This window comes from Sapajus apella, unplaced genomic scaffold, assembly GCF_009761245.1.
Source record: "Sapajus apella isolate SASKATOON/1434 unplaced genomic scaffold, GSC_monkey_1.0 scaffold9, whole genome shotgun sequence".
NCBI lineage: Eukaryota > Metazoa > Chordata > Mammalia > Primates > Cebidae > Sapajus > Sapajus apella.
The window spans coordinates 18,945,834-19,017,922 of record NW_022436949.1 but is presented as its reverse complement, the minus strand read 5'-3'; positions in this window follow the sequence as shown (position 1 = coordinate 19,017,922).

Sequence of the window (72,089 nt, the reverse complement as noted above, 5' to 3'; positions counted from 1 at the left end):
AATTTGTTAGAGCAACAATAAGAAACTAGTTAATGCTATTTTTAAAATAAGATTTATGTGTGTCTGAATAATAAGGAAACAAATTTTTCTCAAATTTTAATTGATTAGAAACAAAGTTAAAATTTTCCATAAAATGACAATGTTTACTCTTAGCCTTCAACAAAACTCTGCATTTTGAGCAATAAATTAAGTAAGGTATAGTATTCTAAAACTTTTAATTTTTACGAATTTAGTCTTAGATATTTAAAATTATGTTACAAGATTTTTTTTTTTTAACAGAAAACAGTTTGGATGAGTTTCATCAAATATCAACTCTAGGCTTTTTCTCCAGCAAAAATTTTAGTAATTGACAATTAAAAATTATTGAAAATTATCAAAGGTTTTTTGTTTTGGAATGCATTTTCAACATATGCACTGAGTATATTGTTGAAACAAAATAGAAAAGTAATATACAAAATGTATTTTGGTAGACACCTAATATATTATACATGGATAGTTTCTATTGCTAAATAGGTATCAATAACATCTAGAGAGCTATAGAAAAATTCTCTCCCCCAATACTATTCCAAAATTGCCACCCAGGAGTATTGGAGGAAAATCAGAAAAATATGACACACTAGAATTGTAGCCTTCAAAAAATCACCATAAAATGTTTTAGATTGTCGACCCTCAAATATGCTTTGAAACTGTGATTGATGAAACTAGAGAATCTTCCAAATTTAAAATAATATTTTTTACATATTCATTTGTTGCATTTTTATGAGATCAGAAGTTATTACTAATTTTTTAAACTTTTAGTATGGAAACTTTTAAACATATACAAAATAAACAAGATCATGTGATGAGCCCTTATGTACTTATCACTCACCTTTAATAATTATTAACTCATGACCAATTTTGTTTTATCTACACCTCACTTATTTTCCTCCTCATCCCTAATATGTTTAAACAAATTTCACATTCATATAAGTTCATTCATATATATATTGCAGTATATAGCACTAAATTAAAAGGATTCTTTGTTTTAATATAAACATCTTATTATATCTTTGAAAATATCTTAATACTGTCAAATATCCAGAAAGTATTCAAATTTGTATTTCTCTCATAATTTCATATTTTTGGTAATGTTTTTATTTTAACTAGAATTCAAATAAAGTGTACACATTTTGAATGATAGACATGTGTCTTAAGTATCTTTTAATCTATACCTCTCCCCATCTCCTTCTTTGTCTTATAATTATTTGTTGAAGAAATCAGGCTGTATATCCTGTAGCATCTTCCTCTCTCTGGATTTTGCAGATTGCATCTCCATGGTGTAGTTTGAGGTGTTCCTCTGTCCTCTGCACTTTTGTATATTCACAATTAGATACAGAGGCCTGATATTTCAGCGTCAAGAGATCGTCTGATGCCACGCTGTCAGAATGCATTTTATTTTTCACTGTTGCTTTTAAATGATCAGCCTGGCTCATTTAAAATTTAATCAGAGCATAACACGTGGTCTAAGAAATTTTTTAATACTGTCATATCCCCATTCCAAAGTCTCTTCTGATGTCATTTATGACTAGAATAGAAAATATTTCCTCCAGAATAATGGAAATACTACTTTAAGAGACAAAAGTTCACTTTTTAAAGAGCTCATAGCTTTGCTTAAATGGGAGGTGACAAGGGATAATTTAAATATTTCTTAATTTAAATAATAAAGGAAAATTTAAATATAGGGTGTTTCTTAGTTAAGACTTCGTCTCTGCCCAAGCTGACTTAGAAGAAATAGAGAGGCCATATACAAGGAAAGATTATATGGAGCAAAATAGGTGGTATGAAAAATAACTAATATTTATTTAGTTTTTACCAGGTACTTTTCTAGGTTCTGTATCAATATTTTCTTATTAAAATTTCAGAACAAACCTCATTATAAAAATGAAGAAGTTGAGAAAGGTTAAATTATTTGCCTGTGGTTCTCTAGTGAGTGAATGCCAGAGCTAGAATGCAGTCAGAAAGGATGATTCCGAAATGTCCTCTTAAATGCTTAGCAAAATTGTCTTTAACAACCTGCGCTGGAAAGGAAGACTTACCTGTATAGGTAATTAAGAGCTGCACTGTTTTTGTTTTGCTTCTATAGATGTTGCCTATGAATTTCGTGTCTGAGTTTTGTTGCCTTTGGTTAACTGTAGGGTAAATTCCAGCCATTCAGGTGGAGAGGTTTGCTTTTTATTTCCCAGAGTCCAGAAAAGGGGGCTGCATGAATGCATCTTGGACTGTGAAAAAAGAAACATATGTATTATCACAGATATTAATCTAGAACTCTATTTTTTGATGTTTGGTTTCTTCCACTTTTATACTGTATAATTTATACATTTTAGTTAAGAAGTGGCAAAAATGCATTTTTCTTGTTTACTCTCAATCTGTTAATCCTTTATGGTGTAATTAGACCAAGATTAACATATATAACCTCACATATTAGATGTACAGTTGTAGAATTAGATCTCTCTTACAGTTTCTGCTTTCAAGATGTAATACATAGCAGTCCATGCACTGAGAGAATTCTTTAAAGCAAAAGGTAAAATAAGGATAAATGAATATAAACTTTGGATGTAGATTCACAGTATATTCTTCTTGTAACATTCATATTAGTGGAACACACACACACACACACACACACACACACACACACACACACTCTCAACTGCATAGATCTCTTTGGACCTTGAGTGGCACCATTGCATGGTAGCAAAATCATTAAGCTTTGGAACCAAGTTGTTTTGGGATTGGAACTCTTCTCAGCCTCTTGCTGTACCTGTGGTGTGTGGAACCTCTTTGGGACTCAGGTTTTTCTTTTTTACCATAAAATCGATACTATTAATGGATATTTATAACATGCAGATAAGGTATGTGATTCATAGTGGCACTTGGTAAATTTTAATTTTTATATTATAATTACTATTTCTGCCTTAAATTTTTACTTTATGTACTCTACTTGAAGATTTCCTTCTCTCTCTTTCAAATATTAAACATCAAAGATAATGTTGAGGCATAACATTTAGAAAAACCAAGCATACCCTCTACCCCGCAAATGTGCAGACCTTGACACAATCAAATTTTGAGTAGTCCTTCTAGGGAATAGAGCTACCAGAGGAGAATAGTGTAGTTTAGCTGAGTTTTCAATCTAAATTCAAACAATTGCTATCTTTGGAACCTTAGGTAATTTCCATAAAGTCACTGAACCTTGGCTTTTACATCTGTAAAATGGAGACAGTGCTGCTTGCATTATTAGGATAAAGCTAAGTTACTGGATTTAAAAAGCTACCAAAATATAATGGCTTAAAGATATAGTTTATTACACAGTGCTGTAGTGAGTGATCAAGGGTATTAAGGCAACAGCACTCCATGTAGTCATTCAGGTATCCAGGCTTCTTCCCTCAGGTTACTCTGCCACTTCCTAGGGTGATATTGTTATATGCATGGTAAAAGTTGGGTAGCTTCAATGTCTGAGTTCCTGTAAGAATAAAAGAAAAATATATCGTGAAGGTTGCAAATTCTATAGCCTCAGAGCCAAGTCTGAGGTTGTATGCATTACTTCTACTCAAAGTCCCTGTGCCAGAATTTCATCACATGGCAGTGTCTAACTGCAAGAGAGTCTAGAAAATACAGTCTAGCTGAGAGGACATTTGATTGGAAAAAAGAGGATATAAATTTTTGTGTTTCCTATCAGCCTCTTTCATTTTCTCTTTCACAGGATAATTGTGAAGATTAAATGGGATTATCTATAGCTTTGCACCTTGTGACCACTGAAAAGTGTTAGTTGGGCTACATTTCTGTTCTGCAATTCCAATGTCCTATGATGTAAGACTTAAGGAATCAAAGGATAGAGTTGGTGGTTTCCAATGAGAATACATTTAAACAGCCTGGGCAACATGGTGAAACTTCATCTCTACAAAAAAAACCCCACAAAAATTAGCCAGGTGCAGTGGCATGTGCCTGTATTCCCAGCTACTCGGGAGGCTGAGGTGGGAGGATCACCTGAGCCCGGGGAAGTCAAAGCTGCAGTGAGCCATGATTGTGCCATTGCAATCCAGCCTGAGTGACAGAATGAGACCCTGTCTCAAAAACAGTAACAACGAAAGAATATATTTAATGAGTAAACTGATGAAAATATCTGAGAACCAGAGGCACTTTGACATTTTGAATTCAATAAAAGGGTTAGCTCTTACACACTAGCTGAACAACTTACTAAATGATTCATGTTACTTTTTTAAACCTCCTAACAGTTTAAATAAGTTAAACAAGAGTACTCTTGTTTTTGAGATAAGGAAAACAAGTGGAGGGGAAATTGGCCAAATACCATGCAGCTGGGCAATGTTGGAACAAGAAGGAAGGAGGACTTCGAATACGGGTATTTTGACTCCTGAATTCTCCACCAGTAACTGTTCTGTTCATTTCAAGAATGGGGAAAACAACAAGACAGCTTAAGAATGAAAATTGGCTGACAATATACTTCATCATATTTGGGTACCTTGGATAGTGAGTGAATTCAGGAGAAAAGAATACTTTAAAAGTGAAACAAAGGGACTATTTTTTATGTATTATGTCACTGCCACTAATGGGAAAAAGTAATTGTTGGAAACTTAACTACAAAGGTTATCTTGGCATTGTGTTTTGTTTTATTTAGACATTGTCTTAATTAAGTAGTTAAAAAGGCCCTTTTGGTCTCTTGTTACAGGATGATCTCCTTTTCCATAAATTATAGCATTGTCTATAAAATTTTCTGAATAGTGGGGAACCTAGGAAAGAGATCTGTAAATGGAAGAATGCAAGAATGCACCCCTCAAATCAGTTAATCAGAAAGTTGTTAGTGAATATCAGAGATTGTCAGAAATTTCAAAATTATGCAGAAGAAAATAGCAAAGCAGAAAAGGAGCTTAGGATGACAGAAAATGCAATTCAATGCGAAAGTAAACAATTGAAAATTCTTTATTTTTGTAGAATCAGTCAAATATATTTTTCCAAATATATTTATACGTGGGTAGACACCACCCCAACCTCTACATACAATTTCGGTGCTTGGTATCTACTCTTAACAGACCAATATGTCTTAAGATGAGCTCTGAATCTTGGTGAAGATTTGTTTAGAAATAAAGAAATAGGAAGGACATTTCAGGTAGAGGAAAGAGCATAAAGAAAAACGAGAAGGTCGTCACATAATAAAGCTAGTCTGATACTGAGAAACATTTACACTGGAGCATTCAGGAAAAAAAATCGGAATTAGGACACATAGTCATTAAGGGCATAGATTTTTAGAGTTAGGAAAGTTTGATTTTTGTGTCTACACTTAATAACTGTGCAATCTTAGACAACTTTCATATCTTCTCCAAGTGTTTGTTTTCTTATCTGTAAAAATGGGGATAAAAGGCCAGGTGTGGTGGCTCACGCCTGTAATCCCAGCACTTTGGGAGGCCAAGGCAGGCAGATTACCTGAGGTCAGGAGTCTGAGACCAGCCTGACCAACATGGAGAAACCCTGTCTCTACTAAAAATACAAAATTAGCCAGACATATTGGCGCATGCCTGTAATCACATCTCTTCGGGAGGCTGGGGCAGGAGAATTGCTTGAACCTGGGAGGTGAAGGTTGCAGTGAGCCAGGATTACACCGTTGCACTCCAGCCAGGACAAGAAGAGCGAAACATTGTCTCAAAAAAAAAAATAATAGGGATAATAAAAAATAAATAGTATAATATACATAAAACATTTATCCAAATGCCTGGCCTATAGTAAGCATCAAATAGCAATAGTAGTTATAATAATAACAGAATATATTTGTTCTTAAGAATTGAGGCACTAGTAATTTCTAGTTTTCTGAGTTGTCAAATCAGACACACACACACACATAAGACATTTCACATTTAAGAAAGATTTGTGTGGCACATGGTTGTCATATAGGTTGGTGTGAGATTGTCTGCCAGGAAGTTACTAAACTAACCCTAGTGTTAGTTTCCCTGTGCTTTTTTTTTTCTGTCAATTTCCTGCCTTTATCACTTAAAATTTTGCCGTGCATTATTGTTATCAAGTGAAAGTTTTGAATGTTTGTTGCTAAATCCTCTGGTTTTATACAAAGGCTTCTTCTCATTTCTTCCAGTGGGTTCTGCTGATGTGGTCCATTGTTTGTTGAGGTGGTATTCACTTACTATCCCCACCCCACATTTGCAGATCTATTCAGAAAAGACAATTAACTGATCATCCTTTTTGTCCTGCCAGAAGCTTAAGCCCCGAATCCATGCCCCTGCATGAACTAGGATCCCTCTGAGCAGCCCCACCAGCCCTTCCTCTTCCTCCAACCTCTGTGTGGTTTGGAGTAGAGAAAGAAAAATCACGGTGCTCTCTTTCCATGCCTTCTCAAAGTACTGAATTGGGAAGCACTGGATCAGGTCCAGAGGTGGACCTGATATTTTTCCCACACATGACACATCACAGTCACTTTTCACTTCATAGCCTGACACCATCTTTAAATTCAGATAGTAAGCAGACACTAGTGTCTGCAATTATTACGTCCTCCAAACTTGAAGGGATATCATCACAGTCTCCTAAGGTCCATAGTAATTATAGCACCAGAAGGAGGCAGCAGATTTTCCAGTCAGCGCACATCAGCCTAAGAGCTCCCATTGTTGTTGGAAGCCTTGCCTCTATGAGTGATTTTCTTGAAGTCCTCTCCAATGTGACTTGGTGGGTTTTACCCTCTCTTTCTCCCCCAGAGGAATGGGGTTGAAAAAAGCTCTTCATCTCAAACACTACACTTTTTTACAATGCAGAAGATGACTCAAGTCTCCAGTTTCGTCTTACATAGCCAATGAAGTTGGGTTGGATGGCTGATGGTAGTGGTAAAATCTGTACTGCTTTTTTCTCAGCCTTGCTGGATTTGTTAAAGAAATCAGGACTTTTAGTGCTTTATCTATGTGAGCTTTGAGGAGGAATGGCCGATCCCAAGACATATGAAAAATTCCTCTCAATTTTCCATTAAAATATTATCAAATTTATTATTTAGCTCTATCCCATGAGGTAGGTATGAGTAGTATTCGAGTTTCAGAGACAAGGAAATTGGGATCTCTTAAAGACAGAGAAACCTGATTGATGTTACGCAGTTGATTGTTAGTCTTGCTAAGATTGGGAATTACGCCTGTCATTCTCTGAAACCACTTTTACATTTATACTATGGCATTTTAGTTCAACGAGTAAATCTGTTTAGTTCCTATAGATTTAATTTTTTTAGCACAGATGTATAGAATTGAAGAATTATACTCAGTAGGCTTATGATTTAATCAGATCCAGTTAAAACACAAGACATAAATCTTGAATTATTAGTATTATACAAGTAAACAAGCACCACCTGATAGATTTCCACTTAGATATTATTTATAGACTCAATTTTAAAGAGAGTGGCACTGCCTATAAAATAGAGAAAGCAAATAACCGTGGGTAGAGAGTGAATCTGCCTGTCTATATTTGATAAGTTAGGGGTGAGTTGTAACTATCCATCACTGAGCTCTTTGGCTTTAAAAAATAAAACTGATCATCTTATTATAAATTCTTGGAAATAAGCATCTACTTAAAAATAATTTCTTCTGTTGGCCTCATACTTGGCATTTCTCTGCTAGAAAAAAAATAAAGTTGAAAATCAGCAAAACCAGAGGAAGAAAGATAGTGTCATTATATTAGCAATTCTCTGTAAACTCAAATGAGTTAAGTATGACTCTTCTAATAGAAGACACCTAGTAATATTTCACAGTATGTTTATTCTGGCTTTTTATTGCATTTTTCTACCACGCAAATGGCATAGTTATTTCAAGCTTCTTGGTGTTTGAATCTGTAGTTATTAAGGCAATCCCAGCTCCACAAGGAATTAATGAATGTGGAGCATTGCACTACCCACATTAGGCTGCCCGTCAGCATCAGGGCAGTTTGCCTTTGACACAGGTGCACTGTGATTGAAGGCAGACTCCTTGAGTGCACGTGATGAGCCTATGGATTGAATGTTGTATCCTTGGCTAAAACAACGTTGCTTTGCAAATGTAAGAAAGTTTGTAACTGATGGATACGTAGATAGGTAGAAATGAGTTAGATGGATGGATAGGAGGTAAATAAATATGTTGATAGAAAATTACTTTCTAAGGATCTTTGTACTAAGCTTAAATGTATTTGTAACATCTTATGAAGGACCATGATGCCAATAATTGTTGGGTTTAATGAATATGAGAAATATAAGACCTTCAATGGGCATATGTAGATGAGAGATAATATTTAAAAATGCAAAAGTTAAATGATGAAGTACTTATCATTTTCAGACAAAAATTGGGCTTTGGCCATAAGAGTGGGTACAAATATGTTTATTGAGACCAATTCAGAAGAATGATAACTATTGTATCTATCTATCTATCTATCTATCTATCTATCTATCTATCTAATCTATCTTTCTGTTTATCCTGTCTCTCTAATCTTTCTATCTTTTCATTTCATTGTAGAGACCATGTGCCAACAATACTAGGGAGGTTTAGTTTTCTCTTCTTTGAGTTGAATAATTCTCTCTTGAAAAGGAGCCCTTGCTTTCAGTAAGATTTATCAGGTTAAAAAAAGGTTTTGATTTAATATTTGAAGACGGAGTTAACCTCCTGCTGTGCTTGAAGCATTTGAAAACCTGCTGTAAAGTGGCATTTCAAAGACAGCTTAATATTAAATTCAGCTTGCAATATTCATGTCTAATTGTTATAGGATGTGTTGTTCTGTTAATAAGTAGCAGACTAACAATGTTATTATGTTTGGCTTTCATAGGCATTTTTAGACCTTTGTCAAAGGACAGTATTCCTGTAAATGTGTTGAGAAACATTTATACAAGCCTGAACTCCTACAGTTAAAAAAAAATGGATTGTCATTTTTTATCTAGCTAAGATATTCTTGTATTGGTACTGTACTTTTTTATTTAAAAAAGAGTCTAGTTCTAAGTTCAAATCCACTGTACTATAATATAAAATGCCAATGACGACAATATAATATCTTCAAAAATGATACTGTCTTTTCTAAAACATGATTTACTGAGATCTATATATTATAAAAAGTTGTTTTTAATAGTTGACATTTTTTCTTTCTATTATAGCTTTTCTGTATGTTCAAAGTACTATATATATATATATACACACATATATATATATATATACACACACACACATATATATATATATATACACACACACATATATATATATATATAATTTCACTTTAGGTTCTGGGGAACATGTGCAGAAGATGCAGGATTGTTGCATAGGTACATACATGGCAATGTGGTTTGCTGCCTCCATCCCCCCGTCACCTATATCTGGCATTTCTCCGCATGTTATCCCTCCCCAACTCCCTACCCCTGCTGTCCCTCCCCTACCTTTTTACCTCTATAAAACTGAAAATACAGTAATGTTAGAATGCTACTTTGGGTAAGAAAAAAAACGATTGTGTATACAGCTATTATTAATCACTAATAGTATGACAGAAAAGTTGACTGTAGTGGGTAAAATCAAGTCAGTTTTATTATTCATTAAGACAATCCTGAGGTAGCTACCTTTCATAGAAAGAAATAAACAGTAGAATTATATTTCAGTTAGGATGTGAACTATGACCATATGCTAAACTGCTTGGCCTTTCTATAATCAGATTTTTCTAATGATTTGTGCAAATTTAAGCAATATCATTACCATCTATTATGATCACCATTATACAGAATTTGTTGTTTGATTTTTTTGGAAAAATATTAATAATTTTATATTTTCAAAAGAAAAGTCTTATCCCCAAATGAAATTTTAAAATATGTTAACTATTATCATAATCATTAAAAGTTATCTTAAATGACCTTATCAGTGTCCCACATTTGATGTAAGCAAAATTCCAATTTACACTCGAGTCGTTGACCATGACCTTGGCTTCTATAATGATTATTTTTGTAAGCTATTGGCATAGGCATATAATCCGTTTTTCATTGAATTATATTCATAGGTTTTGCTCATTTTGGCTTAGGTTTACTGGAGAGGCATTTGAAGAAGTTGTTTGATATTGGCCTGACATCAAAATAATGTATTTTCTTCAGTTTATAAATAAAGGTAGTGAGATTTTCATAACTGCTTGATCACAGAGGTCATATATTTTAATTTGTGGGATTTTTTTTTGTAGATAATCTTATCTCCTAATTAGGAGATAAATGAGAAAGTAAGAAGTCATCCAGTGTTTTTCCTTATGTTGTCATTTTCCCAATTTCTACTCTCTGTGTATCATCTAACACTTTTCTTTCCTCCCTCACCTAACAATAAGATAAATATTCAACCTAACTATCCATTCTCCTAGACTAAGACCTTCTTCTGTGCCTTCTCTCCCTTTCCTTTAGACTCTTCTAAGAGCCTCTTCTGAGACATAATTAGCACATTTTCCTCTTGGTTCCTCGGTTCCCTTAATCTATTTTCTTTCCTTCCTGGTCATATTTGTTGAAAATGCAGTCTACACTCATTATCTTTATTTCATTTACTTTCATTTCTTAACTCACTTCAATCTTATTACTTTTTCTATTTCTCTTTAATACAGAATGAATTGTTCCCAGCTTCCATCAAACGTTTCTAAGAGGGAGAATAGCTGTATGTATCAAAAAATATTCACTCTAGTTATTGAGACAACAAAACTTGCAGGCTCCACTAGGATACTTTTCCAGAGATCTAGGAGCCTGGAAAAATGGGGTAATGGGAATGGCAGGAGTTGTAGAATTCAAAGTGATATTTGGAAGATAGAATTGCAATCGTGACTTACCCTGGCACCCTTAAAACTCTGCTGGAATCTATAAAACACTCAGCTTTAACACAGGATATAAATACCTATATATTATAGGTATTTAGAATCTGTGTGTCCCCAGATTAGGATTAACCAAAGAATATGTTTAAAAATTTTTGAAATTAAATTGCACTACATAGTGTAAAGTGGTAAGTCTCAGATTGGGAAAATACGGGAATCTCAAATTCATTCCTTCTCTTTATATATTTAACAAAAAATAGAACCAACAACAACAAGAAACTATCTTGCTCCTATGGAGTAGAAGTGAATTTTAAAGCCAGAGCACAGAACCATTGTTTTATAGCTTATATAATTAATGTAGGCTATAAATCCCAACTTTATATTAGAAGTACTACATAAGTAAACCCAGCCCATATTTCTTTTTAACATACATTCATTTCAGATAGCCAGAAAAAATAATTTCTTTTATAAGCCCTGAGAATTTAATTTGAATTTGAGAATTAGTTTAGCTCTATATAGCACATGGGTTACTCGTAAAGTTAACACTTGTCTTTAAATACTATTTTTCCCCTAACAAAAGAATTAACAGATTCTCATTAGCAAGTCATGTTATATAAATTTTACTGTATGTACTCTTTGCTAATTTCACAATTGTTCCAATAGATTTCTCACTGGCTTTATTTTTCCCCTTCACTAATTATTTAAAGCATTTGCTTAAGAAAAATGTGCTGAGTGTTGATTCTGTTCCAAATTTTTTTGCAAGTGCTACAGATGCAAATAGGAATGAGGGGCATTCTCAGTTTTTGCCTTCAAAGTGTGCCTGGCACAGGAGTGGCCCCTTTCTGCTACAGAGTTTTTGCAAAGGTGATTCCATCTAGAAAGCTTCTCAACTACCCCATCTTCTTTAGGTGGCCTTAACATAGTCTTAGAGCAGCCTTTACTTTTTCTTTTATATTTCTCACAGTCGTAATTACACAATTATTCATGCAATAATTTATTCGACAGCCATATTTTCTGCTCACTTATAAATACCATAACAGCAAATATTCTTTCCCCAGCCAAGCACAGTGCCTGGCATATAGTAGCTGTCCAAAAATATTTGTGGAATATATGAATGAATGAATGAATGATTTAATTGCCAAGAAAGAGTAGATGGAGAGAGAAAAGGAGATAAATAGAGGCTTACCAATATTTTGTAAGTAAAACATGGAAATGAAAAACAGAGTTGGAGACTATCTTCATTTTACGGAAATTCCTGAGAAGTAATCTCCATTAAAAAAATAAAAGAGTTAAGTGTCATGTCATAAACTTCAAAGTTACAGTTAAGATAGGAGTTGCGTGTTAAAAGTGGTAAGTCATAGCCTCAAAGAAACATTTCCCAGCCCCCTTGTTTCCTGCTTTCTTAATCTACTTAATTATCTTCATAGTGCTAATAGATTCTTTCATATAGCTGAATCAATCCATTCATATATGCATGTATTTGGGTGTATTATTTTTACAAAGTGTATTATTATTATAATAAGGTTGTTAAAGTTTGCTTGTGATCTCTCTCCGTGCCATAAGAATGTTAGTTTTAGGAGTCCAAGGACTTGGGGTATTTTTATTTTTGGCATCTACACTGTCTAGGAGAATACTTAGTACATAAAGGAAAGTGAAGGCATTTTAGTTGAATGGTGTTGTATAGATTATTAGATTTAGAAGTTAGAAGGGCATTGATGACCTTAGAGAATTTTGAAGGTATTGTAGCCAAGACGATACTTTTATGTAAGTGCTATTGAGCTAGCCTGTAGCATTTAATTTCTTACCTAACTTTCCATGCTTAAACTCACTCTTGTCATATTGTTGAGATTGAAGTTTGGCCTCTCTGGCTGACATACTTCTAATGAGAACGATATGACAAATTATCTGTCCCTCCCCCACCCTCCACCACACACATTTACACAATATGCAGTGACCACAGAGGGCAGGAGAACTGCCGTTAGCACTTCTATTTGGAAAGAAAAGAGTGAGAGACAAACAGCTGTCTCTAGTCTTCAGCAAATTACAAATCTATCCGGGCAAGATTTTGAGAGGACCCCCCTAGTTGGGGGATGGTTTCTTGATTAAGAAATAATTCTGCTCTGTTGAGATGACAGGCTTTCTCCAGTTTTCTCCCTGGCCCTGCCTCCACCCCGCAGAGGCTTCTTTCTTTCCCCTTATCCTCTAAGATCACGCTAGAAATGGTATTGGCGATACGCTCTACCTGACAGCTTCAGAGATTTCTCAGGCAACTGCCTGCTCAGGAGAGGTTGGAGACAAACAGGCACCTAAATCTCTTAACAGTCACAGATTTTGTAATCCAGGTTCTGAGTTTCTTGGGAAGGCCAACTCTCTCAAAAAACCGATTTCACTTAGTTCCATAAGGCAGTAAGCATACCTACAAACATTTCTTTTGCAAATAAGTTCCTAGATCTGTTACATTCCTCTGCTTTCACATCTCCTCAATTTAAAGAAGCCCCCTTTGAGGTTATCGAGCTTCTGAGGGAAAGGTATGCCTCCACCTGCCCTTTTTCTGAGTCACTTTAAACTCTTTAGGGGTCTTAACAGTAGGTATAAAGGTCATCTCCTTGGTCTGATCTTTGTCACAATACCGGGTTGTTTTCTTTCTTTTTTCTTTTTTGAGACAATGTCTCGCGCTGTCGCCCAGGCTGGAGTGGAGTGATACGATCTCGGTTCACTGCAACCTCCACATCCTTGGTTCAAGTGATTCTCCTGCCTCAGCCTCCTGGGTAGCTGGGACTACGGGCGCCCGCCACCACACCCAGCTATTTTGTTTGTACTTTTTTTTTTTTTTTTTTTTAGTAGAGATGGGATTTCACCATGTTGGCCAGGCTGGTCTCCAATGCCTGCCCTTGTGATCTGCCCATCTTGGCCTCCCAAAGTGCTGGGATTACAGGCATGAGCCACCACACCCAGCCAAAACCAGGTTTTAATCTGGTTTGGTGGTACAAATGCCATCAATTCTAAAACTGTAAGTCTCTAAATTTTTAGAATTGCTTAATTATTTTTCATATCAGTTTTCAATCTAGATAGGCTTTTTTTCCCTGAATGCACAACTTCTTTTAATATCATGCCAAATACAGCCATTTGCACAAAAAGAACACAGTTAACGCTCTGTTCTCTGACGTCTCGCCCTAATGTGGCAGGTTCACCAAACACACATGATGCTTCACAAATCATAGTGGGCAACGATCTTAGCAAATATTTGCTTCTGTGAAAAATGGATTGCCATCTTTCTACGTTCCAATATCTATTCCTTTACTGCCCCAACCCAATTGCTAAGACAATGCCATGTATTTTGATTTTTTGTCATTATAACACTCCATCCCCTGTGTAAATTCTGTATTAGGATTAAACTAGGCTATGCTACAATAGCAAGCAACCTCTAAATATTAGAAACTTAATTCCATAAAGTGGATTTCTGTTTCATAAAGAGTTCAAACGAGGAGCAAGTCACCTGCCTAGTCACTACCTGCAGCCAACCTTGTGGTTACACCATCTCAGCAAATCATCTCATGCGCAATTTCAAAGCCAGGAAAGCACTCCTTTTCTTACTGCTCTGGCTTCCCTGTTGATGTGGAGGTGAAGGATGTTGCTCATCTTGTTCAGGGTTGCAAGCCAAACTTCAGAGAACCTTCAAGAGAGTCAATGAGCCTCAGACAGCTGTTTGGTTTGCAGGAGCAAGCAGATTAACCTTGCTCCGCTCCTTCTCCTAGACACAACTGGCCTGACGTGTCGTTCTGTTCGTCCTTGGAGAAAGTTCCTGCAAACTCGAGCAATCCTTCAGTTTCAGCTGGCCCGAAATGCGTCTTCATATTGCATTTCTCTCCTTCTCTGCCTCACTTTCGCTGTTCAGTACTCCAGCCAGCTGGTTTTGTGCACCCCATAAAATCACAGATAAAGAACAAATGAAGGCAGTAACCCAAAAAGTACACTACATTGCCTAAGAAAGCAGCCAAACTCCTTATCTGTCACTCAGGGTCTCACCAGCTGTGGAATGCTGTTCCTTCTTAGAAATCTGATTCTTTCATTTAGAAACATAGATCATGTAATTTTAGTTGTATCTGTTAGAACACCTGTTATTTTCTTACTTGGATTATATCCTTGGGGTGCCTTTATACATTAATATACTCATCAAATAGTTGCTTAGAACCAGGCTTCATACTTTACTTAAAGCAAGAATTCTACCAAGAGGACATAGATGCTGCCACACTGGAGTGGTGGAAATGATAAACTTGGTCACAGTCGTTCAGGATTTAATTAGGACTCCAGGATACAACTCAGATTGACCTGAATTTCAAAGCCTGTATTCTTCTTTGAAAGTTCTACTCACTATCTGAATAAATATTTCTGAATTATTATACTCTAACTATGTGAATATAGTGAGTTATTTATTTTCTACATTTGTGTATGTGGGAGTGTTAAAGTATTCAGACATCACATTTTCAGGGCATGTGGTGGTGAAGGAGATAGAAAGATGATACTCTGAGGACATCTCACATAGAAATCACATGAAAGTATAAATTTGAGGGAAGAAAATTAAAACACCATATGTAGCCATGTAAGAAAAAAGGCAGATATTTTGGCAAGAAATAAGAACATCTTCCTTCTGTCCCCTCCTTTCCTTCTTTTCGACAGCTCTGTTTTTTGTAAGACATAACCTTGATCTTTAGATGTGAAATAAGCATTCTAAGTCTCAGCCTCAAGAAACTCACTAATAACAAGAATGATGTATTTACTTAATTAAAGGGCAGAAGAATGACACTATGATTCCATTTGAATTATACAGAAAAAAGTATAAAAGTATTTTATGGTGTTGCAAAATTCTCCTACAACGTCTCAATTAATTTACCTCTATTTCTATGGTGCAGATATTAAAGTGAAATTTTAAAAATCAGACAAAAATTGATGAATACAATATTATCCATTTGGGATGCAAAGCATACCTTCGTGTATATATATATATATATATATATATATACATGAATGAATATACATATACATGTGTCTTTATAATAGAACAATTTATAATTTGTTGGGTATATACCCAGTAATGGGATTGCTGGGTCAAATGGAATTTCTGTGTCTAGGTCCTTGAGGAATCAACACACTGTCTTCCACAATGGTTGAACTAATTTATACTCCCACCAACAGTGTAAAAGTGTTCCTATTTCTCCACATCCTCTCCAGCATCTGTTGTCTCCAGATTTTTTAATGATCGCCATTCTAACTGGCATGAGATGGTATCTCTATGTGATTTTGATTTGCATTTCTCTAATGACCAGTGATGATTAGCATTTTTTCATATGTTCATTGGCCTCATGTATGTCTTCTTTTGAAAAGTGTTCATGTCCTTTGTATACTTTTGAATGTTTTTTTTTCTTTCTTGTAAATCTGTTTTAGTTCTTTGTAGATTCTGGATATTAGCCCTTTGTCAGATGAGTAGATTGCAAAAGATTTTTCCCATTCTGTTGGTTGCCAGTTCACTCTAATGATTGTTTCTTTTGCTGTACAGAAGCTCTGGAGTTTAAATAGATCCTATTTGCCTTTTTTGTCTTTTGTTGCCAATGCTTTTGGTATTTTAGTTGTGAAGTCCTTGCCTATGCCTATGCCTATGTTCTGAATGGTTTTGCCTAGGTTTTCTTCTAGAGTTTTTATGGTGTTAGGTCATATGTTTAAATCTTTAATCCATCTGGAATTAATTTTAGTGTAAGGTGTTAGAAAGGTGTCCAGTTGCTGCTTTCTGCACATGGCTAGCCAGTTTTCCCAACACCATTTATTAAACAGGGAATCCTTTCCCCATTGCTTGTTTTCATCAGGTTTGTCAAAGATCAGATGGTTGTAGATGTGTGGCATTGCCTCCAAGGCCTCTGTTCTGTTTATTGGTCAATATCTCTGTTTTGGTACCAGTACCATGCTGTTTTGATTACTGTAGCCTTGTAGTAATTTTCCTAGTTTGAAGTCAGGTAGTATGATGCTTCCAGATTTTTTCTTTTTGCTTAGGATTGTGTTGGCTATGTGGGCTCCCTTTTGGTTCCATATGAAGTTTATGGTGGTTTTTTCCAGTTCTGTGAAGAGGGTCATAGGTAGCTTGATGGGGATAGCATTGAATCTGTAAATTACTTTGGGCAGTATGGCCATTTTCATGATATTGATTCTTCCTAACCATGAGCATGGAATATTTTTCCATCTGTTTTTGTCCCCTCTTATTTCCTTGAGCAGTGGTTGGTAGTTCTCCTTGAAGAGGTTCCTTACATCCTTTTTTAGTTATATTCCTGAGTATTTTATTCTTTGTAGAATTGTGAATGGGACTTTGCTCTTGATTTGGCTCTCTTTAAGTTTATTATTGGTGTATAGGAATGCTTGTGACTTCTACACATTGATTTTTGTATCCTGAGAGTTTGCTGAAGTTGCTTATCAGTTTAAGGAGCTTTTTGGCTGAGACGATGGGGTCTTCTAGATATACAATCATGTTGTCTGCAAATAGATACAATTTGACTTCCTCCTTTCCTAATTGAATACCCTTTATTTCGTTTCCTTTCCTGATTGCTCTGGCTAGAACTTCCAATACTATATTGAAGGAGAGGTGAGAGAGGGCATCCTTGTCTAGTGCCAGATTTCAAAGGGAATGCTTCCAGTTTTTGCCCATTCAGTATGATATTGGCTGTGGGTTTGTCACAAATAGCTTTTATTATTTTGAGATGTTTTCCATCAATACCTAGTTTATTGAAAGTTTTTAGCATAAAGCACTGTTGAATTTTGTCAAAGGCCTTCTCTGCAGCTATTCAGATAATCATGTGGTTTTTGTCTTTGGTTCTATCTATGTATGGATTACATTTATAGACTTGCATATGTTGAACCTACCTCACATCCCTGGGATGAAGCCTCCTTGATCGTGATGGATAAGCTTTTTGATGTGCTGTTGCAATTGATTTGCCAGTATTTTATTGAAGATTTTTGCATCTATGTTTATCATGGATATTGGCCTGAAGTGTTTTTTTTTTTTGCTGAGTCTCCGCCGGGTTTTGGTATCAGGATGATATTGGTCTCTTAAAATGATTTGGGAAGGATTCCCTCTTTTTGGATTGTTTGGTATAGTTTTGCAAGGAGTGGTACCATATCTTCTTTGTACGTCCAGTAGCATTCAGCTGTGAACTCATCTGGACCTGAGCTTTTTTTGATTGGTAGGCTATTAATTGCTGCCTCAACTTCAGCCCTTGTTATTGGTCTATTCAGGGATTCAACTTCTTCCTGGTTTAGGCTTAGGAGGGTGCAAGTGTCCAGGAATTTATCCATTTCTTCCAGGTTTGCTGGTTTATGTGCATAGAGTTGTTTGTAGTAATCTCTGATGGTGGTTTGTATTTCTGCGGAATCTGTGGTGATACCCCTTTATCGTTTTTTATTGCGTCCATTTGATTCTTCTCTCTTTTCATTTTTATTAATCTGGCTAGCAGCCTATTTTCTTGACCTTTAAAAAAAAAAACAGCTCCTGGATTTATTGATTTTTTTGAAGGGTTTTTTGCGTGTCTGTCTCCTTCAGTTCTTCTCTGATCTTAGTTATTTCTTGTCTTCTGCTAGCTTTTGAGTTTATTTGATCTTGCTCCTCTAGCTCTTTCAATTTTGATGATAGGGTGTCGATTTTAGATCTTTCCTTGCTTCTCATGTGGACATTTATTGCTGTACTTTTCCCTCTAGACATTGTCCCAGAGATTCTGGTACATTGTATCTTCATTCTCGTTGTTTTTGAAAAACATCTTTATTTCTGCTTTCATTTTATTGTTTATCCAGTCAATATTCAAGAGCCAGTTATTCAGTTTCCATGAAGTTGTGTGGTTCTGAGTTAGTATCTTAATCCTGAGTTCTAATTTGATTACACTGTGGTCTGAGAGACTGTTATAATTTCAGTTGTTTTGCATTTGCTTAGGAGTTATTTACTTCCAATTATGTGGTCAATTCTAGAGTAGGTGCAATATGGTGCTGAGAAGAATGTATACTCTGTGGATTTGGGGTGGAGAATTCTATAGATGTCTATTAGGTTTGCTTGTTCCAGGTCTGAGTTCAAGTCCTGGATATCCTTGTTAATTTTCTATCTCGTAGATCTGTCTAATATTGACAGTGGAGTGTTAAAGTCTCCCATTATTATTGTGTGGAAGTCTTAGTCTCTTTGTAGGTCGTTAAGAACTTGCTTTGTTTCTGGGTGCTCCTGTATTGGGTGTGTATATATTTAGGATCGTTAGCTCTTCTTGTTGCATTGATCCTTTTACCATTATGTAACGCCTTTTTTTTTTGTCTCTTTTGTTCTTTCTTTGTTTAAAGTCTATTTTATGAGAGACTGGGATTGCAATTCCTGCTTTTTTTTTGCTCTCCATTTGCTTTGTAAGTCTTCCTCTATCACTTTATTTTGAGCCTATATATTTCCTTGCACGTGAAATGGGTTTCCTGGATACAGCACACCTATAGGCTTTGATGTTTTATCCAATTTGCCAGTCTGTGTCTTTTGATTGGGGCATTTAACCCATTTACATATAAGATTAATATTGTTATCTGTGAATTTGATCCTGCTATTTTGATGCTAGCTGGTTTTTTTGCCATTTAGTTGATGCAGTTTCTTCATTGAGTTGATGGTCTTTACCATTTGGTACATTTTTGGAGTGGCTGGTACTGGTTGTTCCTTTCTATGTTCAGTGCTTCTTTCAGGAGCTCTTGTAAGGCAGGCCTACTGGTGACATAATCTCTCAGCAATTGCTTGTTCATAAAGGATTTATTTATCATTTGCTTATGAAGCTGAATTTGTCTGGATATGAAATTATAGGTTGAAAGTTCTTTTCTTTAAGGATGTCGAATATTGGTCCCCACTCTCTTCTGGCTTGTAGGGTTTCTGTGGAAAGATCTGCCATGAGTCTGATGGGCTTCCCTTTGTGGGTAACCCAACCTTTCTCTCTGGCTGCCCTTAGCATTTTTTCCTACATTTCAACCCTGGTAAATCTGATGATTATGTGCCTTGGGGTTGCTCTTCTTGAGGAATATCTTTGTGGCATTCTCTGTATCTCCTGTACTTGAATGTTGGCCTGCCTTGCTAGGTTGGGGAAGTTGTGGATAATATCCTGAATAGTGTTTTCCAGCTTGGATTTATTCTCTCCATCACATTCAGGCACACCTATCTAACATAGATTAGGTCTTTTCACATAATCCCATATTTCTTGGAGGCTTTGTTCATTTCTTTTCACTCTTTTTTCTCTATTCTTGCCTTCTTGTTCTATTTCATTGAGTTGATCTTCAATTCTCTGATATCCTTTCTTCTGCTTGGTCAATTTGGCTATTGAAACTTGTGTATGCTTTGCAAATTCTCTTGTGTTTGCCAGCTCCATCACGTCATTTATCTTTTTCTCTGAGCTGTTTACTCTCATTAGCATTTCGTCTAATCTTTTTTTCAACATTCTTCATTTCTTTGCATTGGGTTAGAACACGTTCTTTTAACTCAGGAAAGTTTGCTATTACTCACCTTTTGAAGCCTGTTTCTGTCAATTCATCAGACTCATTCTCCATCCAGCTTTGTTCCTTTGCTGGTGAGGAGCTTTGATCCCTTGGAGGAGGAAAGGAGTTCTGGTTTTGGGTGTTTTCATCCGTTTTGCACTGGCTTCTTTCCATCTTTGTGGATTTATCTACCTGTGGTCTTTGTAGTTGGTGACTTTCAGATGGGGTCTCTGAGGAGACATCCATTTTGTTGATGTTGAAGTTATGTATTTCTGTTTTTTAGTTTTCCTTCTAACCATCAGGCCCCATTGCTGTAGGACTGCTGGAGGTCCACTCCAGACCCTGCTTTTCTGGGCATCACCTGCAGGAGCTGCAGAACAGTAAAGGTTGCTGCTGGTTTCTTCTTCTGCTATCTTCATCCCATAAGGGTACCCACCAGATGTCAGCCTGAGCTCTCCTTTACCAGGTGTCTCTTTGGATATACAGGGGTCAAGGAGCTGCTTAAGGAGACAGTCTGTCCCTTATGGGAGCTCAAGTGCTGAGCTGGGAGCTCTGTTGTTCTGTTTAGAGCTTCTGGGCAGGTATGTTTAAGTCTGCTGCAGCGGAACTCCTAAACTCCTTTTTTCCCAGGTGCTCTGTCCTGGGAAGTTGGGGCTTTATTTATAAGTTCCTGATGTGCCACTGCCTATTTTCAGAGATGCCCTGCCCAGCAAGGTGGTAGCCTAGTCATAGTCTGCCAGCAGAGGCGTTTCTGAGCTGCTATAGGCTCTTCCCACCTGCTGTGTGAATTTCCTTGCAGTTTTGTTTACAGAGGCACAGTTAGAACTGCCTCTGTGATGGTGGTCTGCCTCAGTAATTGTGGACTGCGTCAGTAGTGGCAGACTGCCTCAGTAAAGGTGGATTGTCTTGGTAATGGCAAACTGCCTTGGTAATGGTGGACTGCCTCAGTAATGGTGGACTGCCTTGGTAGTGGTAGACTGCCTCAGTAATGGCAGACACCCTTTCCCCCACTGAGCTGGACCATCCCTGGTCCAGCTGTGCTTGCTGTGAAACTCTCAATCCAGAGCATTTCGGATTGCTGGTCTTTGTTGGGGGTGGTACCTGCTGAGCCAGATCACTTGGCTCCCTGTTTCAGCCCCCTTTTATTCAGCTGAATGGGTGGCTCTGTATCCCAGGCATTCGAGGCACCTGCTGAAACGGCTGCCTGGATTTGTGTGCGTTTTTCTGTGGAGGCCTGCAGCGCCGGCTGAAACAGCTGTGCTAGAAACTCGTGGTGCTTTTCAGACCTAGGAATCTCCTGGTCTGTGGGCAGTAAAAACTCATTTGAAAATGCAGCGATCACTCACCCTCTGCATCCTTCTTGCTGAGAACTGCACTCCAAAGCTGTTTCTATTTGGCCATCTTCTGAAACATTTCTTAATGTAAAATCTTTGAAAATTGAACCTTCCAAGACAAAGCTAGTGCAGAAAGAATTCGTGTCACTAACAAATAAGTTATACTTCTTACCTATGGAAGATCATATTAAATATTTTTCCATTATTTTGTTACTAATTTTTTTTTGTTATTTCTCTATAATATCTACTAAGCATCCTTGATAAGAACGGATAATATTTCCAAAAAGGGAGCAAGGTTTACTAGTATAGTCATCATAATTATAGATTTTTTTGGTGAAAGTTTTCATAGACTCACTAAAATGTAACTCGATTTTAAAAGTAGAAACATGGCCCAATTAATTTCTTATTAAATTCATTTGTTCTACAAAGCTTTGATTTTTTTTTCTAAAGATTTTATATAGGACAGTTAGAAAATCTCTGTTCTCAAGATGGATAATTATTTTGTTCACTAATTCTTCTAAATATAAAGCTATACTAATAATAGGAAAATTAAAAAATGTTATTAACATAGTTATGTATTAAACCAATCTACCCTTTGGATGGAGGACTATAAAGTTATGTAATATAATTTCAGTGTCTTCTAACAATAAATCTTGTTCTTGACTGAAAGTCTTATAATCATATTTTAATTATTATAGAATATGAAAATGCTTGCTATCAATAAACTAAAAGTCATCTAAAATAAATGAATTATCACCTCTACTTCTAAAGTTAATATGAACAAAATTAATGCACAGAGAGGAGAAAGTATGAAAATTAAGGTAAAATATTGAGAGCACTGGACTTCATGTCATACCAGGAAGACAAGGACACTGTCCAACCAGAGGATATGTGCATCCATGTAGGATTTTAATTTCCTGCAAGATATTAACCTTAAAGAACATTGAAGATTGTAGATTTGAAGGTTTTATAGGGGATGAGATTTAGTTTGGTTTTGTGCATTGAAATGAATAACTTCCATTTAAGAAATTTCAATGCTTTCTCCATACTATAAAGCTATTTATGTATACTTGTAGGATGAAATGATTTGGAGACTGCAAACATATTTTTGTGTGCGTGCGAGTTTCAGATAGGACGTTGGTTTATAATGCAAATTTTATTTCCTGTGTGCTGCGTACCACTACATTTCCTTGGTAAATTTGCTAGATTATATAAATCTAATACATTTGCATATAACATGGAATTTACATTTGATTTATTCACTTTCATGTTGCAGATATAAATCTAACAATTAATAAACTTATGGTCTTCATTTTTAATCAGCAAAGAATAAATCACCTGGACAAGAATTTTATAATAATATAAAAAGGTTTTAGGAAGAAACTACTGAATATTTATTTAATGTTTTATTCAAAAAGAATAACATAAAACAGATTCTGTAAATGATTTCTATATAACTATAAGTATCTATGATGGAAAGAATTTTAACTCATTATTATTTTCAAAGATTAAAAATAAAAAATCAACCAGTCACATTACATAAATGGGCCACTAAGAAGAAATAATGACGCAGTTAATTTTCTTTAGTGAATAATGAAAACAAGTTTTGAAAAGTAAACATTTCATTTCATGTTTATTTAAAAATATAATTAGATTTTCTTTCAGTATTTTAATGAAAATAAATGAAGAATGTCTTAGCCTATCAAATGTTGATCTGAAATTCTTAAAAACAAATTTTTAATTGATAGATAAAATTGTATGTAATTATCATAATTCTTTAATTCTTATAAAGTTTTTGGGACTTGTACACCACGATTTACTTAGTGTAACTTCATATTGGCTGGATATTTAATTATATATTTAATTTGACCATTCAGTCATTATCATATTTGGATCTTTAGAGTAAATGAGTCTCAAACATGTATTGAGTGCCTATCTACTACAATGTGTTAGGCGCTGTAGGGGATTTTACTGAGAAAATCCATGCTTCCTAATTTTCTTCCCAAAGCAAAAGACATGTAACATATACTTGTTTAACAAATGCCACGAAATGCATAAATGTTCTCAATCCATTCATATTCAGTCATTTCCAAACTGCTTCTCATTCTGCATTCCAAAGGCCATGGATGACTTCTAACTTGTTTGTCTAAGTTAATCTGCTCCACCGATAGTAGCAGAGTGTGTATTGCTGACTGTTTTCTAGTTCTATTATTTACTTCAACATCTTCTCCTCAAGGCCTGAGGAGAAGTGTTATGTTACAATAACATAACACAAGTGTCAGAGAAAAAAAAATCTCCACTACTCCATCCATGCAACAGAGACAGAGCAATGCAAAGAAAAGATGTTTTTTCCCACTTCGGAGAGACACAGTTAAAGCAGAAATTTTAAAAAGTGGAAGAAGACAACGCACACTGGAAGGAGGAAAGAGAGGATTCAGTGACCTAAGTTATGTTGAAATTAACATGTATTTGAAATGAAAAAAATTGGTAACAGCATATGGCAGCAACAGTAAAAGCAGCCAAAGCAGGAGACCAATCATGTGCCATCAAAACCAGGAGAACTAAACTAGCACACATGCTGGAGGCACGAGTGGACTCCATGGTACTCAAGGACTATCGTTTCAGTTGCAGATGAGGCAAAGTCAGGCACTTCCTGGTATATTGAAGAGAGTTAAAGGATGATCAGAACAGTTATTTACTGTATTTCCATTATTATGACCCTATGTTTACTGCAAGGTTATGTGACCTCTCCTTGTACTCAGAGGCTCCTTTTCATTCGCAGCCAAATTTTTAGAAAAAGTAGTCTATAATAACTGTCTCTCTCTAGTTTTAATCACCAACACTCATCAATGCTAATGACACTAAAATATGGCTATGAATACCTCCAATTCCTCTTTTCTTTGGAAAAGATCTTCAATGAACACCTAATTATCTAATAGTAGGCACACTTCTCTTCTTGAACTTTGTAGCGTTGATGAGTTGAACACTTGCTCTTTTTCTTTTTTTCCTTTTCTTTTTCCTTTCTTTTCTTTTTTTCTTTTTATTATACTTTAAGTTTTGGGATACATGTGCAGAATGTGTAGGTTTATTACATGGGTATACATGTGCCATGGTGGTTTGCTGCACCCATCAAACCACAGTACTGTCATCTACATTAGATATTTCTCCTAATGCTATCCCTCCCCTAGCTCCCTAGCTCCCCACACCCGACAGGCCCCAGCGTGTGACGTTCCCTGCCTTGCATTGATGAGTCGAACACTTTCTCCTTTTCAAATATCTGTTTTCACTTTGCTCCAAGTGCTTTTTCACTTCAGTACTTTTCCAACAAGGTGCTGCTTTTTCTGATCCGTGCCCTGTTTTATTGATTACTCCTCTTAGTTTCTTTACTGTCTTTGTTCACTGTTATAAAAATGTGTCTCACCTGGGTTGTTTCATTCGTTCTTTTTGCTTTCCAATTCATTCTTCTCAATTCATACTCTGGGTGATCTCACCCATGCGCATTGATTTTAAATACTAGCTAGAAAAGAGAAAGGGATCTAGGAATGTTTCCCCTTTCTTTCATTCACATAGTTCCACTTCCTCCAGAAAGTTTTCATTGATGACTGATGCGGTTTACTTATATAACTACTAGTTAAGCCCAAGTGTACTTACCCTCATAGACATTGTTTCTCCTCAATGTTGCCCACTGGTTCATTTGATATTCAAGAGTTTTATACGCTTTGTCTCCTTACTTTTTCTTAATTATATTGAAAATCAGGAAACATGTTTAACTTATGTGCTGCCTAGGATAATTCATAAACAGTGAAACCTCTTTTGGGTGCTAAAAACTGTCTAAGGTTTTACAAAGATATTTTTGTCAATAATCACATTTTCAGAGTCCCAGTTGTTTTCATATTGAAAGCACATACACACTCACACTCACACACACGTAGAGACATTAAAAGCAGAGCATGTCACATTTGAAAATAAAAGCCATGATCTAGTTCCAGAATTCAGGTATTTTTGTTATATATTTTCTCCATTAACCACACTTCTAAAGTAAGGCTGCTTAAAAGCAGGAACATCACATTTTTATAATGAATTGAAATCAGCTTAAGTCTTTTAAAATTGTTGTTTAAACTCAGATATGAGTCTAAGACTATACAACATTATGAAGAAGTGTAAATAAAATAATGTTATAAGAATTAAAATGTGCATGTGAAATATAGGCATTTAAATGAGATAAAGAGTAGGCAAAAATAACAATTTATCTTTTATTATATCATTTTACTAATTAACAGATAATTCTTTCAAACAAACTCAAAATAAGATATTATCAATAAAATACATGATATTCCTTTGCAAGATGGTTTAAGAATAATAAATAAATTTTATTCGAGGGAGTTAACGGCCAGGACTAATGATGTTTCTCCAGACAAAAGTATCTTTTTTTTTTTTAATCTTAGAAGTGCCTTTTTTTCCTAATTAAAGCATTGGTGTTAAGATGGGAGCTACAGCTTTTGTTTATGTCTTAAATCTATACTAAAAAGGTAAAATAAGAAATAAATATATTAATAAGCTGCCATGAATGAAAAAGAGAAATCTTTGACCTAAAAATATGATGATTTAGTGTCTCCACTGATTGATTATGACTTGGCTCTTCTCTTCCTTCATTTAATTGAGGCAGGTTGAGAAAAAGAGCTTATTAACATTGGAAAGAAAAGCCTCAAAATGTGTATTTAAAGTAATAATTTGAAGAAATGTAAAAGTGTCTAAAATGTATGATTTTTTCATAAATACATATAACATGAAAAAACTTTAAATGCCTTTGCATTTAACAAATTAAAAAATTTAATTATTTGACTTTTTAAAATGCTTTCTAATATCAGAAAGTGTCAACCTTACATATTTCCAATATGTATGTATTTGCCATCCCAGCTTATAATTTCTGCCATGATTTATTTACTTTGGGTTTGTTTTTAGTATTTCTTTTCTAAATTCAGTTACCCTAATTTCAACCTTTTATTGTCATATCACGGCTTTTTAATCCTTATTTTTATTTTGAGGTTTTATTTTAAAGAGGATAACAGTAATAGTATGCGCTTACATTTACATCGGATGTAATATCTGCTGGCTACTGCCCCAAGCACTTTACTTTTATCAAATCATTTACTTCTTGTTAAGAACCTATTATTATCTTCCTCATTTCGCCAATGAGAAAATTGAAACGTAGAAATGAAAGCAATCTTCCAGGTTATTCAGCCAATAAACTGCAAAACTAAAATGGAATCTATGCAGTCGGGATGAGTGTCAAACCGCTACATATTGCTGCTTATTTAACTTTTGGGAAATAATGTAGGGTCTGTTTGAATTGTCCTTTTGCTTTTTGGCTTATTTGATTATCTGGCATGTAATCTTTCTTTCTCTGTCTCTGCCACTCTCTCTCCCTCTACGTGCATGTGTGTATGTTTCAGTGAATTGGTTTTGCTTAGTTCCATGCTGGATGCTGGTTTTTTCTTTCCCTCCTTCCCTCCCTCCCTCCCTTTCTCCCTTCCTTCCTTCCTTCTTCCCTCCCCCTTCCTTCCTTCCTTCTTTCCTTCTTTCTTTCTTTTTGTTTCTTTCTTTCTTTTCCTCCTTTCCTCCCTCCCTCCCTCCCTCCCTCCCTCTCTCTCTGTCTGTCTGTCTGTCTTTCCTGTTGGGCTCTCACTCTGTTGCCCTGACTGGAATGCAGTGGTACAAATCAAGGCTTACTGCAGCCTTGATCTCCTGAGCTCAAGTGACCCTCCCACATCACCCTCCAGAGTAGCTGGGACTATAGGCATGCACCACCACACCCAGCTAATTTTTATATTTGTTATAGAGATGTGGTCTCCCTATGTTGCCAAAGCTGGTCTTGAACTCTTGGACTTGAGCAATCCTCTTGCCTCAGCCTCCCAAAGTGCTAGGATTACAGGCATGAGTCACTTTGATGTTTCTCTTATAATGATTACTCATGTTTGAGTGAAGGAAACTTTTTAAAGCTAGGTATTTTACAGAATTTTGAATGATAGGGTACAGGAATGAGCTTGAGGAATTGAAGAAATGAGCAGGCACCTTCAGCTTACGTACCGTGTCTCTGAACTCTTTTTTCCCCACATCTACTTTGCTCTTTAACCTTGGTATGCACAGCCCTGTGTGGCCTTGGATATTTGAAGGTCAATCATCACTTTCAGTTGATCGTGATCAGCAGCTGCAAACCCCTTTGCCCCTGCCCCCACTTCACCACTTTGCCATAATCATACCCTATATTCTTATATACCTATAAATTTCCTTCAGGCTGGGTGTCTCTGCTGCTCTGAGGTGTAGAATCAGATTCAGAGAACCCCTTGAAGCTTGCCCATGACTTGGAGCTTCCTTTTCAGGTAAGGAGAGGGGATGCACATGGGAGAAATCTGGTGCTTCATGGGATCTATACAAATAAGGGTCTCCTCCATTGATTTCACCCACATTTTTCTGCCATTTGGAGCTCTTTCACAGAATTCGTGGGCAGGAGTTGTGGCTATTTCTTATATGTACTAAAGACAGGGGTTTTTTTGTGTGTTTGATTCATTTTTGGTTTTACCTGGTGCAAGAGAGATTGGGGAAATTGTTCTCTGTTCATTTTCTTGGCTTATGGCCCAATGTCTCATGCTACTAACGCATTCACGCTTTAGGAAAGCTTATCAATGATCTCCAAAGCCCCAACATCATAGACACTTTTCTGAACTCATCCTTGGTATTTGATGACGTCTCTCTGTCCTTATTTGAAATCCTGTTGTTGATTAGCAGCAGTAAGAATAATTGCCCCTGCCTCTCCTCTTGTCACTGATTGTAACTTTTTTGACTTGCTTTTTGTCTGGCTTCCTTTCTTTTTCCTTCCATGCTGGTATTCTCCTGGCCTCTACCCTTGACTCTCTTGACTTGTTCCGCAATATGCTCTCCCTCAGGGATTTCATCCCCTTGCATCGAACAGGTGCTTCACCTGCGCTGATAGCTCCTCCATTGGCAGCTTCAGCCCAGCCTTCCTACTATTTATTTCTACATTTATCCCACATTCCAAAACACTTTCCACTTCATGTCTGACAAGTGCCCCTTATATTATAAAGGGATGCAATTTTCGTTTCTGATAAACTTGTTCCTTCTTTATTTCATATGTTGGTTAACAGTATTGCTTTCCTCTCAGTTAAGCAAACCAGAGACTTCGTCTCTCCCTTGAGTTTTCATTTTCTGCATCCTGTTCTTCTTACATGACCCTATCCTGTGCTTCTGTTTCTGTGATGTCAGCCACATCTTTTTTTGTGCTACATTACATAAGCCTTTAGTTTAAATCATCACCAAACATCATCTGCTTTAAGGCAATTATCTCCCAATTTGCCTCCTGGTAGTCCTACACCCCTCCGATCCACTCCCTCCCTTGCTGTTGGAGGGATCTTTCTAATATTCAAAATGGATCATGTCACTTCTAAGACTTACTACTCCTGTGATTTAACCTCTCAGTTTTTCAGTTGCCTCCACTGCAAAATGCAGACAACAGTTTACTCCCTCATACTGTTGTTTTCAAAATTAAGTGGGATACATCAGGAGAAGTGCCCAGTGCACAGTAAGTGCCTCCAAAATGTGCCCACTTCCTGTGGATGCCCTATGTTCCCTCAAACTGAAATCCCTTCCATTTCCTGTGCTCCCTCTCATCTCCACACGTTTGCAGATGCTTTTTCCTGTAAAGCCTCCCCTCTTTCTTCAAATGAAGAATTTCTAGTCATCCTTTGGGTCTCAACTTATCATCCCATCCTGAGAAGCAATACCTCTGATACCTGAATAGTGGCTTTGGTGTCAATATTCCGTGCTCCCAAAACATCCTTCATGTCTCCAATCTGCTGATATCTTTAACTAGATATTAGACATTGTGGAAATCTAGCAAAGTACTTACCTAGATACCAGATACATGTAGAAATGCTTTGAATACTTCTGATTGAAGAAATAAAGATGTATTTTTAAAGGGCACAAAGTGTAGGCTTTTATTACTTTTTAAATTTTTTAATTTGACGATCTGTAGTTTCACCCCTGAGATATATCACTGCGGCTCATTCATTTGCTGTACCCATGAAGAGAACTCAGCTCAGTGTGTTTCTAGTTCTGCTCTGATTTTCTGTAAAGTACACATGGACCCAATCAATGGAAATGAATTTCTGCCTGCCTTGGGTATTACTAATAAATTTCTCCTAATATGGCACTCTTTCACAGCATTGGAATTATTTGCCAGTATTTAGTTGTATATCTAACTACCTGGTCAATCTGTGAGTCTCTTTTATTACTCGTGTTCTATCTTGAGCACCATAGTGGCTATTCTCAGTTGCTAACTCCTTCTCTCAGTTCTCTGCCTTTCTATGCCCTGCCCTGTGCCCTTGAAGGCTGACTGTGAATTACATCATCTGGGCTCCCTTCTCTCTGGCTTGCCATTGAATTCAGCCAATGGGAAGCATTGACAGGAGGTGGTGAGTGGGAGAGGAGAGTTCAGGTATGGAGAGGAAGGTTCAGGTATGGAGAGGAGGGTTCAGGTATGGAGAGGAAGGCTCAGGTATGGAGAGAAAGGTTCAGGTATGGAGAGGAAGGTTCAGGTATGGAGAGGAAGTTTCAGGCATGGAGAGGAAGGCTCAGGTATGGAGAGGAAGGCTCAGGTATGGAGAGGAGGGTTCAGGTATGGAGAGGAGGGTTCAGGTATGGAGAGGAAGGCTCAGGTATGGAGAGAAAGGCTCAGGTATGGAGAGGAAGGTTCAGGTATTTTGTCTCTTTCTGCTTCCTGACTTCCTGCTGTTGTAGCTCAAGCCTGTTTAGAAGCATCCCTTCCCCAGTTCACCGTAGCTACACATCTAAGCAGACTCTGGTTATACTTCTTTTTCTTTTGACCCTCCAAGCCTAATAGTGAGACTAATGACTTTCTGAATTCTTACCGTTTTTGATCTTGGAGGCTTGAAAAGTCATTGTTTTTTCTTAACTTTGCTCATACCTCCATAAATAGTCTCTAAACATTTAGACTAAATAATCTCTTCAAAATCCCAGCTGAGAATTTCCAGTCTTCTGTTACCCAAAGAGATCAGGTGTGAAAATAAGCACCTTATAGTGCCAGGCACAGAAAAAATGCTGAAATATAGTTTATGAAACAAACAAACAAAATAAGTAAGTAAATGAATGGATGCTTAATTCATTCAGCCCATCCTTTTCTGGTGAAAATTTTGTCATTATCTTGGTTAAATAATCTGCCCAAGTAAGATTAGTAGTAATCAATTATTGTGAATCTCTGAGAACTTAATCCCCACTAACAAAATACAATAACTGACAAAAATATCTCATTGGAACAAAACATTTAATCTAACTTTTCATGTTCTGTGGTACATTTCCTTCTTTTATAAAACAATGCACATTTTATGAAATCCATGCGGTTTTTTTAGAGAGTAAACGGGAATATCTCATTATTTGAGATGCATGTGTAGGTGGAGACAAAGCTGGGTGAAGGGAAAATGGTGTTACAGGCAGTGCTGAGGTATTCAGTATTAGAAGGCAAGAGATGCTAATATTTAATAGAAAGTGCATCTACTGAAGATTGTATTTCAAGCTGCATATCTCTTAAATTGATTACATTAAAAAATGCACATTGATAGATATTTCACAAGAACTATAAATTATCTCACAGTAGGATAGTAGATCAGCTTATATATGTAAGCAAATAGATGCTTACAGAGAAAACCAGAGAAAGGTAATTGTGAAAAGATCAAGAAAATATGATAGATAAGAAGGAAGAGACAGTTCCTAGAATCACTGAAACCTACAACACAAATCTCAGAAACAATGTTAGGAAAAATTGGAATCTAGGAAAAATGGAAAGATTACTTTAAATAATGGGTAATTTATTTAAGTAATAAATATTATTTTATTACTATTTAGTATTTAAAGTAACAAGGTTTACTATAAATGTTGAGATTTTTTAATGCCTTTACCCTGAAAGACTTCCTTAGTGTTCTAGATACAAAACATAAACTGATTATCCAAATTGAGAAATTATATTTCTGATGATTTGGCTAATATAGTAATTTAATAGATACTTTGATGTAGTTTTCTTATTTTTGATAATTGAGGATAGTTGTTGAAAGCCAAGGAGATTCTATTACTGCAAAAAATATGTAAGTAGATCTATTTCTTTTTAGTTTACGGGCTGGATTTCTACACTCTGGTGTTTATATTAGAGAGAGGAGAACAATGCATTTCTCCTATAAAATATTTAAGATGTCCATCATGGAAAATGCTCTTCCACAAGACCCTGTAGAGATATACAAGCTATTTTATGTCACAGCTACCACTTTAGAAAAAAATTCCCAGAGTGAGAAGGCAATTGCTAACTATTTTTCTTCTCTCTCTCTCTCTCTCTTTAATTTTTACTCTGAGGGCATCTCCTTGTGAAAGATTTTAGGTGAAAATTATATTTATCATTATTTTGTATCGTTCTTGTTACCAAGGAGTAGATATGTTAACTACAGTAACTTTAAATGTGCACATTTTGTTTGAAAAGAATTATGGAAAACAATCAAGTTAGTTTTCCATTAAGTTATATTTTTATAGAAAAGGTTACACAAGTTAGATTTATCTAATCAAGGAATAGGTATACAGATTTAGATATTTCAATTTAAAATTCTAAACATATTTAATGAAAGAATAGGATTCTACTGAGTTAATATTTGCTAGGGGAAACTAATTAATAGATTTCAGGAATCTTGTCTAGCTCTTCCTAAGATGATGTGAGGTGAATAAACCAACCAGTAATAAAGGTGATCATTTAATAGTTTATAGATTGACACGACTCTTATAAAGGTTAAATTTTCCTCCACTAGTTTTTTTCTCATTAAATTCCTGTATGCCATTTTCTACAGTGTGTTCTCTGGCAAGCGTTGAGTCATTGGTGCACGCAGGCAAACAGCCCATAAATTCACCCCATAAACACAGATATGCGCTCACATTCACATGCGTGTAGAGACTCACAGAGGTTTCAGCTCTGAGGTGAGGCGATTTCAAGTTCATCTGTTTAGAAGGACACTTTCATTCTCAGCTGTCAGAATGCAGTGCAGTAAAGAGCCTCAGTGTGGAGCTCAACCACAGCCTACAGCAGAGGATCTTAGGGCCCTACCACCTTGGTGCAAGGTCATTCAAATTCCCTCTCTCTGTTTTTCTCTTTCTCCTTTATCCAACTGGGAATTCAACAATACGATCTTGAGTGGAGTCTTCAGACTATACCATTAGCTTATTGAGCAACTGCACCTGCTTTTAAATTTTAATGATGCATTTTTAATATGATAAATGTAGTATACTTGAATGGTTTTATATGCAGGTCGGATAAACTATGTTTTTTGTTACTCTTCAAATATTACCTTCCAAAGAATAGGCTCATAATTGTAAGGCTTATATAGTTACAGATGTGCCCGGGGCTTAAAAATGTCTGCTGTTCTGTCTCAATGAACAGAAAGTAGATGTTGAAAGCAAGTGTTTTAAAAATTTCATAAATTGAGACATTTTAACTTAGAATTCAAGAGAGTAAGAAATATATTTTACTAATATTCTTGCTAATTGTGTTTAAGAAAACTTTAGTTTACTGAAACAATATAAAAATGACATGTAGAAGTTACCATGGAAACTATTCGGGGCTCCATTTTTTTCATGGCTTGGGGAAACAGAAATTGTGAAGGTTTGATATGGTAATTACCTGATTAAAACAGGAAATCATCTGGAAATCAGATTTATTTAAAAGTTGGGATCTCCTTACACATCCTAGATACCTTTAATCTTACAACTCCACAGGGAGCTTACAATGACCCAAAAGTAGAGATAAGGGGAAATATTTCTATTTTTATGAAAGGCTATTTAATCTGCAAAATGAAATAGAAGATTGTGATGAAAGATTGAGGCAATTTCTCAGGTAATTAAAAACGTTCTTTTAAATTATCCCAATTATCTGGATATTTCACAAGAAGAAAAGATGTTTGATTGGAATTAATAGGGTATTACACTAATTTCTGTAGTTTAGTTTATTTTTTAAAACATGCTTTGGAACATGTCATTGTTTTTTGAAGTCTTATTTCTTTGTAAATTTAAAAATCTCTAGCATTGGTTAAGAAATATTTTATATTTTTGAATAAGTAACATTCTTCCTTTGCTTTAAAATGGTTTTCTGTTCTTTCTGATGTAATTGCTACTTATACATATGCTTTATTTTTGTGTGGCTCTTTTGAACATTGCATATAGTTTAAAACTGCGTAAGTGGCTAAAATCAGAAACAATCATATTAAAATCATCTTCATTTAAAAAAAAGCATAGGAGGGATCAGAAAGCTTGTTTTCTGAAAAGAAACATTAGCAAAATCACTTTAATAAATCTAATGTGATATTACAGTAGTTATTTGAAAATGGTTCAATTTAGCCTTGGCTGTCTCATAAAACATAACAGAAAGTCCTATTGAGTTTGTAAAGTTAGATTCTGAAAACACTCTGATACTCTTACATCAGAACTACTCATATACACATGAAGTTTTGGATAATACAAGCAATTATAAAGGAAAAAAGCCAAATGTGTTCTACATATGCAGAAGGACTAAGGTTATACAATTCATATGATAAGAATCTTGCATATTTGGGTGAGAAAATTCACCAGATGAGCATGCCAGTTTTAAGAGCAATAATACATTTAATCCAACAGCAATCTTATATACAGCCACTCCTATATCTATCCCTTTGTCATAGAATTTGGCAATGGCTCAGTATGAACTAAGCCCTGAAGTTAATTTAGTAAATTGCTTAACCCACAATAATGGAAGGAACCAGGAAATTAGACAGGACTAACAGTGTGATAGATGTCAGGTGTAACAATATCTACCATCAGTGTGTGATATATTAACCCCAAATAATTTATGTTACTATTTGAAAATACTTTAAATCTTGTTTTATTTATTTAAACTAATTCATTGATTCATTGTGCAAACCACCCATTCTTAGAAAACAAAATCAACCTTTTAGCAAATGGCGGAACTAGAAAATAGAAGTGAAGTGATCATCCTTCTGACATTAAGGGACCTGGGTTCCGGTAGTCCTTTAGGAGCAAACACGATATGGGAACCTCCTTTCTTTTACTTGGGTTAGAGTCAATAATATTAAAGATTTTTTTTTCAGCTCTAAAATTCCTTGAAAGTGAAACAATTACTATTTCTAGTACTGCACATATCGGTCAACATCATTGTCAATCATTTGTGGGTTTGTCATCTCCAGTAGTCTGTGACCTTTTCCCACGCAGGAATTGTAACATTTCATTTCAGCAGACTCAGAGCTGAGCACCATGCCTGGCACGTAGTCGTGACCTAATAAGATGTGATGAATGTGTATACACAGCTATGATTCTTCTAATAAATGTAAATAGTTCTATGAGTATCACATTGCATATCCTTATGGTAGCCAATCAGCTAAACACATTGTGACTCATTTTTACAATATAGAAGGGATAGCAATAAAACCACATTCCTAATTCATATATGAGAGTCCTATAAAAGATGGACTTCAGCAAGCATCACAGCGAGGTTGGCTAACATTGTCTAGAGACCATGGATGAGATTACCCTCTGGACACAAGGGAAAGATGAAATTCTAGGATCCATGTGTACCATGGCCTCTTTGCTGAGATTACAAATGTGTGCACATTTGCTCCTGTTGCTTTTGAGCATTAATTTACTAGAAACTGAACTGAGTCCAAAATCTATTTCTATTCTGGCAAGGTAGCATGCCAGAGGTTTTTTTTTTTTTTTCTTTATGTGCTTTTGGCATATGTTCAATTATAATTAATTCTTAAAAATAATATTTCAGTTCCATTCTGGCTCAAAGACATTAAGTCTCAATAATATTTATTTGCACAAATAAGGACCTAGTTCATGCCTAAAAAGCAGTAAAAGTGACAGCTTATTTTGGGGTAGTGGTAAGAGGAAGGGAGAATTGTCAAGTACAACATTATGACTCCAAGAGGCTCTTATTTGTACTTGCAACATAGTGTCATTTAATGTAAATAGGACATTATTGATATGCAGCCCACAAACCACTACCTGAAATTGTATTTTTTTTATTTGTTTCCTTTTGTGTTTTCCATATTCACCATTAGACTTTGAGCTCTGTTTTTTTTTTTTTTTTTCTGCTTTATCCCAAGTGTCTGGTTACCCAATGAGTATTTACTCAGTGAATTAATACAGTCATTCTCCAAGAATCTGTGGAATATTTACTGTGTGCAATATTGTTTTAGTGACTTGGTGGACTCAAAAGAAATCATAAAGATACTCACTTAAATATAAAGTGGCCACTGGTTACTTATAATAATTAGCAAAGCATAAAAACAGTTTGTAATGAAATACAGGATAATTGTAGGAAATGATTTTTTCTTTTTCAGTAGGGGTATTGAGTAACCAAGAGATGCACATGGTTTAGAGACAGATGTCTTCATGTAGGCACTGGGACTTGAACATAACCTTGATGACGTGTTATATATTATATATACATATATAACAATATGGGGTAACTGTGAACTAAGAAGTGATACTAGATGTTCTACCTTTTGGGACAGTAAGGAGTTTTCTTTGACTAGAGTAAACGGTGTAAATGGAAAGTAATTTGGAGATTAGTATGGATATCATTACAAAGGTCCTTTAAAGAGGTAGGGACATTTTTTTATGATTTAGTAGACAGAAGAGTGACATAATGAAGATGGTATTTTAGGAAAATGAATGTAGCAGTGATATTTAGGATCATTTGGAATGTTGGTGGACTCTGAAATCTGGGTGATTATTTAAAGACAGATAATAGCAGTAATTCATATATTAGATCATAGGGGCATAATACCATAGTCAGAATGGAGAAAGAGGCTCCAAAAGATGTTATAAAGAATCGGACACTTTTAAGTAACTGGAGTAGATGAAGGGAAGAGATATGTCAAAGCTGATTAGGTTTTGATTCAGAGTGATTGGGAGAATGTGGTATCTATTGTTAGAGAAGTGTAGAAGGAAAACTAGTTTTGAGGAAGAGGACAGAATTTGATTTTTGTGTAGACACAACTGGGGTCACTTGGGCAAATCTGCTTGCCATCCTTGCATAACATTAATTAACTCAACGTTGTTTATTGAGCACTACCATGTGCTAGATAACATGCTAAGCAGTATAAACCCAACAGTGAAAAGCAAATAGATATTCCCTGCCTTTAGGGAAGGAGGTGATATCCAACTAAGATCTTTGGGGTAAGGGAGAGTGAATTGGCCAAAGAGAGAGAGAGGAACAGCATTCAAGACAAGATGGGTAGTATATATAAAAGCTCGAGGGCAGGGAAAGTCCAGCATATTTTAAGGGATTAGTGTAGTATGGCAGGAGGATGTATAGCGTGCCTTCTCCTAAATACATCATGATTCTAGTTTTGTTCACCCATCTTGGTATTTGTTGTTTATACGAGTGCACAAAAAACAGATTAGTTTCTGAGGGGGAAATAACCTCAGATAGTTTTGGGTAAGAAAGACTTACTACATCTATCTTTTTCATAGAAGTGACACTATGTGGCCTCCTGTTTATGTAAAGATCTCATTTAATCCCTTAGGAGAAAAGTGTAGCAGAATCTTCTGTACCCTAAGGGAAGCCATACAAAATGCCACTTTATATGCTAAATACGGGGAAGGGAAACGTTGCAACGGGCGTATAGGAACCTTTTGGCGAATAAGAGATTGAGACCTCAAATGACTGATCTCTGGGGTTAAAAGTTAGGGAAATCCATTAAGGTGGACTTGGGTGGCTACGATTCAAGCTGTAGATAGTAGAAAACATCAAGAGCTTCAAAAGAGACCTTTAATCTAGTGACCTGGGCATAAGCGAGGAGGGGGACCCTGATACCTGTGTGGCTGGGGCTAGGGTTCTTTAGGACTAAGAACGCCTAGCATTATATTGTGCTTACAGGAAAATGACTACATATATGAATGGAAATTTGGCCATGTCTTAATCACTTGAGGTCCAGAGCGGTAATGGAATAGTATCTGGTAGATTGTCCAAGATTAGTTTTCAACAATGTTGCATGTGGGTATAGCAACAGTAGTGAGGGGTTTAGCAAGTGGGTTGGCTGCTTTAGGCCCAGTGTGGCTCAGGATGATTGGATAGTCAAAGACCAAGGAGGCCACCCAGAAGAGACTGAACTTCCTGCTTAAAAGAGTGATGTTTGGGTTTTCAGAATATTAACAGGAAGAAACAAAAAGATGTGGCTGTAACTACTTCATAGGATTGCCGTGAGGATTAAACTAATTCAGACCCAACATTTAGATCTGTGCATGGTGTAGATTAAGTACTTAATAGTGAGAACTTGATTTGGTGAAGTAGCTCAGACTGGAAATAAATAAATTAGATAGATGATAGATAGCTAGCTAGCTAGATAGATAGATATTACCAAAATGCACTTCTCTCAATAGAGAAACTATCTGGGAAGCAATATCAATTTTTTTTCTGATGGATATGAAATAAAAACCAATGACAAATTGGTCTTAAGTTTTTTTTTTAGCTGAGACACTTGTATGGATGATAATCCCAAAGGAACCATGGCGATTACGACCAAGTGGTGAAATTTTTCTGAGCTCTGGGCAGCTCCTAGGTGGGTGTACTAATGCTCATCTTTGTCACTCGTTTTCCTCAAGATCTGAAGCTGCCAACTTACTCCCACTTTGTTCAACCAGGAATTGTCCAGGCTCATACACCTGGAAGCAATTCTGTTTCTGTGTCTGAAAATTAACCTTAGAGTTATGAGGTATGCCAACATGACTTATTAGGACCATCCTCCACAGACATGGAAGAGAAAGAGGAAGAAGTTGAATTGAGCAGAGAGGAGAGCTCCAGGAGGGCAGAGATCACATGTCTTTCCTGCAGTAGGTTTTAAGTCATAAACTTATTAGAGGGGCTTGAGAGAAAGCCTTGCCATATAACATGGCAGAGCTTCTCGGGGTAGCACTTTGAGGGTGAAATGTTTCTGCATTATTGCATCATCTGATCTGGTTTCAGGTAAGCACCATTATTTTCTGAGGTCTAAAGAACTTTTAGACGTATTCTCAATGTTACTGTCAACAATCTTTCAGAGAATAAAAAGATTATAGACAAAAAATTGTTGTAATTTTAGAAAAAAAGACATCTTTTTAAATTTGTAGATCCATAGTTCCTAGTATTCTAGAACAGTTAGTGAACAAAGGAAGTGACTGTAGCAGTTAGTGTGAATTTAAAAATTGTGCTAATCCCATTTCCTTCATGATAGTTTTACTAGACTGGGAGATAAAGTAAGTGTCATAGAGTGTACTTGACAATTTACCATGAAAGTGTTGTGGGTAGAATGGGAAAATGGTGACTGGATTTATAGGATGTGTCCTCATAACTGCCTGCCCATCAAGCCCAAACACATAGAAACCCAAGAGAGTCTTATGCCTTTTGCTACAACAGTGACCATGTCTTAATCACTTTTTCTGCAAGCACAGTGAGGCCTTCTTAAATCTGTAGATACAATTGACTGGAGAATCCTAAGAAGCTATCAATTAGATGATAAGTAGGAAAATCAAACACATCTCAATAGGATGTGTGTGTAGGTCCAAACCAAAAAAATTGAGGCAAGTTATCCTTACTTGTGATATTCTTTCAGTCAACATATACTGAGATGCATTAAGAAAATGTACTTAAACCCTACCTGCCTAAACAGAAACCTAATATATCGTAAGTTTCAGTGATAATTCCCCTGCATAAAAATATCTTGCGGAGGAAGAGCTTCAAAATAGCCAGAAGAAGATGAATGTTTCCAATAAAGGGCATAATCAATATATATATTTAATGTATATATGTAGTTTTAGAGCAAGTAAAAGAAAAAGATATGATGTGTTTCTAGTTTCTGGTCTCAACATTGCATTTTTCTATTAGACCTGTGAAATGAAAATTCAGTGTTGTAGTTCTTAACTTGCCCTGTTCACTAACATCCCAGGTTTTGTAAACCCCTTCTATCTGAAAATCCCAATGGAGGTAGGAACACTTGCTTAACTGACATTGGGAAAAGGCTCCCATTCATGTGGATGAGATGCATTACAAATATTCTATAGTCTTGGGTTTGGTACTTCTTTATGTATAGTATAAGCTCAGAGAGTTCAAGATGTCTTTTATACTCTTCTGCAAATTCTAGTATGTTACCAATAATGTAATAAGTTTTCAATTCTCATTGTTTGTTGCTAGGGTGACAATAAATGTGCATCATCCTCCATCCTTTTTCCTTCCATTCTGTTCTCTAGTTAATATAGATTCCTTTTATTTAGGAAAAAAAAGATATAAATTCTAAGTATTTCAACCTCCCAGTGAAGCCAGCCTATTATCCTCTAGTTAAGTAAGCAGACAATGGATCAATACTGTCTTCTAAAATATCCATGGACATTATCTATCAGCATTAACCTTATTGGCTGGAAGTTACCATTTTTCTATAAATACTGTTACTGAGGTAGCCCCTTCTTGGCAGGTTCCCCCCCACCCCAACAAAACACATTAGAAACTGTGCTTTAGAGTAATATCAGAGATTTATTCCTTACCTTTATTTTATAAAAGATAGCACAGTTACAATGATTTCTCCCTCCAGATTTTTGCCTGGAATCATGAAGGCTAAAATATTCATTTCGGTATCATTTACCAGAGTTAATTATAACACACTCACTAATATAAAATACCTTAGTTTCCAACTTCATTAAACTCTATTATAATTACTCTTTATTATTCCAATCTTTCTAGTCCTTTGCTTTTGAGGGTGGGAGTGTGTAGGAAGTAGAGTGTAAAAATATTTTGGATATTGGAAGATGAAATGACCTTTTCTATTACTCACTTTTGAACTATGTTTCACTTTTGGCAGCAAAAAGTGCAAGTTGCCATGGAAATGTATGATGGTTTTATGTATCAAATGTGGGTGTGTGTTCATTGGTCTCTACTGTTCTGGTAAGGAAAGAGAAATATTGGAGTTACATTGTAGAGAATACAGAATGCTTTTAAACATTATTCTAAAAAGATGCCCAATTTTAGTGGCATGATGTAGAATTTTACATACCTTGCAGGACAGTCAGATTTTGTGGTACAGGATTGAGGGATAATAAAATCTGTTCCATTTATAGACACTGGGGGAGTATGTGTGGAAAATAAAGAAACAGTTTGGAAGCACACATTCACACTTATGCTAGGTAGTTTTGTTTTGGACTGTATCCTAAGTGCACTTCCTTTTTCAACTTGCAATATAAATCTCATTACATGGTACAGATTAAGTACTTAAAAATCTTGAATTTGTGATTTAACTTGATGGGCAATGAGTCAGAGTTTTCAACCTTTATAAATTGAATGTATTAATATGCACATAGAGCTAAATCCTACGGAGAAGTCTGGCAAGCAGACAGGTATTCCAGAAATTTAGAGATGGGGACTCTTAAGAAATGCAGTATCTAGAGCTGAATAGTTTGACTCAGAAAACATGAGTTTTGCACCTTGGAATTGGTCTTGGCATATTATACTTGACCAGATATTTTGACTCTCAATCTCCCTCTATTTTCTTTTATAAAGAGAGTGCTAATTTTGTGTTCTAGAAAGAAATGGAAATGTGAGACTGAGTTAATTAGTTCATAAACGACTTGAAGATTCAAAAACAATCCCTGAGAAAGTGCCCAGAATTCATACAGGGTGCAGCCTTCAATCATTTTCCTCACTTCTCCAAATACGAGACCTAAAATGATGGAGAGCTTTGTTTCCCCAACTGTTCTCATCATAGACAAAATTTTGAAAAAAAAAAAAAAATCAAACCAGGGCTCAATTTATGTTTTTTCACACCTAATGAGGTGAGAAATTCTAGGCAGGCCCAAGAAACATTTTCAGTATACTGGAATTTGATCTCTGTGAAATTTAGCAGCCTCATTGTGACAGCTTTAGCTTAATTTTACATAGTTGTTCCCCTTGCATTGTTTTAAACTTATGCTAGCTTTTCTTTGTTAATAACACAGATGGCACTGAAACAAACCAAGTGAAATTCTGCTTTCTTTAAAGTGCAGGAAAAAAAATTAAATGAAAATTTACATAAAAACTTTCAAATTAGAGAAGAATCCCTTTTAAACATAATGTTAGAATAAGAATTTCACAGAAATTATTAGGACTTTGATTTTTATATTAAAGAAAAAATATAATATCCATTGCCATTAAAATGCCATATTTACTGGGTATCAATCAATAATAAATTGTTCTTGTAAAATTTAAAAAATGTGGGCATTCTAAAAATATTGGAAAAAGTATTTACCCAGAACGTTTGTGTATTAATAAATTTTGATTTTATTGCATACAGGTCAGTTAATTCTTCAAAGATGTGTTAATTCCTTCAGGCCACTAGGCATGCATGGCTGTTATATTATTCCTTTTACAGAATTCAATAATAATTTCCATAGGCTTGTAATTTACTCTGAAAAAGCAACTTAATTCACTAAGAAAGTAAGACTAAATAGTCTACATAATCCAGGTGTGATAGAGGGAATAAATATCATTTTCAATTGAGAAAAAAAGATTGGAATGTATTCTAGCATTTTTTCTTCACAATTTCTCCTTCCCATTTCTGTCTTAGATGACTGCAATAGCTTCCTAAGCCGGCCTTTTGATTGCAAAGCTTATGTTCCAAGTCTAATATACATGTTGATATCAGATGTCTTTCTGAAGACTTTAGTCATTTCTCAGCTCAAAAACGATCAGTGATTCCTCCTTGTCTGAGATCCCCCACAATATGTGTTTTTTAGTTTTATCCCTCTAGTTTCTCAAAATCTGATTGGTCTGCTGAATGCTGCAAATAGCCTGGATGTGAACCAGACTGAATTTGAATACCAAACACTACGCTCACTCACCAAATTACTTATACACTCTGTGCTCCAGTTGTTCATCTATTGAATGGAGATGAAAATAATAGTCTCAGCTCTTAGGACTTTTGTGAAAATAAAATGAATGAACACAGGTAAATGCCTAGAGGGGTGCCTAGTGCACAGTAAGCATAGCTTAGACGTCAGATATTACTATTACTTCTGCTTTCTCTGTGGTTTGTTCCTGCTGTCATCACTACCTGACAAGTCTTGCAGTCTCTGCATATCCAATTACCACTCTTTAAAGCCAGGGTCAGAAGTTTTATATATTGTGAAAATGCATTATTATTAAAATGAAAGGCTGTGCACTCAATTACTAAATCATGGTTTATTCCAATCATAATGCACTCTTCTTAGCCTGCCTTGTATCCTAGCTGCATTTAAAAGTGTCTTATCTTGCCCATGGGTGAATTAACCTTTAGGAGCAGAAATGACATTCTATATACTCTTGTGCTCCTGGATGTGTCAAAATAGCAATCCTTGAGGATAAATGTTGAGAAATATCTCCTTAATGTCTAAATATTTTAATACTATATATTTCAATATTTGGCTCTTATGTTAGTCTGTGGCTAAACTCTTTTTTACAGCTTGAAATTTGGTTAACAGTTCTCTAATAGGTCATCTTTGTCAGCACAGGTTTTTCCTAGACTTCATGAAACAAAACTAGAATTTCTTTTAAGAAAAATCCTATCTTGGTAAAATTATATTTTTCTACATGGTACAGTGCAGTGTGTTACTGTGGAGTGGTCTTGGATATCTACATTTAATAAGTAGAGTTTTTAAAGGCAAGGCTAAATATATGTTTAAAAATATATAAAGAGAAAAATGTAAATTTAAAATTTATACTATGGCATTTGCCCACTGAAGTCTTAAGATATTTATGAAGGATTCACTCCCCATCTCTTCTTTTTTTCATTAATTTTTCCAGGTACCATATAATACTTAAATTTTAAGTTTAAGTTTCAAGGGGATGTGGAGAAGTATATTTACAAAATCCAGATATTCTTCATCTGAATTTCAGCCAAGAAGCAACTTATCATGCCACTGAAGCAAGATATGTCACTATGGAATTTGATTTATTACATGCTTCAGTTCTTAATGGAACAGAATAAGGCAATCTACCATGATTGTTGCTTCGAGCATAAGGTTAGAGAAGAAGTAATGCAAACAACCTCACAATGAGGATGATGGAAACTATCTGCTTCTGTCTAGGCTTCGTGCTGACATCCACCTTGGATCCTCGGGTCACTCTCAGCCAGATCATCTCAATCATCAGCCTCCTTATATGACATCTGAACAAGCTGAAAAATTATTTTTTTTTAAATTGGAAAAATAAGTGGTTATACTGCATCCTCTGTGGAAAATTCGGAAGTATACTTTGTAAATATGAGAAATTCATGAGGCTCAAGTGATTTATATCTTCCTTCAAAAAAATAGGGATTGGGGTAACAGAGAACCTTCTTATAACTTATACAACTCATTGCAAGGTCAGTAGCCAATAAAGACATCACCATCCATGATTAATTGTGGATGGGTTCCACCCCCAACTTTCGTTTTATCCCAGAGACCTAGATAAATGTCATGATGGGCCTTTAGTGTTCCTGCTTTGTCCTTTTCGGGCATCTAGCAAGACATAACAAGGGAGAATTAAATAAAAGATAATGTGAAGCTGATAAAATTTCATCTCAGAAATAAAATGCTACTGATACTAAAGAGATGCTTTTGCAGGGTGAGGAATAAAGAAGCAGATTATTTGATTGGCATGAGAATTACCCTAATATGCATGCCATTATAATTTACAGATTTCTTAATTTCTATACCGGATTCAACTAATCTCTCCCTCTCTCTCTCTCTGTCTTTCTGCTTTTTCTTTCTCTCCCTGTGTGTATGTATATGCAGAACTTCTCACAAAACGCTTAAGTACTCTATATACCAGTCTTATTTACAGTGAGGAAATTATTGGTAATCCTGCCAAATGTTTGTAGAAAACTACTTAGTTTTCAAAATAATTTCATATGTGTATACATATTTCTTTTGAAATATATAAAGGAACCCTCTAAGAGATATATTGCCATTTAATTTCATTTCTCAGATGAGGGAAAAAGGCAATAAAACTTCAATAATTATGCACAACTATTATTTACACATAATAATTAACAATAAACAAATTAGAAAGAGTAAGGATAAAATCTGGCAATTTGTATGTTTCTGTTTGCTTTTTATAATGCAATAAACCATATTTTTCTTCTAAGTTAAAAAATGCTATCAATCATAAAATGCTATATTATATATTTTAAACTTTGAATGATTAGTCTATTATAAGTAGTAAAGCCAAAGTGTATTTGAAGTAAAAATAGCTATAATTCATGTTTCTTTCTGTCTGAATTTGGCCTCCAAATTTGTTGAATTTTTAACAAGACTTTATGCTTGAAACCCTATAATGTATGGAGCTGAAAGAAGTATACTGAAAATGCATGTCTTTGTTATTGCCCTTGAAAGAAGTTATATGTACAGTAGAGAAAAACTGCTACTGTGAAACACAATTCAACTCCTAAGTAAGTGGTATAACATGTTTCAAGGGCAAATGGTCTTGATCAGAAAGTGAGGTTTCTAGGAAATAGCATTGAGGGAGTGATATGGTTTGGCTCTGTGTCCCCACACAAATCTCATCCCGAATTGTAATCCCCATATTCTCCACATGTCAAGAGTGGGACCTGGTGGGAGGTGATTGGATCATGGGGATAATTTCCCCCATGCTGTTCTCCTGATAGTTAGTTCTCATGAGATCAGATGGTTTTTATAAGTGTTTGACATTTCCTCTACACACATTCTTTCTCTCTTCTGTCATCTTGCGAATAAGGTGTCGGCTTCCCCTTCCACCATGATTAAGTTTTCTGAGGCCTCCCAGCCATGCTGAACTGTGAGACAGTTAAACCTCTTTTCTTTATAAATTATTCAGTCTTGGGCAGTTCTTCTTGGTTTTGTTTTATATTTTTGTTTTGAGTTGGAGTCCCACTCTGTTGTTCAGGCTAGAGTGTGGTGGTGCCATCTCAGTTCACTGCAACCTCCACCCCCTGGGTTCAAGAAATTCTCCTGCCTCAGTCTCCCGAGTAGCTGGGATTACAGGTATATGCCACCACACCCAGATAATTTTTGTATTTTTAGTGGAGACAGGGTTTCACCATGTCAGCCAGGCTGGTCTCGAACTCCTGATCTCAGATGATCCACCTACCTTGGCCTTCCAAAGTGCTGGGATTATAGGCATGAGCCACTGTACCCAGCCATAAGCAGTTCTTTATAGCAGTGTGAGAATGGATTAATACAGGGAGACTCTAAAACAAAAAGATAGTTAGGCTTCTCCATGTAAGAAATGGAGATTAAAGGAGAAAGAGCAAAGAATAGATGATACAGAACAGAGGATGAAGAGAAAGGCCCTCTGAGTAGGAGTCAGGATGGCTAGTGAAAGCACAGGTGGTGAAAATTCTTGATGATCAAGATATTATATTAATATTATAAGGCATTTGCTGTGTGGTTCTGAAATTTTTGCTGTGTGGTTCTAAATTTGCTGTGTGGTTTTAAATTTCTAAAACTTTGCTGTGTGGTTCTAAATTCTCATACTACCCCAAGCCTTCAGTAAAATTTTCTATACTTACATGCTTTACACATATATTCTCACCGTCCCAGAATCCTGAAAAGGGATTGTTTCACAGCCAGGTTTTTCAATAGTGTATGCAAACTGTGAAAGGCGAGACAGGTCAGCAGAAATCAACTCTGAATAAAAGTGTTCATGAAAATGTGAACAGTTGGGAATTTGAAGATTTTTGGAGGAAAATGGAATCTCATAGGAGAACAAGCACAAAATTAGAGTGAATCAATTCAACATGCTCACTCTGTATTCTCTTATCCTTCTTATGTTTATTTGCTTATTGTCTACATTTTGACTTTCTTCCCCAAAGTTTTCCATATTTTAAAAGTTTATTTCAGTGGTTTACTATATAATTATGACATCGCTTATACTGTGAAAACTCATAGAATTCAAAAAATGTGAGTTCAAGAAGCCCAATTAATACAAAAATTGTTTCGTTAATGATGGAAGATCATAGGTGTAAAGGAAGGAACAATTTGCCAAGTAACAGCCACAGTGTAGTGATTAGTGTCTCTCTGTTTGTTGAAGAGCAAAGCGAATTTATGCTGAACTCTCAGTTCTAGGACCTGAGAATCCAAATTGATCCTTCTCCATGATTCCTGAGACTTCTTGAGGGCTTATGTCCTTGAAATCCTTTCTGCTGCATGCTCTCTTATCTTTGAAAATCAAATATGTTAACAATTCAGGTACACACACACACACACACACACACACACACACACAGCCTCAACATTTTGTAAGTATGTTTGACCTTCCTGAGCCATCTTCTTCTGTCCTTAGTTCTAGTCTCTGTTCCCATCGTCTGTTTCTTTTCTTTCCTCTCAGCCTCAAAAGTGGAAAAATTCCTGTCTTCTCCATATTGCATACATAGCAAATTATAGGCACATTTGTATTTTATTATTATTATTTTTAAAAATTTTGTGGCCATGAAGTAGGTATGTATATTTATAGGGTACATGAGATGTTTTGAAACAAACATGCAATGTGAAATAAGCACATCATGGAGAATGGGATACCCATCCCCTCAAGCATTCACCCTTTGAGTTACAAGCAGTCCAGTTACACTCTAAATTATTTTAAAATGTACACTTATTCACCACAGCCACCCTATCTGGCACATTTTTATAACTTGAACATACCTAAGTATGTTCTTTTCCTAAGAACATTACACTTCATACCTTGGTTAACATAAGAATTTATTTCACGTGGCTATGAGTTATCCCTAAGAGGAATTCAGATGGTAACATTTTCTCCAATTTTTCAAGTGTATAAATATCTGCTATTATATCTATATTGCACATATCTGCAGACCATACTTATCTAAAATTGTAATTACCAGAACTCTTCTGATGATTTAATAAATATTCAGGATAGGCAGCTGAGGGGGTCAGAATTGAGTTGTCTGGCTTTTATAAATAATACTCTTAGCTGTTGGCGTGCTGGATAATGTTTTGTTATATTCATTGTCTCAAGATTTATCTAATATGTTTATATAGAAGATAATCTAATCAAATGCTTAATTTATTTTCAAAAATGGTAAATTAATACATCTATGTTTTCAGAGGTTGTCTGTGAGAAACCCTATTTTAGAAACTCCTAAATCCAAACAGTCAAGAAATGAAAATTACATTTTCTCTTCTCTTTTCTTTCTTATTTATTTATTTAATTTTTTTTTTAACTTTTGTATTTCATCTGCTGTTACACTGTGGTGCCAAATTGCTCTTCAAAAATTCTTAAGCCTATTTCAAAATTCTCACTAATTTCAAGTGATAACTAAAATCATCAGTTATAGATCTAGTGTCAAATAAGTCTTTATCTCTTCCTGTGGGCAGCTATCTTCTTGACTAATGTAAGTGAAAAAAGAACTACATTTCTTTTTTTCCAGTTGAAAATGGACAATTTATCCACCACATGTCTGCCAATGTACCTCCGTATGAGATGTAATTATACGTGAAATAATAACCTCGCTGCCAAATAGTTTTCAGTGCTTTGCTTTATATGAGAAACAATACATTTTTAGTTCCAAAAGGCAATAAGATAATGACATTCAAGTCAATCTCTTGCTGCTTTTACTTTCCTACTACGTTTTTAGTCTCTTGCTCATCCCTCTCTAGTTTTCAATGTGTTAAGATGACAATCTCTTATTATAATTTAGATAACATAGCCTTTGGTTAATTTTCAGTCCAATTTTTTTTTCTCTGAATATGTATGTATTGAAAAGCCTATTCTCAATTGATAACAGGTTTTAGAAAACATTTCTCTCATATAAATCATCAGCTATTGTGTAGTGTTAAGAGTTTATAATATACTATTTTCGCTAATCTATTTTAGTGAATTAAAAGCCTATTCAAATAAAAAAAGAAGCCAGGTAAAATAAAAGTCAATAATAATAGCCAATATTTGTTTAGCACTAACCATGGATCAGTCATTATGCTAACAGCTTTATGTGCATTCTCTAATTTGTTCCTTTGTAAGCTTCTATAAAGTGAGTACTATTCTTATTTCCATTTTATATATGCTAGTTTTGTTGAATATGTGACTTTTGTCTTTTTTCCTTCCCAAGAAACTAGCCAATCTTTTTAATTGGGGCTGAGTAGCATTGTGCTACAGAGCTAAAAGAAAGTTATTAGACACCCAGAAGATCCTCTTTTCTTGTCTTTTAATTGTAATATCCTAGGTTCACTCAGGCACAGGGATTGCAGGAGTGACTTAACATTTTAAGACAGAGCAGTAAGCCAAATAGGGGCAAAAAGCATGGAAGCAGTATAAGGTGGTTATTTCACATATTATTTCTCACCTTCACATACATTTGGGGACTTGGAAATGAAAATATCAGTGGAGACCAATCCTATTAGTTACCTATTGCGTGTTATAATAACCTCCAAGCTTACCTACATAAAACAGCCATAAACACTTGTCTCACATAATATCTGTTAATTAAGAATTGAGGAAGACCTTCATTGGGAGGTCCTGGCTCTGGGTCTCTTATGTAGTCACAGCCAAGATGTTGTACAGAGTTGCAGTCATATGAAGACTTGATGGGAGCTGGATGATCTGTTTTTGAGATGGCTTATTCATATGGATATAAATTGTTGCTGGCTGTTGGCCAGAGGCTCTTCAGTTCCTTAACACATGGACCTCTCCATAGAGGCTGCTTAAGGATTTTCATGACATGATGGCTGGCTTTCCACAGAGTGAGTGATCCAGGTGAAAATGGCAATATTGTTTGTGACTTGCCTTAGAGGTCACACAATGTCACTTCTGCCATGTTCTGTTGGTCACATAGACCATCTTTGATACAATGTGGGAGAGGGCTCTATAAAGGTGTGGATTGCAGAAGATGAGAATCATTAGAGACCATTTTGTAGTCTGGCCACCACACCAGTGTGCACTGAAGGCTGAAAGACTGTTAATGTCTGTTAAGCTCCTAGGACCCATACATGACTACTAAAAGTAAAGAAAATACTCCAAAAGTAAGTGAGATTAAATGATTTGCTCACCTGGTAACTTATGGAAATGTTTAGTCAGTCAACAAATATTTGTTGCGCAACCTCAGCATCACACAACATACCCACATAACAAACCTGCACATGTACCCCCGAATCTTAAAAATTGGAAAAGAAAAAACAAATACGTGTTGAGCATCTGTTTTGTGCCATCACTTTTCTAAATATGAAACTGAAAAGTCCTTCCCCTCAAAGAGATTGAGATTATATTCTAGTGTAAGAAATAAGTAAAGAATGTACAAAAAAGATAATTATAGATGAAAATCTATTTTATCTGAAAATAGAAGGTGTTGTTGCGATGTAAACCAGTGGGGAGATTCTGTAGTTGGGGCTCATAGTAGACTATTCTGAGGAGGAAACCTTGAAAATGAAATCTGTCTGGTGAAAGAAGACAGCCATGTAAAGATCTGAATGAGAGAATAGGACGGACATAAGGAGGAGCAGGGCAAAGGGACTGGGAAGGAAACAAGCTTAGAGGTTTAAAAGGACAGAAGAAAAGCTATTGTGGGTACAGTGTTGATATTGTTTGGCCGTGTCCCCACCCAAATCTCATCCGGAATTGTAGTTCCCATAATCCCCACGTGTTGTGGGAGGAATCTGGTGGGAGGCAATTGAATTATGGGGGTGGTTCCCCCATGCTATTCTTGTGACAGTCAGTAAGTTCTCCTGAGATCTGATGGCTTTATAAGGGGCTTCCCCCTTTGTTGGCCCTCATTCTTCTCTCTCCTGCCACCTTGTGAATAAGGACATGTTTGCTTCTGTTTCTGCCATGATTTTAAGTTTCCCAGGGACCCCCCAGCCCTGTGGAATTGTGAGTCAATGAAACCTCTTTCCATTATAAATTACTCCGGTCTTGGGTATGTCCTTACAGAAGCATGAGAATGGATTAATTCAAGTGTAGAACTATATGATGAATTAGGAGCCAGATCATGTAGCACCTTAGGTCATGGTAAAGGATTCTCACTTTAAATGTAATAGGATTTATTAGATGATGTTAAATATGGAGAGATGTGATCTGGTTCATCATTTAGAAAGTTAACATTGACATCTCTGTGTAAAATTGAAGAGTGAAAAGTGAGAGACTTTTACAATGCTGTCTCAGTTATTCAAGGGATAATTTTGGTGACTTGAATTGGAGTTTAGGCAGTAGAGTTGGTAAAAAGTCGTCAGATTCAGAATGGTTTTTGAAAGCAGAACTAAAAAGACTTGTCATTAGATTAGAAGTAAAGTTTGAAAGAAAAAGGGGAGATCATTATATTACATATATTCATATACAATTTTTTGCTTATTTTATATGTGAGCTTTCTTAATGGTGAAACATTTAGCTATGCTGTGTAGTATTCCATTATGTTAAAATTTGGTCATATATATCTCCATTTTTATGGTGATTAAAACATAAAGTTTCCAGTTTTCTACTGTTATGCACATTGCTGAAAAGAGCTTTCTTGTACAAGCCACTTATGTACATATATGAGTGTGTCACCCATCCATGTAGACAATTTCCCTTTTCTCTAAGAAACAGACAAAAGTCAGTATTATCATGACATCTTCAAAGTCCTATTTTATAGCCTAACTAGACAAAGCAAACCTAAGCAAAAAGAACAAAGCTGGAGGCATCATATTGCCTGACTTCAAACTATTAATATACCACAAGGCTTCAGTAACCAAAACAACATGGTACTGATACAAAAATAACCACATAGACCAGTGGAAGACAATGGAGAACTCAGAAATAAAGTCACACATTGCAACTATTTGGTCTTCAACAAAGTTGATGAAAATAAGCAATGGGGAAAGGACTCCCTATTCAGTAAATGGTGGTAGGATAACTGACTAGCCATATGCAGAAGATTTAAACTAGACCCCTTCCTTACATATTCATATACAAAAGTCAACTCAAGAGTGAAGATTAAAGACTTAAATGGAAAACCTAAAACCATGTTTACTTAAATGTAAATCCTAAAACAAGTCTCTGAAGAAAACCTAAAAAATACCATTCTAGCCATAGGCCCTGGCAAAGATTTTTTTTTGGTGTGGGGGAAATTGTTTAAATTTAATATGGTATTTTTTTTTAATTATTGTACTTTAGGTTCTGGGGTACATGTGCAGATCATGCAAGATTGTTGCATAGGTACGCACATGGCAAGGTGGTTTGCTGCCTTCACCCCCCCATCACTCACATCTGGTATTTCTCCCCTCTTTATCCATCCCCACCCTCCCTACACCCCACTGTCCCTCCCTAGCCCTCTCCAACTCTCCACAGTGTGTGATGCTCCCCTCCCTGTGTCCACATGTTCTAATTGTTCAACACCTGCCTATGAGTGATAACGTGGTGTTTTGTTCTCTGTTCTTGTGTCAGTTTGCTGAGAATGATGGTTTCCAGATTCAGCCATGTCCCTATGAAGGACACGAACTCATCATTTTTTATGGCTGCATAGTATTCCATGATGTATATGTGCCACATTTTCCTTGTCCAGTCTATCATCGATGGGCATTTGGGTTGGTTCCACGTCTTTGCTATTGCAAACAGTGCCGCAATGAACATACGTGTGCATGTGTCTTTATAATAGAACAATTTATAATTCATTGGGTATATACCCAGCAATGGGATTGCTGGGTCAAATGGAATTTCCATTTCTAGGTCCTTGAGGAATCGCCACACTGTCTTCCACAATGGTTGAACTAATTTACACTCCAACCAACAGTGTAAAAGTGTTCCTATTTATCCACATTCTCTTCAGCATCTGTTGTCTCCAGATTTTTTAATGATGGCCATTCTAACTGGTGTGAGATGGTATCTCAATGTAGTTTTGATTTGCATTTCTCTAATGACCAGTGATGATGAGCATTTTTTCATATGTATGTTGGCCTCATAGGTGTCTTCTCTTGTAAAGTGTCTGTTCATGTCCTTTGCCCACTTTTGAATGGGTTTGTTTGTTTTTTTTTCTTATAAACCTGTTTTAGTTCTTTGTAGATTCTGGATATTAGCCCTTTGTCAGATGGGTAGATTGCAAAAACTTTTTCCCATTCTGTTGGTTGCCAGCTCACTCTAATGATTGTTTCCTTTGCTGTACAGAAACTCTGGAGTTTAATTTGATCCCATTTGTCTGGTTTGGCTTTTGTTGCCATTGCTTTTGGTATTTTAGCCATGAAGTCCTTGCCTATGCCTATGTCCTGAATGGTTTTGCTTAGGTTTTCTTTTAGGGTTTTTATGGCGTTAGGTCTTATGTTTGGATCTTTAATCCAACTGGAGTTAATTTTAGTGTAAGGTGTCAGGAAAGGGTCCAGTTTCTGATTTCTGCACATTGCTAGCCATTTTCCCAACACCATTTATTTAACAGGGACTCCTTTTCCTGTTGCTTCTTTTTCTCAGGTTTGTCAAAGATCAGATGATTGTAGATGTGTGGCGTTGCTTCTGAGGCCTCTGTTTTGGTCCACTGGTCTATGTCTCTGTTTTGGTACCAGTATCATGCTGTCTTGATTACTGTGGCCTTGTAGTATAGCTTGAAGTCAGGCAGCATGATGTTTCCATCTTTGTTCTTTTGCTTAGGATTGTTTTGGCTATGTGGCCTCTCTTTTAGTTCCATATGAAGTTTGAAGTGGTTTTTTCCAGTTCTGTGAAGAAGGTCATTGGTAGCTTGATGGGGATGGCACTGAATCTGTAAATTACTTTGGGCAGTATGGCCATTTTCATGATGTTGATTCTTCTCAACCATGAGCATGGAATATTTTTCCATCTGTTTGTGTCCTCTCTTATTTCATTGAGCAGTGGTTTGTGGTTGTCCTTGCAGAGGTCCTTAACATCCTTTGTTAGTTGTATTCCTAGATATTTTATTCTCTTTGTAGCAATTGTGAATGGGAGTTCATTTTTGATTTGGCTCTGTGTTTGTCTGTTATTGGTGTATGGAAATGCTTGTGATTTCTGCACATTGATTTTGTATCCTGAGACTTTGTTGAAGTTGCTTATCAGTTTAAGGAGATTTGGGGCTGAGATGATGGGGTATTCTAAATCTACAATCATGTCATCTGCAAATAGAGACAATCATGTCATCTGCAAATAGAGACTCTTTGCCTAATTGAATACCCTTTATTTCTTTCTCTTGCCTGATTTCTTTGGCTAGGACTGCAATACTATATTGAATAGAAGTGGTGAGAGAGGGCATCCTTATCTTGTACCAGATTTCAAAGGGAATTCTTCCAGTTTTTGCCTGTTCAGTATGATACTGGCTGAGTTTGTCATAAATAGCTTTTATCATTTTGTGATACGTAACATCGATACCTGGCAAAGATTTTGTAATGAAGACACCAAAAACAATTGCAACAAAAACCCAAATTGACAAATTGGACCTAATTAAACTAAAGAGCTTCTTGCTCAGCAAAAGAAACTATCAACAGAGTAAATACACAGCCCATAGAATGGGAAAAAATCTTTGCAAACTATGCATCTGACAAAGGACTAATATCCAGAATCTACAAGGAACAAATTAATTAGCAAAAAATAACCCCATTAAAAAGTGGGCAAAGGGCATGAACAGACATTTCTTGAAAGAAGACGTAAATGTGGCCAACAAGCATATGAAACAATGTTCAATGTTGCTAATCATTAGAGAAATGCAAGTCAAAACTACAATGATATATCATCTCATACAAGTCAGACTATCTGGTACAGTATTAAAAAGTCAAAAAATAGATGTTGATGAAGCTGTTGAGAAAAAGGAATACTTATACATTTCTGGTGGAAATGTAAATTAGTTAAGCCAACATAGAATAGAATAGAAAGCAGTTTGGAAATTTCCCAAAAAACTTAAAACAACTCATTCAACCCAGCAATTCCACTATTGGGTATACACTCAAAGGAATATAAATCATTTTATCATAAAGACACATGCATGAGTATGATCATCACAGCACTATTCACAAGAGCAAAGACATGGAATCAACCTAGATGCCCAACAATTGTAGAACAGATGAAGAAAATGTGGTACATATACACCATGGAATACTACGCAGACATAAGAAGAATGAAATCATATCCTTTGCTGCAACATGGATGGAGCTGGAGACCATTTTTCTAAGCGAATTAATGCAAGAACAGAAGATCAAACACTTCGTGTTCTCATTTATATGTGGGAGCTAAACACTGAGTACACAGGGACACAAAGAAGGGAAGAGTAGACCCCAGATCCTACTTGAAGGTAGTGTGTCAGAGGAGGGTGAGGCCCAAAAAGCTACCAGTTGGGTACTATGTTAATTGCCCGAGTGACAAAGTAGCCTGTACATTAAACCCCTGCAGCATGCAATTTATCTATAGAATCAACCTGCACATGTACCCCTTAAACAAAAGTTTAAAAAGGCCTATTTAAAAATCTATATAAGCACTGTTGATACCAATTGCAAATAATGACTTTCAGTAATTTTTCATTATAACCACTTAAAATTCCTTCTACTATAAGTCAAATTCCAGCATGTTAGTCTTGTTCTCAAATAAAATAATAATAGTACCCTGTGCAAACTATTGTACTTTAATATATGTCATCCTAAAAATCTCTCCTTGGCTTAAGCCAGAATTCCATAGAAGTAATAACAATGAAACAACGTGTGATTTTGATGATGTTTATTCTGATGCTGCAGTTCTTGAAACACAAGTGTACCTTAAGATAAGTGATCCTGGTGTGTGCATACAAGAGTGTGTGTGTGTGTGTGTGTGTGTGTGTGTGTGCATGTAGTTAGGGCAATTACAGCAAGTAAATTTGTGATAAAATGTGAAAAATTCTGTAATTAATTTAAATATACTTCATCTGAAATTTTCTGGATTATTTGATCAAAATACATATGTTTAAAGATTGACTAACAGCTTACAAAACACTAATATTCCATTTTCAGAAAAGCAGATGGGGAATATTTTTCCAAACATTTAAAAATTAATATTTTGTTGGCAAGAATTCAGTTGATATTTTTGATTTGATGTAAGAGCTTTCAGAAAGCTCTAGTTCTCATTTTAAATATAAAGAATTATTTGACTGATTGCTGGTTTTGAATGTCTGAATGGTAATACTACTTATAATGGATAAGAAACATAAAAGAAATGAGTGTTTTTAATTTTCTCTTGGGTAGTATAGTCTAATTGGTAAAACGTTGGATGGTGTTTCTGTCCTCTTTATTTTCCATTTCTAATATAGAATCAATTAAGAGTAAGCAGTTGGAAATAATTCTTAACATAATTCTGTGATCCCTTTTATAATATAGTTAATGTAATTCCTTCAAGTAAATGGATATCAATTTCAATAAGTTTCCTAAATGGAGGGTGCTGTGTGAGGCCTTTCATCCTGCTCTTTTAAAACTGACAATTAAGTACATACGGAGGAAGTGGTGATTTCATTAGAGCCCTACAAATACCTGGCCAAGTCATCTGCTTTTGCTATAGTCATTACTTCTTTTTGTCTAAAAATATGAGGGATGAATTCTGTTCATTTCACTCTAGGTAATTAGATAACAATTAAATATTTGGTAATACCTAATTATCAAATTACATATACTGATTTTATACATAAGTAATTGTGTATGTATATATAGATGTACAATATATTTTATATTTTACTATTACATACAAAATTTGTTTTGCCTTTCTCAGTTTAATAGAATGATAGGCAATGCTATAGCCATGAGAGTAACAGAAGCACATAGTAAGCATAGATCAAAGACTAAGTGAAATGGCAATATGCCTTTATTCAAGAAATACTAATTGAACATTTACTTTGTAAGCTCTTGGCACATAAATTCTAGGTGATGAGAATGTAATAATGAAAGTAAATGAGTATATTGTATGGTACATTGGAAGAGTAAAAATGTTTTGGAAAACATAAAGCAATAAAAGGAAGATAGGACCTGTTAAGGTGGGAGGGGCTTATCCTACATGCAGTCATTAGTGAAACTTTAGCAGTACTATACTGTGAAAGAATGCGTTTCATAATGTTGACTGGCATATTAAATATATATGTGTATATACGTGTGTATACATTATATGTTACCTATATTTACAATAGACTTTGCATATAAAGCAATAACCTTTTCGAGAGGTTTAGTTATATCCTTTAAGGTCATATGGTGAACTGATTCACATCATTTACTTTATATCTGCTGATACTTTTATCTTCTGTTTATTTCTATAATAATGCTATGTACTATATTGTGTGAATTCCACCTCTCTTTATCTTCTTTATTTTTCTGAACCTATACACCAGGTTTAGTATCTCATATATTTTTATTATTGCTCAATCTCATTATCCTTATTATAAAATAAAAACATTTGACATTATTGTAATACAAAAATCATTTTAAATATTCCTTTTTATATAATTGTAAGTTGCATTGTGAAATCAGAGAGAATAATTTAATGTTGTGATACATTAAAGTAACACTAGAACATTATTGCTTACCACTGTTTCATGTAAAACAATTTAAACTTACATTAATGTGAAAATATTCTACTCAAAGAGTGTTTCTATTAGGTAGTATAAATTGTAATTTCTGGAAAAAAATACAGTAGATAATAATTTTCAAGAAACAAATGCTATCATCTGATAGCCTTTTAAAATGAAAATCTAACACAATTAAATTTAATGAAAGACCAAAAATATGTAGGAAACAGAATTGAATAAAAATGAAATGTGCAGGATATAAAGGTACACTTTTAGTGTTTTTCATTTATCTTTCGTTTTAGATAAACGTGTATTATCTATCTCTTCCTTTTCAATAGTAACCACCTCCAACCTTGTTTAGCATTAGATCTCAGAGGAAATATAAAGCCTATTCATTCACTCATTTATGTATTCATTTAACAAATACTAATTGAATATACCATAATCCACAACTTCTGCTACTTTCTAGGGGTACAAAATATAAAGGCACTTGTAGGCTAGTGACAGAGGCAGACAAATGAGTAAATTTTCACCACACGGTGGAAAGCGCTAAAATAGAGCTATGCCAAAACTGTCAGAGAGCTTGGAGAAAGGGGCGCTTATTAAAACCTAGAGGGAGGACTGAAAGGATGATTAACAGTGCTCAAGGTATATCAAGGGGTGTGAGAAGAGCATTGCAGGCACGGTGAAGAGCAGAGACCAAAAAGTAGCGGTATACAAGAATGGTGCATGAGAAATTACCTCATAGATAATTTTAAGTTGTGTGGACACTATTTTGTAGGAAGAATATGGACAGATATTACAAGTGTGTGTCATGGCTAGATTGAGTGTTGGAAATATCACTATGACAACAACCTCGAGAACAGTTTAGAAAGTAAATGAAAATATGGTAGCAATTTATTAGATTATGTTAATAGTCCAGTAGATAAATATTCAGGAAGTTGAATTAAAAGAACAGTGGCATGCTAGTTTAAAGTAGAGTGTGGGAAGCTCAAGATATGTAAGTGGTAAGAATTAACGTGGTGGTATAAGGGAAAGAAAGCAATGTAATATCTTCTAAAATTCATGTGTGAACAAGTAGGTGGGGTTAACATTGATGAAGATACTACAGGAAGTGGAGCAGGTTTGTTGAGCAAAGGGATGAGTATAGTTTTAGACATGAAGTTTTAAAACTCTGTGTGGGAGCTCGGGTGCGGTGGCTCACGCCTCTTAATCCCAGCACTTTGTGAGGCCAAGACAGGCAGATCACGAGGTCAAGTGATCGAGCCCATCCTCGCCAACATGGTGAAACCCCGTCTCTACTAAAAATACAAAAATTAGCTGGGCATGGTAGAGTGTGCCTGTAGTTCCAGCTATTTGGAAGGCTGAGGCAGGAGAATCACTTGAACCCAGGAGGCAGAGGCTGCAGTGAGCTGAGATCGCACTACTGCACTCCAGCCTGGCGACAGAGCAAGACTCTGTCTCAACACACACACAAACAGATGTTCATACGAGATATTAATATGAAGGAGCTCAAGTTCTAGAAACTTGCATTTTGACAATATGGTACATTAAATATTCAGAGAAAACTCACTGAAAATATTTTAAAAACATATATTTAAATATAACTGAGGTATTAGCAAAGTCAAAGAAATAACTGGTACAGATATTTGTTTAAAAAAAAAAAAGCATGACTCTGGAGAGGTAACTGGGTAGTAGCACCTGTTTTGACCTTAAAGAAGTCAGCTATTCTTCAGCGTCTTAGGGGCTGGGCTAAGGGGCCAACCTGTTGTAGGGTCAGGAGGCAAAATATCAGTGAAAGAGGGAGGCAGGATAAAATGAAGAGTTCCTAACAGTTGGCATTCCCAAAGTGACACTTATAGTGGGCAAGTAGAAAAAAAAACTGCCCTTGATAGGAGATGGTAATAATAATGCTTATCTATCTTAACTTGCCTCTCAGCGAAGAAAAAAAAAATGTCAAGCTTACAATAGGATTGAAACTGAAAGTCACACAATTTACCTGTCCAACAGAGCCCAAGCAAAAAATTTAGTTTATTGTAGACTCTGGTTGATAATGTCCACAGAAATTTGGTAGAGGAGGATGGATAAGTTCTCAGGAAGGACACTGTTAAACACAGGCCTTACATTTATCTCACAGTTTTTTTTGTTTTTTTATTTTCTTTTCTTATGGGGGGGGGTTTTTTTCTTTTTGCCCAGGCTGGAGTGCAATGGCGCGATCTCGGCTCACCGCAACCTCCGCCTCCTGGGTTCAGGCAATTCTCCTGCCTCAGCCTCCCGAGTAGCTGGGATTACAGGCATGCGCCACCATGCCCAGCTGATTTTTTTGTATTTTTAGTAGAGACGGGGTTTCACCATGTTGACCAGGATGGTCTTGATCTCTTGACCTCGTGATCCACCCGCCTCGGCCTCCCACAGTGCTGGGATTACAGGTGTGAGCCACCGCGCCCAGCCTATCTCACAGACAGTTTTAAGAAACATGAACTCACAATTTAAAATTACTAAACACAGGATGTAATAAGGTACCATGGATGCAAGTTCGCAAAGCAAAATGCTGGATTTGACCAGCAAGAACTGTGGATGTGGGGATTATCAGATACAAAGTACAAAATAAGTATGTTTTAAAAGTTTATAATAAAGGTATCACCCCTGCCCTGCATCCTGCCCGACATGGGCTTGGTCCACCTTTTTCTCCAGCCATCACTGCGCTATCGATTGGTATAACTTGAGTATGTCTTGCCTTAGCTGAACTGTGTATCTTTTGCTTTCATCTGCAGGCATCTCTCATGCCAAATGTAGGATGCAGCACATACTCACTTGGCATGTTTTCACATGTACATGTGTATGAGAGTAGGGTTTGACCAGTTAGGGGTGGGAGCTAGTAAGTACATGCTCCCTTCTTTCATCTCTTCATGGTAGGGAGGTGGGAGGGAGAAATCCTAAAGAACTTTCTACATAGCTGCTCAGAAGTTCTTAACAGGAGCAAACCCCAATTAGCCACAACAGTGACCCTGTTGATGGCAGGGCTTTTTATTGGCTGCTTCTTTAAAACTTCCCGTCTCCTTCCCATCTCCCTAGCTGTATGCAGCTACCTGCATACAAGGCTGTGTCTCAGGCTCTGCTTACTGAAGAAATGAAGGGACCCAGACACTGCTTTCTGTGGTTGGAAGAGGAACCTGGGCTAGAGAGTTAGGACTGCAAGTCCTAAAAAGCAGACATCAGGATGAAATTCTGGAACCATCATTGATGAGAAAATGTGGAGTGGGATAATGGCATGCAAGAGCATTACAAGTACTAAGACTCTCATTGGCAGATAAAAATAAAATGTGAGTGAAGGCTTATGCAGTAGCAATGACCCTTGAAAAATATAAGGGCTGTGATAATTGTAAAGATTGTGGAGGATGCTGCCTTTTGTTATCTGCTTTAGGAGCTTAGAAAACAAGAAAGAAAATGACAGACTGGCTAACCCACTATCATTTCAAGGTGTGCTGTGAAAGTACGGGGTTCTGTATGTTCCTATTTGAAAGGCTTCTTATCTCACATAGACATAGAACAAACACTGAAAAAAGCCAGACCCAGAATTGATTGTAAGGTTAACAGAATGATAACGGAGACAATGCACAGCCTTCACAGTACTGTGTTAAATGCAGAACCCTAATAGATAAAGAGTGGGATCTTCAGAACTTGCATGAGGACATTTAATGAGTTGAACATACTGGAAAATCTTAAGCCACAGACTCTTCTCAACCTTGAATTAAATCAGTCTCTCTTCAGTTGGAGAACCTGGAAAGACCTCAACTGGGGCAGGTGCCTTATGATATGGTTTCCTCAAGCTCTAGCACTGCCTTTCCTCATTACCTCCAGGTCTATAACCAGAGTCAGATCTCAGCATAGCCCAAATGGAGAAATATTGACCCTGTTCTGGGAGGAAGTAGAATATACATCCCCATACTCCAAGCGCATACTAGCAGGAGTTTCAAAAACAGATGGTTGAGTGGAACTTGAGGATGTGGATTGGATGGATATTGTAAGGAGGGTATTTTCCCATAACTTTGCCAGGTTTTAAAGTCCTGGCAAGTGATCTTCATGCTGCTCAGTGGATCCTTGATTCATAGACATGCTTCTATCTTGAAGAAAATTAAGTAGAGCTTGTAATCATAGCACTTTGGGAGGTTGAAGCAGGAAGATCACTTGAGGCCAGGAGTTTGAGAGCAGCCTGGGCAGCATACTGAAACCCTCATCTCTACAAAATAAAAAATAAATACAAATAATAAAAAAGAAAATTAAATAACAATAGAGGAGATGCCTTGGCAAAGTGTTGAGGAGGAGTCAGAAGTCTCAGGGACATGTTAATTGTGAAAAGGATTTATTACATGAGATCAGCGTTCCCATCACTTGGGTTCCTTAAGAAGGTACAAAAGGTTTCCTTCACTAATTCAGTAAGTTAACAAGTAAGGCAATGTTAAGGGAATGTCTCTTTGAGAAACTAGGTGGTAGCTATCCTCTGCATGCTAGAGTAAAGAGTAACACGTGGTGTCACAATGTTGGGTTCCTTGATAATTATAGGAATAATGATTGAAAATTCAGAGGCCAGGTTGTGACAGTTAACCAACAGAGGCAAAGTGGATATAATATTATTAATGATAGCAAGACCAAAGTGGCAGATGAATGACTTGAACAGCAGGAACCTGTGGTGATAGATCATAGCCTGTTGTATTCTTAGGGGTTACATAGATGGGCAGTCAAGTAGGGTGTTATTTGATTGGCTTAACCAGCAAAATTGAAAGCTGGCAAAGTGAAGGTTGACATCAGCTGCTACAATGGAAAATCAGGGCCTTTCATCAGTTTTAGATCTGAGCTAGTTTTCAACTCAGTCTTGATTGAAGCGGAGACTGGGTCCCTTTGAGTGGAAAACATAGCATATTGCTACAACTGTACATGACAAATAGTCTCCCAGTCTTCCCCGAATAGACCTGTGGCCATGTGCCAAATTAACTGAATACTGGAGAAAGAGGTTTTCAGCTGATATGTATACTAGGAGACCCCAAAGACCATCCTTGTCCCCTGTCCAGAGTGAAAAAAAAGTGGAGGCCAAATGATAAATGGGGATTGGGTCAAGCTGATTTCACACTGGGCCAATGGACCTGTGAAGCCACCTGGTAACTATTTCTCTGGCCCCTACTGGATACTTGGAAAGGATACACTTTGTAGTTTGGAGAAACTGACATTTGTTCCCTGTCCTCTGCATTAAGAGCCATTATGCTAAGAAGGGCCAAGTGAAAATCCTAAAATTACAACCTCCTCTGATCCCTAATATATTTGAAACAATATCACAAGGAAAATACATCATAATGTTACTGATTTTCTGGCAGTTGGTCCATAGGTTACATATAGCAAGTGTGTTCATTTTAATCCTTATTCATAATGAAGCTCAAAGGCACATTGTTTTTATATGAGAGCAATAGAAACATATATTCACTGTCCACCTTCAAGGTTGTTAACTCTTCTATTCTCTCTCAAAATGTAGGTTTAAAACACCTTGTTCATATTGATGGATGTCAGAACACTGTACTTATTCACTATATTAATAACACCACACTAATCACACCTGGTGTTCAGGAATGAACGTATGCTCTAAATGGCCTAATAAGACAGATGTGTGCCGCCTGGATTCAGGGTCTGCCACATCGGTGAAGTCTTTAGGAATTTTTCAGGAAATTCCTTCCAAGTAAAGAACAGGTTGTTGAAATATTTACCCATACAGTCCTTGGTGAATCTGTCTGGATTTGAGAGACAAGACATAAAATCGTATTTGGATTTGAGAGGCATTGTCCTTGGGAGTATTGCGCTGACCTATTCATTGAGTGAATTGAAAGGCTGTTGATTTTGAATGAGGTCAAGAGCAAGAGAGAACTGCTGCAGGACGAGGTTGGACTACAGGCTGTCCTGCTGCTTAGGTCACATAATCAAGCAGATGTAGCAGCACTAGGAATACCTGTGGTGGAAAATGCTGTGTTTGGAATCTTTGGAAAGTTCCAGCAGAAGAGTCACAATACAGACCCCTAGGTTTCTGAAGAAAAAAAAAAAATGCTCTCTATAGCAGAGAACTACCTACAATTTGAAAGCAGCTTCCTGAATACCATTGTCCCTACTCTGAGAAACTGCTTATAGAATTGGGTGGATACTGGCTGTGCCCCTACCCTCATCTCATCTTGAATTGTAGCTCCCACAATTCCCACGTGTTGTGGGAGGGAGCCGGTGGGAGACAACTGAATCATGGTGGTGGGTATTCCCGTGCTGATCTTGTGATAGTGAATAAGTCTCATGAGATCTGATTATTTTATGAAGGGAGTTCCCCTACACAAGCTCTCTTAACTGCCACCACCCAGGTAAGACATGACTTTGCTCATTCACTTTCCACTCTGATTGTGAGGCCTCCCCACCCATGTGGAACTGTGAATGAATTAAACCTCTTTCCTTTATAAATTACCCTGTCTTGGGTATGTGTTTATCAGCAGTGTAAAAATGGACTAATACAGATACCAACTGATTATGTCACCAGTGACCTGACATGAACTGGGTTTTCTAAGACCCATTGAGCCCTAAATTCAGCTGAGTGCAGTAACTACCCACCATGCAGTGAAATGATCTGTACCTTCAAGAAGTTCCAAAGAGCACAACTAAGATGCACTTAGCATCTTAGCAGTGACCAGATTCCTCTGTTACCTACTTCTGCTGTATCAGTGACTCTTCTTCATTTCACACCTATATCTTCATGTGATTAGGGCAGGCATTCCACATGACCAGCTGACAGAGAGTGAACACTCAGTCTTGGTTTAAAAGTGAATTGGGGCCGGGCGTGGTGGCTCACGCCTATAATCCCAGCACTTTGGGAGGCCGAGGCGGGTGGATCACGAGGTCAAGAGATCGAGACCATCCTGGTCAACATGGTGAAACCCCGTCTCTACTAAAAATACAAAAAATTAGCTGGGTATGGTGGCGCGTGCCTGTAATCCCAGCTACTCAGGAGGCTGAGGCAGGAGAATTGCCTGAACCCAGGAGGCGGAGGTTGCGGTGAGCCGCGATGGCGCCATTGCACTCCAGTCTGGGTAACAAGAGCAAAAACTCCGTCTCAAAAAAAAAAAAAAAGTGAATTGGTCTGATATGTTGACACCAGTGGCATGGCCTGTCAGTGCCTGCAGCACTACTGTGTCCCTATCCCATGGTGCCTGAAGGACAGTGGTGAAAATGAATCCCCCCAGTAAAAAAAAAAAAAAAAAAAAAAAAAAAGTAAATAGTGGATTTGGACATTTGCTTTACATGAAGAAAAAATAGCCCAAGTTACGGCTAAACATGGACTCCTGGACAGTGGCTGATGCCTTGACTGATTAGCAGAAGTTTGGAAGGAACAACACTAGAAGATTGGAGACATGGGATTTTGAGAAAGAGGTCAGAGGTTGAGCCACATGAGTGGGTACAGAGTGCAGCTCTCTCGGCTTCATGTTAATGCCCACCAGAAAGCATCCACTGCAGGGAAAATTCTCAACCAGCCAGCTGACCAGGTGACTTGTCAGTGAGTGCTGGTCAGTTTCTTTTGCTGACCATTCCAGTCTTGTCTGAAGTAAGCCTATTGACAGAATTGGAATATTGTCAGGTTTGGAGACTTTCTCTGGACATAACAGCATAGGCTACACCTTTTAATAGCGTCCACTCACCTAACAATCTTTCATGCCCAATCTAGAAATATAGGGAATTGACATTGCTGGAAAAAAGGGGATAGAGGAACCAGTGGATTAATATACCCTTTTGTAATTCCTCAAATAAATGACCATAAAGTTTATTCTACACACCTCCTAATACAGTCCTGGTGGAATCATGCTCCAATTTTCCCTAATACTGACCAGCTGGAAAGAACAACTTGACACTGACGTTTTTCTCTTTTTCTGGTAACCTACTTCTATTTCTTGGAATCACTTTACCAAGTCACTTTACCTGCAAGCAGCCCTTTGTCTCAACCTCAGTCTTTTGGGAACACCCAGACTGAGACATGAAATAATAGGGTATTTTAGGAGAGCTGATGAAGATGGCTGACTACATACAGCTATTGGCTCTTCCTCCACAGAGAGGAACCAAAGTAACAAGTAGATAAGCAACCCTGGAATAGATTGCCTAAGAGGGAGCACTGGGATTTAATAGAGAAGTGACAGAAAGAATCAAAAGCAAAGGAGAGAGAAACGAGGCAGCCTGCTCTCCTGGGAATGCCTGGCAGCCTGGAGAAGCTCCCAGATGCAGAGAAAGGGTAAGTGGAGACCCTTGGAGCTCCATATTCCTGCCACAGATTTTAGCAAACCTAGCTACAAGAGAGTCCCTTAAACTACAAGGGCCATGAGACTAACACAGGAAGCTGCCTAGAGATTACACAGAGGCATTGCTACAGACAGAGAACTCACACTGGGCTCCACAGGCCTCTGAGCCCTGAGCAGCTGCAGTGTGGTGCCATTCTGAGAGTGAAGACCTCAAAGGACTGCATCCTGCCTTGAAGCCAATGCTGCCTCTCCTGCCAAGGAGGGAGAGAAAGGATGGGCACCTTCAGGCATTCCAAGGACAAATCCCGCTGTTTCTGCTGTGGGCCGCTGGGGGTGCTGAGGAGCAAGCAAGCCACATTCCCTCAGCCACCTACCTACCCTGCTCCCACTGAAAGTGACCCTACCTTCCCAGTGGCAGATGCATGGACAGCACCATTCTGAGAGCCCAGCCTCCAAAGGTCTGCATCCTGCCCTGAGGCCAGGGTTGATGTTGCCACTGCCTGCCAGGCCAAAGAGGGAGAGGGGAAGCCAGCACTTTCATGCACTGCTAGGAAAAATTCCACTGCCACTGCTGTAGGTCGCTGCTGTGGAAATAAGGCACGAGGAAACTGTGCATCCCATAGCTATCTGCTTACTCTGCCCCCACTGAGAGTGACCCTGTCCTCCTCAGTAGCAGGCCCGCAGCACAGCTGTTACTGTGACACATGCCATTCTCCTGAAAGCCTGGGGATCACCCCACTCCTACCTACCACAGCCAGTGCCTGAATGCACTTCCGAGGAGCCTGAAAAGTCCACCTGCTAGGGTCCATCCCCCAAGTGCTGGAGGTTCACCCCACTTACCCACCCACTGTTGGCACCTGTATGCTTCTCCCAGAGGGTTAGGTTCAGCTGGTGCTACCTATGGATATGAACACGGCTGGTACCCACCCATACATGCTATGAGCAGGCAAGGGGACCTGTCTGACCAAACTGTTGCAGCTAGCATCAACACCAGCATTATCTGATTGAGTGGGATGCTGATTGTGTGGGTTGTCTGACCCGGTGGGTTGATCCATGGCTGCTACTACCTTCACTCACATCACACCCACTGCCCAGAGATGAGAGAAACTGCTCACATGCCTGGCCCAACCATTGTCACTACCTGCACTGAGAAAGCCACCTGGAGGCCAAAGAATTGGCCGTCCAGGGCCCACCAACACTTGTACCAGTGTATTCTTCTCTGAGTCCCCAGGACAGGCATGCTTAACACTTCTGCCAGCACTGGGGCCCCAAGATTGGCTTATGTGGCATCCCAGTCCTCAACAAAACTTCACCATAGCCTCTGCTAATAATTCACCCTAAGTGACTGAGGATATCACAGACACCACTGACACTTTACAGCTGAAGAAATCACACAGAGATTATACTACTGCATGTACCCAAAGTTAAAGCCAAAGTGCCCGATCTAACCAAAAGCATCTATGGAACTTCAGGAGAGTGTCCTCCCCATGGAAGCAATTTCAGAAAATTGGAAGAAGTTATTTTTATAGCAGATGGACAGATATCAACATAATGATACAGGAAACATGAAAAACATGGAAATAGAATACCTCCAAAGGGACACAATAATTCTCCAGCAAAAGATCTGAATCAAAAAGAAATTCCTGAAATCCTGGATGAAAAAGTCAAAATACTGATTTTAAAGAAACTCAGTGAGATACAAAAGAATTCTGGAAAACAATACAGAGAAACTAGAAAAACAATTCAGTATATCAGTGAAAATTTCACCACCGAGGTAGCTATTTTTAAAAAGAGCCAAATAGAAATCTGGTGCTAAAGAATTCATTGAATGAAATTCAAAATACATCCAAAGGCTTCAGCAATGAACTAGATCAAGCAGAAGCAATAATCCTAGCACTTGAAGACAAGTCTTTTAAAATAACCTAGTCAGACAAAAATAAAGAAAAAAGAATAAAAAAGAATGAAACTGTTATGAGCATCTATATGCTTACAAACTGGATAGCTTGAGGAAATTGATAGAATGTTGGAAACATACCACCTACCAAGATTGAACAAGGAAAAATAAAAAATGTGAATAGACCAAAAATGAGTAGCAAGATTGAATCAGCAACAAAAAGTCTCTCAACAAAGAAAAAACAAGGACTGGATGGATTCGCAGCCTAATTATACCAAGCATATAAATAAGAACGAATGCCAAGAATCCGGATTGACTTGCATTTATTAAACATCCTTGCATCCCTGGTATCAGCCTTACTTGGTTATGATGTATTATCTTTCTGATGTGCTGTTGGATTCAGTTTGCTAACGATTTGTTGAGGATTTCAAATCTAGGTTTATCAAGGATATTAGCCTGTAGTTTTCTTTTTTATGTTGACTCCTTATCTGGTTTTGGTATAAGGCTAATTATGGCCTCACAAAATGAGTTAGGAAGAGGTCACTCCTCTCTAATTTTTAGAATAGTTTCATTTATGCTGTGATGGTATTCATGAAAAAATAAAGCATTACTTTGTGTTGAATATAATCATATTGCTTAGCTTTAAAGTATAAGTTACATATGTATATATTAAATTTTTTCTGGAATAAATATTAAAAGAACAGAAAATAAAGAAGTGCATAATTTCCAAAACAGGGCAGGGAGAAACTGTGGAAAATTGGGAAGGGGAGGCAAGGATAGTAGTATCAATCAGTGCAAAAGAAGCAAGAAAGAGGAAGAAAAACATACATAGACAATGTGGAAGGCACAAAATAAGTGAATCAGTATCTGTGTCAATAACTATGCTCTCTAAAAGGTAGGATTATCTGATCGTATTAATGATACAGTTTGCGTATACACTGTTAAAGGCACAACTAAAACAAAATAAAAAACAAAACCCAGAAAATCTGAAAGGAAAAGGCTTATAGGCAAATCTTCAGGCAAAAAATAACCATAAGAGAGCTGGTGTAATTATATTATCATTGGACAAATTAGCCATTAGGGCAAAACTTAAAAATAAAAAAAAATTACTAGAGTGTTATAGTCTCCAACATAAACACAATTATTACAAAAGAATAACAAATATATGAGCATATCTTTAAAAAAATTCTAAGTAACCCACAAGTTAAAAAGCTATTTTAGTGGAAATAAGAAGGTTCCTAAAACTGAGCCATAAATAATTACTTATCAAACTGTGGGACATAGCTAATATGTATTTAGAGGGAAATTGACACGCTTAAGAGCTAACATTACACAAGAACTATATAAGTTGACAAAAGAACAAAATAAATTCAAAGGAAGTAGAAAAAGGAAATACAAAAATAGACATAGCTACTACTGAATTAAAAAGGAAGCCTGCAACAGAGAGGATCAACTAAGCCAAATGTTCGATCAACTTCCTAGTGAAAAGATTAATTTTAGAAAGGATCTAGATAACATTATTTACATGATCCAATGATCATTATTAAAATTTTGAATCGGGATTTTAACATATTTTCAAAAAAGAATCGAGGCCATTCAACTTTACCAAAAATTTCAGAAAAAATAAAACTTTTTTGGAAAATAAGATTCAGTACCAATTTCATTTTTATTTTAGTATGCTATAATTAAATTGGATTTATTACAGGAATGCGTTTTATGTTCAATATTAGACAATTGATTATTATAATATACTAAGCAATAGATTAAAGGAGAAAAACGTATTATCTTCTCAATAGATTCAAAAAACCATCTGATATAATTTAATAAGCATATTGATTTAGAAAAACACTTAAGCAAGGTAGGAGGAAAAGAAAACGTCCTTGCCTTGATAAAGAACAGCTGCAACAGCTACAGCAAAATGTCACGTTTGATGTCAAATGTTAAAATTTTTCATCCTGAAGTCCGTAATAAGGATGTCTCCTCAGCATTATGATGGTGGTCCTAGAAACACCAATGTAATAGGAGGAAGAATGTCCTCAAATATGGTCTTTGAAGATGTAATTAGTCAAGGATAGTGGATGAAATTACCCGGGATTTGGGGTAGACCTTAAATCTAATGACTGATGTTTTTATTAGAGAAAAAAGAAGGAGATTTGGACCCGGGAGAAAAAGACAGAGATTTGGAGTTAGACTGTCCCAAGCCAATGAATGCCAGGAGCCACCACAGCCAGAAATCTAGGATTCTCTCCTAGAGCCTTTGGAGAGAGCATCTGTTTTCCAATATCTCCATTTTGGACTTCTGGCCTCCCAGCCTGTGAGCGAATACATTTCTATTGTTTTAAACTGCCAGGTTTACAGTAATTTGTTATGGCAGCCCTAGGGCACAAACACCACCAGTAGGAAGGGGTGAAAGAATAACAAAAGAAGAAACAGACATTGTCCACTGATGATAGGATAGTCTACTAGAAAATTTCAACCTATACATAAATCATTTATAGAAGGTCAAAAAACCAAAGTCTCTTAAAGAAGAACCAGGTACTGGTAGAAATAAGACATATTTTAAATCTATAGCAAATTTAAAAATGTAGTAATGGTGAAGGGATATACAAAGAGATTAATGGAACACGATTAAAAGTCCCCCAAAAGTATGTAAGAACTCTCATCAATCAGTTGTGAAACAATGCGCTATTCAATAATGTTTAGATAATAATAGGTTACTGTGTGGAAAAATGAAATAAATCCCTATTTGATATTATAAATAGCAATAAGTTCCAGATGGACTGGTACTCAGTGTGAAATGCAAAAACTTTAAAACTTTTACAAGAAAATATCTTCATGAACTGTAATGAATGATTCCTTAAGTCAGAAAAAAATCAAATAGAAAGACATGTATTTGAATATATTAAAATGTTTAAAATTGTAAACTAAAGACACCTGAAAATGAGTAATTCTTTTAGACATAAGTCATGAGTCAAATGTTAGAAAACAATATTTATGACATATAGAATTGTCAAAATATTAGTATAATGAATATGTAGAAATACCTATGCATTAATAAGAAAAACACAAATAATTAAGTGGTATTATTGTCAAAATACACAAATAGACTCTCCACAGAAGAAACATGAGTGGAGCTCAAATATGAAAAAAAGACACCCAGGCTTATTAGGAAAAAGGGAATATGCAAATTAAAATCACAAAGTGATGCCATTTTATATCCTCCAGATTGGCACAAATCATGACAACACCAGCTTCTCATAACACGCTGCAAATAGAAATGTAAATTACTTCAACCAACTTTGTAAACTAGTTTTCTATTGCCTGCTAAGGTTGGTTATATATATACCCCATGACTCAGCAATTTGATCCTTACCTAAAAACCCTAACAAATCCTTTACATAGGTGATATGTATAGGAATATTCATGGCATTATTTTATGTAATAGCAAATAATTAGAAACAATCAGTAATGCTGGCCAACACTAAAATGGATAAATAAATATTTATTTTCATTGTATTGCGGTGAAAGTAAATCATGACATCTATAAATATCACCATACAAGTCAAACATGATGAGTGAAAACAAAATCAAATAAACATAAACAAAGAATCACTAATGAGTAACTGAATACTACCGATCTTTTTTCCAAAATGGTGCCTTTGTTGGTTTTTATTGCCTACTCACCCTGTTTGAACCTCTGGTACAGTGTTGAATAGAAGTGGCCAGAGTGGATATCCTTGTGTTATTCCTGATCTTAAGGGGAAAGTTTGTATGTCATGTTTTTATTTTCAATGATCTCAAAATATTCTCTAATTATCCATGTAGTTTCTTCTTTGATCCAGATATTCTTCAGGAATGTTGGCTAATTTCCATATAATTGTTTTCCTTCTGTTATTACTTTCTAGTTTCATCCCATTCTAGTAGGAGATGGTAACTTGTATGATTCCAGTGTTTTTTTATTTATTGAGGCTTGTTTTGTGGCCCACCATATGGTCTATCCTGGAGAATATTTCACGTGTGTTTGAGATGAATGTGTATTCCTCAGTTGTTGGGAGCTGTGTTCCAGAGATGTCGAGTAGGTTTAGTTGCTTTTTTTTCCCTTTGTGAAAAAAATATGTTGATATACTAAGGTTTATGACTCGGTGGAAATAAACAGTTGAAAAATAAGAGAGAGAATAATTGGTGGTGAAAAATACTCAAGTGGGGGAAGCGTGAAGAACATAGTACAGAAGGAGGCATACACCTTGTGAAAGAAGAGATGAACTTTTTCCTTCGGTAATGTAGGGAAGTAAATGGATTAAGAATGTTTCTAAGATTGTTGGTTTGCAGGCCTAGAAAGCTCAGTGTATGCACAGTTATTCAACTCTTTTTACAAGCTATTGAAAACAAAATACATGATAAAATTAAAAAGCCCTTCAGAAGTTTCTAGCTTTGAAAATATTCACTGTACTATAAAATAAGTACTAGATGGAAAGTGAAAATAGCACCTATTTTTTAAAAAAGATTTAAAGGTCTAATGCAGATAACTTAGATCTCAGATATTTTTTCTTTGTGGTGGGGCTGTAAGTAATTTTATGTTAGTGATCAAATACCAGAGATTGAGGAAGTCTTCCTTCTTCCTGCCCAGGGCCCACCTTATATTTACTATGGGGTGATTTTCAGAGGGAACCTTCATATTTGTCCATTTTTCTCTCAC